The following is a 72089-nucleotide window of genomic DNA, read 5'->3' on the forward strand; positions in this document are numbered from 1 at the left end:
GTAATAGTGAATGGTATAGTAACGATAGTAATAGTGAATGGTATCATAGTAACGATAGTAATAGTGAGTGGTATCATAGTAGCGATAGTAATAGTGAATGGTATAGTAACGATAGTAATAGTGAATGGTATCATAGTAACGATAGTAATAGTGAATAGTATAGTAACGATAGTAACAGTGAATGGTATCATAGTAACGATAGTAATAGTGAATGGTATAGTAACGATAGTAATAGTGAATGGTATCATAGTAACGATAGTAATAGTGAGTGGTATCATAGTAGCGATAGTAATAGTGAATGGTATAGTAACGATAGTAATAGTGAATGGTATCATAGTAACGATAGTAATAGTGAATAGTATAGTAACGATAGTAACAGTGAATGGTATCATAGTAACGATAGTAATAGTGAATAGTATAGTAACGATAGTAATAGTGAATGGTATCATAGTAACAATAGTAACAGTGAATGGTATCATAGTAACGATAGTAATAGTGAATGGTATCATAGTAACGATAGTAATAGTGAATGGTATCATAGTAACGATAGTAATAGTGAATGGTATCATAGTAACGATAGTAATAGTGAATGGTATAGTAACGATAGTAATAGTGAATGGTATCATAGTAACGATAGTAATAGTGAATGGTATAGTAACGATAGTAATAGTGAATGGTATAGTAACGATAGTAATAGTGAATGGTATCATAGTAACGATAGTAATAGTGAATGGTATCATAGTAACGATAGTAATAGTGAATGGTATCATAGTAACGATAGTAATAGTGAGTGGTATCATAGTAACGATAGTAATAGTGAATGGTATAGTAACGATAGTAATAGTGAATGGTATAGTAACGATAGTAATAGGGAATGGTATAGTAACGATAGTAATAGTGAATGGTATAGTAACGATAGTAATAGTGAATGGTATCATAGTAACGATAGTAATAGTGAATGGTATCATAGTAACGATAGTAATAGTGAATGATATCATTGTAACGATAGTAATAGTGAATGGTATAGTAACGATAGTAATAGTGAATGGTATCATAGTAACGATAGTAATAGTGAATGGTATCATAGTAACGATAGTAATAGTGAATGGTATCATAGTAACGATAGTAATAGTTAATGGTATCATAGTAACGATAGTAATAGTGAATGGTATCATAGTAACGATAGTAATAGTGAGTGGTATCATAGTAACGATAGTAATAGTGAATGGTATAGTAACGATAGTAATAGTGAATGGTATCATAGTAACGATAGTAATAGTGAATGGTATCATAGTAACGATAGTAATAGTGAGTGGTATCATAGTAACGATAGTAATAGTGAATGGTATCATAGTAACGATAGTAATAGTGAATGGTATCATAGTAACGATAGTAACAGTGAATGGTATAGTAACGATAGTAATAGTGAATGGTATCATAGTAACGATAGTAATAGTGAATGGTATCATAGTAACGATAGTAATAGTGAATGGTATCATAGTAACGATAGTAATAGTGAATGGTATAGTAACGATAGTAATAGTGAATGGTATCATAGTAACGATAGTAATAGTGAATGGTATAGTAACGATAGTAATAGTGAATGGTATAGTAACGATAGTAATAGTGAATGGTATCATAGTAACGATAGTAATAGTGAATGGTATAGTAACGATAGTAATAGTGAATGGTAACATAGTAACGATAGTAATAGTGAATGGTATCATAGTAACGATAGTAATAGTGAATGGTATAGTAACGATAGTAATAGTGAATGGTATAGTAACGATAGTAATAGTGAATAGTATCATAGTAACGATAGTAATAGTGAATGGTATCATAGTAACGATAGTAATAGTGAATGGTATAGTAACGATAGTAATAGTGAATGGTATCATAGTAACGATAGTAATAGTGAATGGTATCATAGTAACGATAGTAATAGTGAATGGTATAGTAACGATAGTAATAGTGAATGGTATAGTAACGATAGTAATAGTGAATGGTATCATAGTAACGATAGTAATAGTGAATAGTATAGTAACGATAGTAATAGTGAATGGTATCATAGTAACGATAGTAATAGTGAATGGTATAGTAACAATAGTAATAGTGAATGGTATCATAATAACGATAGTAATAGTGAATGGTATCATAGTAACGATAGTAATAGTGAATGGTATCATAGTAACGATAGTAATAGTGAATGGTATAGTAACGATAGTAATAGTGAATGGTATCATAGTAAAGATAGTAATAGTGAATGGTATAGTAACGATAGTAATAGTGAATGGTATCATAGTAACGATAGTAATAGTGAATGGTATCATAGTAACGATAGTAATAGTGAATGGTATAGTAACGATAGTAATAGTGAATGGTATAGTAACGATAGTAATAGTGAATGGTATCATAGTAACGATAGTAATAGTGAATGGTATAGTAACGATAGTAATAGTGAATGATATCATAGTAACGATAGTAATCGTGAATGGTATAGTAACGATAGTAATAGTGAATGGTATCATAGTAACGATAGTAATAGTGAATGGTATCATAGTAACGATAGTAATAGTGAATGGTATCATAGTAACGATAGTAATAGTGAATGGTATAGTAACGATAGTAACAGTGAATGGTATCATAGTAACGATAGTAATAGTGAATTGCTCATTCGCTTGACCAATCACTTGATTTTTATCAGACTCGCAGGAATGATACCCCTTTGGGAGACTGAAGTTTTCAAGGTTCCAGGTGCTAGGTCACAGTAAAAGATTAGATTTGATTTTAACTACATTTTCATCCAATTTCATTAGACTTGCAAACCCTTGCAGAAGGCATTGGTTTCAATTCGTTTTCAAAATCACATCGAGGAAATTTCTAGAGTTTTTATATACATGTATAAGCTGAATTTGTCTTCCACATTTTGCCAGACATGCAGGAACGATACATCTACATGACCCTTATTTCGTTTGCTTTGGAAGCCTACAACTGAAATGTCACGGTCCCAGAATTTGAAATATGAAAATACACTCTGAAAAAGTAATCTAAATGGTACTTTGGGTTGTAGAGGTTATAAGTGATAGGTGAACAGGCAAACTTCCGCCAGAGTTCGTTTGCACGCGGAGACGCAGAGAACTATGGGTAGTAGTGTAACCGTGTAGTATTAATGCAGACACAACACAGTTGATTTTTTTGTTAGGTTCTATATTTGTGATCTTGAAGATGAATATAATATATATATACACCCTACAAAACATATAACAACATATCAATTACAGTATCAACATAAAAAAATTATCACATTGTTATGATAAAATCTAGATATCTTACATTTATCATAGGTAATAAAATAATTGCATTACACTGAATTAATCTGTACTATGTAATAGAAATAACTTCTATTTTACTCAAGCAAAATAGATTGAATATAATCAATGTCAATTATGAATATATATACAATGCTAATATACAATATCATAAGCAATAATTACAATAGTTACCGAATTGTGGATTCAGACAAAAGAAAGAATTGTAACCATGTCCATGGTGTATTTACAACACATCAGATCTGTTTATAGTAATACACACATTCACACTTATGTAAACAAACATGTATATAATAATGTCTTACATTAAGGCTGATACATAGCATTAATTCTATATCAGTGTAATTTACTTTAAAAACTATTGATATATTTGGGAGTTGAACTATGTTCAATCTCCCTGGGTCATCACGCACTTTTCTGCGCAGTAATTTGTATTGATTTGTATAGTGGTCGTCAACAGGGGTTCTGTGTCAGCTGATTTACTCCTAGGTAAATCAACATAAACTTTTATAAACATCCGCCATTAAATAATCCATGTAACTTTTCTGAATTAATCTAATTTTGATAATTGACATGTAAGTAAATGCAATGATATTGTATTCAAATCAATTTGAATACAAGATTTCGATCAAATTGATACTGATATACATAGAAAAATAAAAGATAAGTTGAAAATTGTCGTTTGTAGCGCAGCGTCACCTATAAACATTGATAGGGAAACGAACGACAACTGCACACAAGACCTATTGACACCGTGGCGCGAAATATCGAATATGGTGCGAAACCTCAGAAAATTTACAAGAAATAACTCTACAACATTGTGTATGTGTCTATATTTGTTTTTTTTTTAATGTGATATAAAAAATGCTTAATGTTACATGTATATTGAATTAAAACACGTCATTCCCAGTCAACAACTTTCGATCGGGATCGGAATACGAAATAAAATTTCTTATATCCGGTTGCAAAGTGAAACTGCTTCATTCTTCAAGTTATTGAATTACGTAGTAATTGCACGTTACACATTAGAGAACTGTTCCTTTTAATAAAGAAAGTCACAAAATAGATACAAAATGAGTGTACCTTATTCATTACTGTTACCGAGCTTTCGTCGGCGAAAATCTCGAAATGGAGTGTTTCGCTGCGCTTGATGACGGTAAGGTCCACATTTTCTACGTGAGTATTTTGATATTTGTTTATGAATTTTTTGCGCATACATGGTATGTCTCGGCTAGGAATAATGGAAACTTTCTCACCTATGTATGTAAAGACATATTAATCTCTATTTTTAAAAATGTAGAACACTTTTATCAAATGACAATGTTTGAAAACGCTTAGAGCCCCGATGTCAGAATTTCCTTTTCCAAAACATCAATATGTCAAATTCATTATCCTTTTCGAATAGTATGTACCATATTTTGTACCAGTTATCCATTTTGAATCCCCTATTACAATGGGATTTTGCTGCACTCTGTAATGTTTGAGTGGATGTCATGAGTGTGTGTCAAACAGAAATTTTAAGAGCATGGGATAAGGTGCTGCCATGTATTACTTCACTATCAAAGTTTAACCCAGTTGCCACAATGTTGAATTTATGCTGCAAAAAGGATTGGAAATTGCTCTGGTCAAAACACATTGTTTATTTGTCTACAGTTTATTTGTCTACAGGTGAAAGAGACATGAGGATTCTCCCTCACAAACTGAAAAAAAATAGTTATGGATCTTGTACATGTATAGTTTATTAATCACTATGGATTTCCAGCATCCCAAGTCTGATTCCACTATATGCTTCCCATACTGTCAGGTTCATTCACCCCCTGTTTGAGCCACAGTATAATATCCCAAATACCTTGGCAATAAATAACATTATTTGACTAGTGTTTCATTTTTAGCGGAGTTGCGATGAAGTCGAACTCGGCTTATGATCTGATGAAGTGTCTTTGGGCGGGCAGGCGGGCACGCATCAACGTTTCATTTCCGCACCATAGCTCTTGAGCAAATTATAGGATCTCATCCAAACTTAGATGGATTGTCACCCTCAGTAAGATGAGGAAGCCTATCGATTCTGGGGTCACTAGGTCAAAGGTCAAGGTCACAGTGGCTATAAATAGACTGAAATTTGGAGAAAATTTTGTTTTCCGCACCATAGCTCTTGAACGAATCATACGATCTCAATCAAACTTAGATGGATTGTCACCCTCAGTAAGACTAGGAAGCCTATCGATTCTGGGGTCACTAGGTCAAAGGTCAAGGTCACTGGCTATAAATAGACTGAAATTTGGAGAAAATTTTGTTTTCTGCACTACAATTTTTTAACAAATTATAGGATCTCAATTAAACTTAGATGGATTATCGCCCTTGATGAGACAAAGAAGCCTATTGATTTTGGTCAAGGGTTAAAGGTCAAGGTCACAAAGGATTTAAGTCGGCTGAAATTTATGTACGCAAAATTTTGCTCCCTGCTTGATAATTCTTGCAAACTTTTCTGCCGGTTCCCTCTATGCCCATTCCTTGCGCAACTCGACTTGTGCATCTCCGATGCCGGACGATTTTTAATTTTTTTGCATTTCATTTATTTTGAGTTATTATACAATTATTTACCATTCCATTGATCCTCTACAGGACTGTAGTATACTCAGGTGACAGTTTAGCATATTGGACTACCTTTTCAAGTAATGAATCCTTAGAATTAGCTACAACTAGGATTAAACTTGAATGTATATATACAGGGGAAAAAACTTCTTCATAACTGCAAGGCATTGCTAACCATATTGATTTGAATGTTTGGGCCATAATATGTGATCACATTTTTCATGAGAATATAAAGGGGTGAAATTCTAGAAAACAACAACACGACTTCAGTTACTCGAGGAGCGTTGTGGCCTATGGGCCTTCCATTATCCATGTTTGCTGTTGTAACGCTTTGAAAAACAACAACAGTTGATTTGTATCTAAAATCATGATAATATTCAGCCATTTATCCCCCTACCCTTCCAGTGCTATCTGTTCTAACTGAATTTCCACAATGTTCAACTCCCATGAGTACTTTCAGTACTTTGATTATATTTGATCATTACTCTCTTTCTCTTACATACATGTATAACTATAACTCATCATTTTCATACTTCCATTCATACCCTAGAATTGTTAATGGAAATTATCAAAGAAAGAACTTACTTTCAAGGTCTTCAATAGATTGTCCAATTTCCTTCAATTCTTAAATAATGGCAAAATATGTAGCACTGGCAATCTCTCTGACTGCTAACTTCAAAGTGATTTGAATTTACAGAATAAAACTCTCCAGAACTTTGACCTTCAAAACCTTCCAATAAAATTCCAGGAATACTTACAGTGACCAATCAAAGACTACTAACCTCTAAACTAGTCCTCTGCCTACACTTGTCTTGAATGAATAAAACACTAAAGACAACTCTTATTCTAAAGAAAGATAACCCTGGTTATACTTCAGTAATAGAAACGTGCAGTGCTGGTTAGTAATATGTACATGTATTTTATATAAGTAATAAATTTGTATTATTTATTTACAAGTATTTAATTGGTATATCAATACTTAATTTTAGATTATTTTAAGTTTAAAAACACTTCAAAATAATACATCATCACAGAAGGACTGAACAGGAGGTCCCAGATTCGAATCTCGATCCCGACGCTGTGTCAAACCTAAGACGTTATACAGGATTGATTTAACAGAAAGTAGAAAAACTCCAAAACGAATGTTAAAATTGCTATACAGTTAAAACATGGATTTCATCGAAAGTTGATCGGACTTACATTGGTTGTCAAGGGTGAATGCAAACGGTGAAGGTCGCTAAGAGGGAATTTCTTTGTATGCTCGATTGAGCATTTTAATCACACAAACACACACACACGCACGCACGCATGCTCGTACACATGCGTACGCGCGCGTGTGTCAAAGCCACTGGAAAAATGATTTCCTCGTAAAGTAAATTTTGTAATGTAGTTCTTATTGACAGGTTTGATTCGCACAATTCTGGAGTTACAAGTTCCGTTTTCTCATTCGCATCTGATAGAGCAACTTATACTAACTTTTCGTCAGTGAGAACAAACCAGCCCCGTAACGCATGCGCCAAGCCGTTAGAAGTCAATGTCGATAAACACAAACTAAGTTTATGTGTACAACTAGCGGAGTACACATATGTGTCTGCAGCTTCCTCAAGGGCATTGTCCTATGGCATTAAAACGTAAATTAATGTTGTTCTGTATTTACGTCACTGATTAAGAATAGTTACTCTCGTTGTCAAACTTGTCCTGTTCAGCATCTTTTGCTGCAGTTCTGTTTTGCGATAAATGCATAAAATTAAATTTGCTAAATTTGCACTGAAATATGATTTTAAATGAAAATAAAAATCTTGAATTTAAAACGGAATGAACACAGACTTCATTTGGAAAACATGAAAGTACAATGGAACATGTAGTGAATTCCAAGCTGTGTACGATAGCTTTACCCCCCCCCCCCCCCCCTATAAAACCTGTTAATTATACTTTTCACTTTTAACTCGAGATTGATAGTATCTCAGTTATTGTTTTCTTCTTTTTACAACTTTCTAAGTAAAATCGCAAACTTAGCGCGGGTAAAGTTTGATTTTAAATTGTGAATGGATTCGAATGGGTTCTTCCTGTACTTTGTGTTTAGAATGATAAAATGATAACGTGACAATGTAATATAATATCAACATTTCCAAATTTCTTTTCTTTGATATCTCAACAATTTTTAATGATAACCATTTCCTCATGGATGCCTTACAATTGTAAACAATGCTTGTATGCGTACAGATAAAGATACATATAGTACGTCTATTTCAACGACTGGGATAAATAGAGATTGCGAATATAAGAAATGAACTTCAGTGAATGAGGATGTGAACTGCAAAGCTTCGCGCTGGCATAATTTTAAGAAGCGCGTTAGCCGGCGTTAAATGTTGCAGTTTATACCCATACTTTTTATGAAGCGTGTTAGCCGGCGTAAAATGTTGCAGTTTATACCCATACTTTTTGAGAAGCGCGTTAGCCGGCGTGAAACGTTGCAGTTGAAATTCATTTCTTAAATAATTGTCTATTTCACACTTCAGTTTATAAAGTCGGAGGAATATAGTAGTCTCCCACCCCATTCTCCCCATATTTTATGGGTTATTCGAAACAGGGTATGATATTATAGTGGATACCAACACAAAACATCTAAACATTATATAGAGAAATGTAATGGAGTCCTGAAAAAACCTCAAATGCAAATATCGATGACTTTAGTAATGTGAGACAATGTGTTTGATCTCTCTATAAGTACAATGTACTAAACCATCTATTCATCGTCTTATTTACAACAGACAGCACTACACAGGAAATATTCAGTTGACTGAAGTGTAGTGTTCTCATGCAACCTCATCAATCGAATAAAGTCAATGTAACGCATCTGATGTTCTATGATTAGCTAGTTGATGTTTTCTTAGTAAGTATAAAATGATAATAAAAGGGCACAGAAGTTTACAAAAGCAGATGAAAGTAAAGCCTTTCTACACAATTCCCCCTTAATGTGAGAAAAAAAGCACCTACCGTGGGTATTGATAATTTCATTATAAACTTTGTTAGAATTGCCCTTGCGTCATTCTGTTGAATTGATGTCGTGAGTTATTGCTAAATCTTCATGAAATACACCACATTTCATCTCCATTGATGTAATATCCCGGGGTATTTAAAAAAAAAATCTGACTAAGACATGCCATCTTGCGCACTTTTTGTCCCATCTGGTGGGAACTGGTGGTTAATTAATCCGCTATCCCAAGCACTATTGCGTTCGATAAAGTGGAGTCAATTGTTGTTAATCACAACATACACCTCGCAATGACTGCATCCCACATTCTTAAGCAGAGTTCAACAGTTCAGGGCCTCGAAAGAAAACAAACCTATGACCAATAATATGCCGTAATGTATTTAAGAATCTGTTGAGAACATCAATACGTTTGGATTTTATTTATTTCAATCTTAGAATGGAAGGTGCACATTTCACCATCAACGGTATCAACTCGAAAACAGTCATCCCAGAATCATTCGTGAGTATAATTTATTATGTAACCTTAATTTAATTTAAACGAAAAAATGATGAAACAGAAAGGTCCCCGGTTTACTTTTAAAAATATTATCGTTTCTTGAAGAAATAGTCCAATTTAGTAGTCGATTGATTGTTTTGAATTGTTTTAATTTTACTTCACATACCGGTTCACGTTTGTAGTTTAAGGAGTTTGATATGAATGACAGAGGGATTTCATATGAATCAAAAGTGGAAGATATGTATATATATGATATGATAATATTGATAATATTTTGAAATTGAACACGCTCAAAATTACTTTAATTAGTCAAAATGTAGTTTTTATAGAAAGTAAACTGATTTAAAAAAAAAGAAAAGAAAGAAAAACAACCAAAAAAAAAACAACAAAAAAAACAAAAAAAAAACAACCGCCTATTGGACTCGACCCCGCGATCTACTGTCGACATTTTACCAATTAGACAATATTTGAAAGGAATACGTCAATAATGCTGCTATTTCTATTTTATGTTTTGAAAGGACAGCAGTCATTAAGACGATGTAGTGTACGCCCTTAAAAGTATACGTGTACAGTACTAGTAATTCGCTAATGAAAATCATTGAACTATAATAGCACTTCTTTTACTAATATCGTAAATCAAAATGGGAAAGTTTTTACCAGCAGCGGTAGCACTGTAAATAGGGTGCTCGCTATTCACCCGCGAGACCCGGGTTCAATTCTTATTCCAGCGCTGTGTCAAGGATACAAGTTCTTGCAACTTAGTGATCCTCTCCGCTGTACTTAAATACAATGATAGAAGACTGTCATACAAACATTTTAAAATTCAACTGTATTTTGAAAATTATATATACTATCAAAACCTCAAAGAATCTCTAATGGCTAGACTTTCAGGTTTTAAATGGACGTCAGCCATTATGACGATGTAGAATACCACCTTAAGGCATACTTGTACTGCACCAGCGATTCACTAACTAGATTTAACTATGATAGGAAAGTTTTGTTGTTTTTTTTACTAATATCGTAAATCCTGAATGGGAAAGCTTCTACAAATGTAGCTGTAGATTAGTTCACTGTAGACAGAGTGCTCGCTTTTCACCCGCGAGATCCGGGTTCAATTCTTAGATCCGACGCTGTGTCGAGCTCAAGACGGTTAGGTAATGACTGTTCCCCGGCTCCGGTGTTATAACATATAATTTTCCCCCGTATAGGCTTTCCCCCCGGAAAAACGGACCTGGCATAGAATTTCCCCCTAGGAAGAATCCCCCCCCCCCCCCCCCCCTGGAAAAACCGTCCCAGTATAGAATTTCCCCCTAAATGACAGTACGCTTTCCCTCTTCTTACATTTTAGCTATGTATCCGTTTCCAGTTCTACTGCTAGAATTCTCTTGCTTATCTAGATCTAGAAATTCTTATTCTTTTTTTTTTATTTTGAGCAGGGCCTTGTGTATCACAATTATCATCTTATGTTTTTTTTTTAAATTTATATTTTTTAAACATACATACAGTATACATGTATATATATACATACATTCTGCAAAGAAACTTGTACAAAATGTGTATAACAAGCTACCAAAGGTATATGTATATATTCTTTTCTGAGAGAGAGAGAGAGAGAGAGAGAGAGAGAGAGAGAGAGAGAGAGAGAGAGAGAGAGAGATGTATACAGTCATTATCTGATATAAAAAGATACATATATATCGAATTTTTTTTTTAATAAAAAGAAAACGCTCAATGAAATAATTGATTCCAGCGGTTCCAGCAGGTGTCAAACAAATCTTTTTCACCATTTTTATATGCAATATGTTTCTGGGTTTCATAAAATGTATTCATTAGCGATATCGCACTATTTACATTCAGTGTCTTCCCTTGACGTCTCATAGCGTAGATATAATATTTCAGTCAGAGAACAAGATTATTTTGTATAGTTTTCTTTTCATCCAAAAATCCAAAAATAAGATTATTTTTGGTTATTGATATTTGAAGATTGGTTTTATGTTCAAAACAAACTTCAAGTTCTCTTAAGAAATGCTGAACACGATCACATTCCCAAAACAAATGTTCAATTGTTTATTCTTCTATCTGACAGAATGTACATATTCTTATCATTTCTAATTTTGCTTTTGAATAAGTATCAGTTTGAAGCTAAAATTTTGTTCAGTATTCTATATTGAAACCATTGCTGTTTACAATTACTTGTAACTTTAAAGGGCAATTTGAAAATCATTTTCCATTCTGTATCATTGAATTCAAATGTTTCATCCCACTTTCTTTTACCAGTAGGTTCTGTGCAGTTTTAATTGAGAAGAGTATAAAATTGTCTTGAATTTTTTTGCATCGTAGAAGAGTATATATACTCGACATAATCAGAAGGTTTGTTAATTTAATTAATTTTTTATCAAACTTGACTCTTTACATCCATGCTTTAATGACATTTATAACACTCATATATTCTAAAAAATCAATTTTCACTTTTGGATAAATATGGATTGAATAAAAAAAAATATAGTCAGGATACCCTTTATAAAGACTTTTATCTGAATTGGGGGACTTGTAAGTTTACTTGGAATTAATTTTGATGTAGAGTTACAGAACATGTCAAAACTAAATTATCAGCCAAAGTTAAGCAGAATAAAATCAATCTTAAATCAATGGGAGATAGCAATTCCAAATCCCGATGACAGCTATTGTAAAGAATTAGATAAACTATTCTTTTCTTTCTTGTGGAATCATTCTCGATATAGAATTTAAAAAAGAGGTAATTGTAATGCAATATGAGGATGGTGGGTTAAAAATGATCAATGTAAAGGCTTTTATGGCCTCTTTAAAATTGTTTTGGATGAGACAACTCCCTTTTTCAGATAGGGGTTTGCATAATTTCATACCAAATTTAGATCTGAATAAAGTTACTACATGTGGAAAAGAATACCAAAAAAAAAAAAAAAAAAAAAAAAAAAAAAATTAAAAAAAAAAAAAAAAAAAAAATAATGACATCGCTGAAAAACAAATTTTGGGTTGATGTATTTGATTCTTGGATATTGAGCTACAGCATAAACAAAATCCATTTACAGTTACAACAGTTACTCCAATATTTTACAATTCTAACTTTCTTGTGCGTAGGAAAGCATTTCTTGATAAATCCATGTTTCACAATGATACCTTAATGACCTTATTGATGAAGAGGGTTTGTTCCTGACTTATGAATCTTTCTGTAACATTTATCCAAAATTTTAAATGAAAATATTCAAATCGTGTAATGGTATATCAAAATTCATTCAGACATCTCAAGTCTTTGCCTTTATTTACTAGTACATGTATATAAAAATTCATGGGGGAAATTTGTGACACTTATCCATGAATAATCAATTATTTATAATAAAAAAATGTCATCAAGGGCAATAACTATTATGCTGGTATTTCCACTACTCCATATGAGGAAAATTTTCTCGAGAGGGACGTTAAACAATATTCAATCAATCATATATCCACAATTAATTTAAACATATTTATGAAATAGCAGTTTCTTTTTTATAAACTGATGACATTTCAACAAGTTTTGTCTATTTTTATCATTCTAGATCTGTTTATGTGATTTTCTGATGTCGACATATACTTCTGTTTTTGTATGTTTGATGCCACCTATTATTTATGATGATAAATAATAGGTGGCAACATACACGTTTTCTTTTGGTTCTTAATTAAACCATTCCTGGACTTTTTGACATCATAGACAGTTGCTTCTTCAACAAAAACGGAAAACCCTAAATATTCACATCTAGTGATCAGTCATCCCAAAAATTACTTCCTTAAACACCAATCTGATTTCATGCACAAGTCCCCTGAAGTTGAAATAAAAAATATTCTGGAGTTCTTCATTGACAATATCTTCGTAGTCTCCCATGGTCTGTTGGAATTCCCATGGGCACGAATTGTGCTCCTTTGTTAGCTGACCTGTTTTTATATTCCTATGAAGCAGAATTTATTCAAAAACTTCAACGTGAGAAGAAAAAAATATCTTGCTGTGGCCATCAATTCGACATTTAGATGTATCGACAACGTTTTAGCCGTTCTTGGCACACTGATTTTGACAACGGATAACTCCGTTTACCTGATCAAGATATAGGGCTCACGGCGGGTGTGACCGGTCGACAGGGGATGCTTACTCCTCCTAAGCACCTGATCCCACCTCTGGTATATCCAGGGATCTGTGTTTTCATAACTCTATATTTTGTATTGCTTATAGGAGCTATGCGATTGGCCACTGTTCGTTATCTTCACATTTTATGAATCTATATTGAGTGGAAATTAATGCACTTTTTCCACTTTTAACCATTGATATTAATAAATCACATGAGGGTGGAGCTACCTCAAACCGATAGATTTACAAATAATTTGCACATAAAAATACAGAATAACTGACTTCTTCGACACCAGGTTAAAGATGGAAGATTGACTTGTTAATCTGCACATGTACATTTAATTTACGAGATGTTTTTGTAACACCCTGTAGGTCATGTGACCTTTTCGTATAGATATGGGTCGGTGCTTGTAGACCATGTTTTTTAATGTTATGAGCGACAGTGTGCTCACGTTTTTGAAAAAAATTACTCCCGTATGCCTGCTTTGTATTCGAGTCAAATGACAAAATGATCGAACATCGGAATTTTTACACCAGATGACACTAGATCTACCTAGTTCTTGTTGCACGCAGAGGTACATAGGGCAAGAAAAGTCTATAAAAGTCTACAAAATATAACCAGATAATGAAGTTTTAGTATGGAATAATAGCAGCTACCTTATCATCCTATCAAACGTTCCTCTGTTTTTTTGGAAGTACTAATTTTTTTTTTACAGAAGTTCATGATGAGGTTACTTCCAGGGGTGAGGGTAAACGTTTATGTATATGCGCATGCGATTGCTTAATTGTACGATAGTCAAATACTGGCCACCGACCGCAGTTTATTTATCTCAGCAGGATGTACTTTCTTCAGCGCTACATTCATAACAAACACAGTATTTAGACAATACAGAATGGCATTTTCACATGTCCAAGCAATAAACATTGTTAACCCAAGACTTCACCTTCTGTTCTCAATTTGTATTTTTAAAAATAGAATATTGCTTTGTCATAAAGCCGATAGTGAAGACATTCCGTTGTCATGTTCCTGTCCAGATATCATCGGTCACATGGTGGTGCATGATTCGCTGCTTATTTTTTATTACGAGGCATATAGACATGCAACACATACTTTTGCGATTACTAGTAACCTATCTCTGGAAAAAAGACACTATTTATGAATGCAATCCACCAGAATCTTCAGAATTCCTCTTATTTGACTCACTAAAAAGTCTGTAAAGTTTGCATTTATAAACTGAGAAGAACAAAATGACACAGTAGAACTTTTATCATATGTTGGAATAGCTAGTGCTCTTTGTAACATACAATGGATGATATTGACATAACTATTAATGGGATAAGATCGAAAAGTATATTGCCAGAAGAGTTTGTAAGTACCTTACTCCAAATATCTTTATTGTTTCTAGTTTTTATCTATTTTGTATATACAAATGCTTGATAGAAGTTACCGCTCGTTAGAATCAGCCAGTAGGTCAGGAAAACTCATTTTTAAAAATATAAAATATTGCATTATCACGTCTTTCTTTGTGCCACTCTGTGAAGACACGTCTACGACCTTTTTACGTCACACATCCACCGGTAAACCAAAAATAGCCCAACATTCAAAGAAATCAGAAATCATAATGCTGACGGTATTAGTCTACAGCTGATAAAATCAGAGTGATATTGACGATGCTAGTCTACAATCAGAGTGATGTTGACAGCATTAGTCTACCATCACAGTGATGTTGACAGCATTAGTCTACCATCACAGTGATGTTGACGGTATTAGTCTACCATCACAGTGATCTTGACGGTATTAGTCTACCATCACAGTGATGTTGACGGTATTAGTCTACCATCACAGTGATGTTGACAGCATTAGTCTACCATCACAGTGATGTTGACAGCATTAGTCTACCATCACAGTGATTTTGACGGTATTAGTCTACCATCACAGTGATGTTGACGGTATTAGTATACCATCACAGTGATGTTGACGGTATTAGTCTACCATCACAGTGATGTTGACAGCATTAGTCTACCATCACAGTGATGTTGACAGCATTAGTCTACCATCACAGTGATTTTGACGGTATTAGTCTACAATCAGAGAGATGTTGACGATATCAGTTTACAATCAGAGTGATATTGACGGTATTTATCTGCAATCACAGTGATATTGACGATGTTAGTCTACAATCACAGTGATATTGACGGTATTAGTATACAATCAGAGTGATATTGACGGTATTAGTCTACAATCAGAGTGATATTGACGGTGTTAGTCTACAATCAGAGTGATATTGACGGTGTTAGTCTACAATCAGAGTGATATTGACGGAGCTAGTCTTCCATCACAGTGATGTTGACGGTATTAGTCTACCATCAGAGTGATATTGACGGTATTTATCTACAATCACAGTGATATTGACGGTATTAGTCTACAATCACAGTGATATTGACGGTATTAGTCTACAATCACAGTGATATTGACGGTATTAGTCTACAATCACAGTGATATTGACGGTATTAGTATACAATCACAGTAATATTGACGGTATTTATCTACAATCAGAGTGATGTTGACGGTATTTGTCTACCATCAGAGTGATATTGACGGCATTAGTCTACAATCGGAGTGATAATGACGGCATTAGTCTACAATCGGAGTGATATTGACGGCATTAGTCTACAATCACAGTGTTAGTCCATCAGAGTGATATTGACGATATTAGCCTACCATGAGAGTGATATTGAGGGCATTAGTCTACAATCGGAGTGATGTTGACGGCATTAGTCTACAATCACAGTGTTAGTCCATCAGAGTGATATTGATGGCATTAATGTTTGTAATTGTATTTACTGAATATTTGTCAACGTTCATTAGAAATTTAAAAAATGGCGTGTCCCCTTGTTTGAAGACATAACATTATACAATTTTTGGTGTCAATTCGATGCTTTAGCTACCCGAGAAGTGCAAATATTCACCGAGGCCAAAGGACGAGGTCAATATAGTATTTTATGGGTACCTACAGCATCGTATTGACCGAGAAAATAAAAACATCAAAACAGGCTACTAGGACTTACTACAAGATACATGTAGCTGGTCGGCCATCTTTTTATGCCGCTAGATTGCAAGACCTGAAAGCGATTAGAGATGCAAGTTTTTGTTTATAAGACTAAATAAATTCAAATATCGAAACCGACTACTAGAGCATACCAAACGATGCCTGATCGGTCATGTTTATTACTATAATTCAACAATTGTTTCTCCAGTTCTTGACAGAAATCACCCCCCCCCCTTCTTTTTTTTTTTTACAACTCTAGAGCAAGGCAGTCTAAAGTGAGTAGATAAGCGAGTTTTCATTGAGTGATCTAAAAATAATAACTGTATCAATTTTGGAATTCCTAATTCATCTTAGGCCCGTTGTTGGAGAATTCAAATGTTTTTTTCACTACCAGGGCCGGTGCAGATGAACATTGCGTTCTATTTTTTGCGTTGTTGTTGGATCTCACCCAATCGGAAGGCACGGGATTATTCGGTCATGAAACGATGAAGATAAACTCACTATGACATTACAGAGTAAGGTGGCTCTTCACACCAAAACTTTATTTAATGGCTCGTTACAGCAAAACTTAATTCAAGTGTGATTTTTCCATCGAAAGAGTGATACTAGTTCCAAGTTACTTTTTGTTAGTGGTTTTATTCCGGAATAATAAAACAGGTTTTCTTTTCGCAAATAAAAGATTGTGATTTAATGCTGGTATGAATGTAAGACTCAGACAGACTTTCTATTTGTTAATTTTTTTTAAGATCTACTTTTAAATTCTTCAAGATACATGTCAATTAGAAAAAGACGTATTAGACAAATATATTTCAAAAATAAATTGAACCCATCATAGTATAAGTGTAGATATACTTACTATGACGCAATTTATACGCACAGATACCAATAACGTTCTATTTTTCCAAGTTGTTGTTATTAAAATGGATAGAGAAATTCTCCCCCTAAACTATAGCGGATAACAGGGAAACTATTAATGATGGTATGATAATAGTGTTTGGGTCTTATTTTCCTCATGGGTAACGTCCTTGTCTCGTGGTAATGTTCATTTATTGAATTAATCTTCCTCCATTTTATACATAGTAATATAAAAAAATATTTATTCCTGTACATGTTGTATATATGAAGTATTCTGTTAACCTCCTCTCTGTAATGTATGACTGTACATTTATGAAAATAAAACATTGATTGATGAATATTAAATGGGGAAGTTACAGGTATAAGATACTGGGATCAGGCCAATGTGTCATGTACAGATCCTGTTGATAAAATATTCAAAAGGTGGGGGGTGTCTTGACAATATCAAGTTGCTATCTGTTGAATTAAAGCTATTTCAAAACTTCATTGACTGATAAAATGTCTATAAGAATAATAAGGGAAAATAATGTTTGAAATGAAATTATCCTCTTTGTTCATAACTAATACGTGGTATGAAATATAAATGATATCACACAGATATAACTGATACGTGGTATGATATATAAATGATATTATACAGATGTAACTGATACATGCTATGATATATAAATGATATTATACAGATGTAACTGATACATGCTATGATATATAAATGATATTACACAGATGTAACTGATACATGCTATGATATATAAATGATATTATACAGATGTAACTGATACATGGTATGATATATAAATGATATTATACAGATGTAACTGATACATGGTATGATATATAAATGATATTATACAGATGTAACTCATACATGGTATGATATATAAATGATATTATACAGATGTAACTCATACGTGGTATGATATATAAATGATATTACACAGATGTAACTGATACGTGGTATGATATATAAATGATATTACACAGATGTAACTGATACGTGGTATGATATATAAATGATATTACACAGATGTAACTGATACGTGGTATAATATATAAATGATATTACACAGATGTAACTGATTCGTGGTATGATATATAAATGATATTATACAGATGTAACTGATTCGTGGTATGATATATAAATGATATTACACAAATGTAACTAATACATGATATGATATATAAATGATATTATACAGATGTAACTGATACATGGTATGATATATGAATGATATTATACATATGTTAAGTTGATCACTATTTTTTCATTACATGAAGTAATTACTCTTAACCTTATGTCCATAATGTGAAACCAGAACAGCACGGCAAAATAAGCTATTAATTTTCATTAAATAAAGAATGATATAAAATAATTCGCAGTAACACGCACTTATATTTATACGCGTATATTAAAACAATCATACCTTGATCGACTCGCAGTATTATGTTCCCATCACCCTACATGTATGAATTATTTTGAAATAGTTAAGTGGAATTCGTAATGTATATTTGTATGTAGTCTTAATCATAGGCTCAGCAGGTGCGTGGAAGGAGTAAACATAGCCTGAGAACTCTACATCTGAGTAATCTATAGTCAAAATCAGAGTGTAAAGAATTTGCGAAATGTTGACTTTTCTTATGTGGGAGGAGAGAAAATTTTTCATAACCATGCATTTAGTTTTTCTCACACATGCCCGAGAGTAGAGAAGAAGAGTTTTCTAAGATTTAATACATTTTAACTAGAGAGCCATATTGGCCCTACCCTAGGGCCTAAATCCCTAACCCAGGGGTCACGACCTTCACAATTTAGGTTAATTTGTGCGTCCCTCTAAATTATGCTGCTTTTTTTTTTTTTTTTTTATCCATTTCGAGCTCCTGTGTGGTAGTTTTGTTACTTTATCTAAATTTAATGTTATATGGAAGGTATATGATTTGTCCATCTAACTCCACGCACAGTTTTCAGTTGAGTACCTTTTTATTTTACAGAGTGTTTTATGGGTATTGAACATGTGCAATTGGCAAACATTTTGATTTTCTTCACTTCTTTAACTTAGTCAGTTTTCAATAAACATTGCATATAGTGTACATCATTGTCCATCTAACTCCTCCCATAGTTTTCAAGTGAGGGTCCCCCCCCCCTTTTTTTTTTTTTTTTTTTTTTTTTTTTTTTTTTTTTTTTACAAAATGCTTGTATAGATATTGAAGAGGATTTTCAAGTTATAAAAAAATACAGGTTGTTATATCTATTGAGTTTTCAAAAAATATTACGTAGTAATTACATGGTTTGTCCATTTAATTCCTTTCACAGTTTTCAAGCCAAGGTCTTTGTGAACAATTTGAAGATATGCGTATTGCAAGACTTTTTTTCCAACAAATATCCAATTATTTTTTAATGATTGAAAATATTACAGGTGTTTGAACTTAGTGAATTTTGGGGAAATATTTCATACATAGAGCTCTTGGTTTGTGCATCTATGTACCGTTTTCGGTACTTTTGTCAAACCCTAGACAGGCTCTGAAAAATAAATTGTTGTGGCATATATACAACATTTTCAAAATTTTGTTTAAAGTCAGTATTTTGGGATTTCTACGGTCGTTATAATGACCTTAAATTTGCAAATACAACATGCTATTAGGTCGAATGCTTTCTTACACGTTTCATACCAACTGCTTGGCTATTCTTTACAAACTGATTTTGACTACGTATTTGTTGCCTGATTAAATTAAATGGAGCTCAACTTATTAATGAACAATGGCTATCACTTGCGTAATTCTACATCTCATATAACTGATATTTCCGCGACTCATTAATTTGATTATAATAGCTATATTTGCGTTCAAGAACACTGATTGATTCACGAAGACATCCATTCATTGGACAGGGGCTGTACATGGATGGGATGCATATCGCTCGTAAGCAAAATAAAATTACAGAACAAGACATTTTAAAGGTATCCAACATCGTTTAACATCCATCTTATTGTTAAGTGATAGCTTGTATCTTGCTTAACGTCTCGCTCGAGAATTTTTCACTCATATGGAGACGATAGCTTGTATGAATATAACGAACATAGAATCTGCAAAATGCTGACTTTAAACAAGATTGTTGAAACCACAGTAACACCAACTAATTTGTCAAGAGCCTGTCCCGATTAAAAAAATGATTATACACAGAACATGCTCTCGCGTGTCGAATCAGCTGAGAGACACAAACATCACATGCAGACGACAACGGAATACCACCAGTTGACGATAGCGAAGCCGAAACCACACCGCCGTCCACAAAGTTGTGCCATAAAGTATCCGATATAATATAAGTATACCAGTACAAAAGTTTCCATCAAAGGAAAACTCTATATTAAAACTCTGGTTTTACATTAAGAACATTTACATAGAAAATTATTTTCCTGTGCAAAGCAATGCATGTTGGTCATATGAAATGATAACATAGACAATTTTAGTGAAAAAGGTACATAAAATACCTGTGTTGTATAGTCTATAAAGATATCTTCATGTCATCAGACAAATTATAAATGTAATTGTTCTCATATTAAAGGAAGGGTGATAACTCTTTCAAAATACAACTCTGAACATTTGCATTGAATTGTAGGATATGAATTATTTAAGCATCCATAAGTGAAGGAGATTCATGCATCAGTATACTTCATGAAAAGCATGCGAGTGTGAAGCAGTGCTGCTCAAACTGATATATATTTTTGAAGTTTATTTCTTATATTTACAACCTACTTTCATTTCTGTCAGATTTCCTAGTCATTAAAATGACGTACTATATTTTATCAAGATTCATACATGCAATATTTACAACCGCAACGCATGAATGAGAAAATTACAATTTACTCATTACAATTTCATTTTGTAAAGATGCCAAAGCAAAAACATTGGAAATGTAAATATTCAACAGTGGACACAGATGAAATTTGATGTATAAATTTGAATAATTAATTTTGCACCTTTATCAATTTTTAAAAAATGAAATAGAATTAGCCCCTAAAGAGCCTGACACTAAACACTTCTAGTGATAAAACACACCTGATAAATAATCTATGGATAAGTGTGTTATATTAACATCTTTTCGAAAGACATATTTTTTTCTGAAAAGTTATCTACCTTTCTCTGACCTTTCTTAGCAATTTCATGCTCATAAAGACATCAAGATATAGAGTTCATGGTAGGTGTGACCGGTTAACAGGGGACGCTCACTCCTTCTTGAACCTGATCCCACCTCTGGTGTGCTCAGGAGTCTATGTTTTCCCCTCGTTTACTTTTGTATTATTAAAAGGATTTATGAGATTGGTCACTGTTCATTATCTTCACTTTTTCAATTCACCAAATTTGGTGGAAAGTTAAAATATTATACTAATTGAACATGTAAATAATTTCAAATGGTTTTTTTTCTCGCTACCTAAATATGTATAGCTTTAAGCGATATATATAAACGATTATATACCCCGTAAAATAAGATTAAACGTGTAAAATACATACATTTTCTTCACATAATCCATCATGTGTTGACAAAAATAGTTATTGGCCAATTCTAGAGCACTAGAAAAGACAGTAAAACACTGGGGGAGGTTCTGCAATAATTCGTCAATGTGCGCCAATACATGACGATGTGTTAGGGGTGAATATATGCACCGCGCTCTTCATTAATTAGCAAGGAGAGCCGAGGGATGTGAAATCGGCAGAAAAACACTGCGCTGCTGAACTAATTTAGACGTTTAATACTGAATTGTGACAATATGTCCACGGTGGAAGATGTTTTGCGAAAGATGCATTCTGATTTTGCCAAGGAAAATCCGATGGAATCATCGAAGGTAGGCTGCTTTATAAATAGTCAAAGCTGGTACACAGGTCCCCCGACAACAGGTGTAATTGTAATGTGTATTGAGTCAAAGACCTGACCGGATATAATTTTTCAAAATGTTCCAAAGTAAAATTGTGTATACTGTAAGTTGAAACTAGAACATAGTAAAAGATATCAAGGCATGAGCACTACATAACGTTTAAAATCCACATCAAACTACATATAGAATAGGAATTTGAACTTCTCAAACAAGGTTATTCAATATTCAATAAAACATTTGCAAAAATTAAAATAGAAGTATGACAAATGCCGTTATCTGAAATAAACAAGCATGAAAAGGATCCAAAAGCTTGTTATTACCTGAACTTCGAGGACACACCAATAAACAATGATACAACTATGAATTCTTTGGGTTTTTTTTCTCTTTCAGACAAAATTTGAAATTTTCAAAACTACTATACCGCTTCTAAATGCAATACATATAATAGCAGATGGCGCGAAACTAATAGCCATTTCTACAGACTACACAGAAAGAGCAATATATCATATTCACAGTAACAGACGGAAACAGTGGGTATTATTTGGCACTGGGGTGATTAAGCCGCTTACTTTTCATTATTACACTGTATAGAGCTGGTATTTAGCTTTCCACAATTGGTGTCAAAATCCTACACGTTCTCCTTATAGATTTATTAGTGTTCGTTATAAAGAATAATAATGTTAATAAATCTATAGCATGAAATGCTTTAAAACTTTTCCAATGTTCTTTACAGCAACATCCAAACAATAGATAGGAAATTTATTTGAAGGGTAATGACGATGTCTTTTATTTTCCAATTCAGTACATATATATGCGTTGCTTATTCTTGTGCACCACCAAAATACACGCCCACGACACGTATATGATAAGATGAATTTCAATATTGCGCTTTTTTGGTAATAACATTAATTCAATAATGCCCTTTTGTCTTGCTGACAGGTAGTCAGTGTGATACTTTTCAGTGTTGTGTTTGTGATGTCATTGCCTACTTGCTATATCGAGAAACACTGAGACAATACAAAACATGTGGCTTCCTTCGATGCATGAAATTCACAGAGACAGCGATCTCACGCGTTTTTCTCTTCCTGATCCATAAGTACTGGCGCTAACGATAGCTATGTCTGTTTTTAATTAGAATCGAAGATGGAAAGATAGTTAGCATCATAAAAAAATATTCTAATTTCCTCTGTAAAGTCTCTTCCTTCCAACGTGTGACCCCAATATATGGCTTTCGAATACTAGTATACTTGTCTTTTACCCCTTCTCTTTTTTTAAATATCACCTTACTCTATAATCAGAAAGTCAATTAACCATGACTTTGGTGTATATACTGCCTGAACTGGTTCATACTTTCGTTTGTATTTCTTACAAGGCTTTTATGTTTGTAAAACTTCTTAGAAATTGGTGTTTTAACGAGGGTGATTAACGAACTCGTAGTTAATTCCTTTATCCGATATTCATAAATTAACACCTTGTCGTATCATCTTACTGCTTAATCTTGGAACATTTTTTCTTCTTACATTTTTCTTCACTGTTGATAAAATGATTTTGTTTGTGAAATGCAAAACAATTGCTATTCATATACTAAGACAATCTCAAAATTGATGTCAGCTGGTATTGATTGCTATCAATTTTCCGTAAGAAATGTTGCTTGTGTTTGACCCAGTTTTGCATTCCCTCTTTTTGTTATTCACTTCTATAATTGTCCACAAGAAACATGGGGAGGGCTTAGATTAAAATCGTATAAAATTTAGGGAAAGAAAAGTCTTCTGAATACGGGAATGATGGACAATTTATAATTGATACTAGTAAAATTGCATCGGGATCAAAATGTTGACATTCATTAAAGTGGGAGTCTGACAGAAATCCTATTTGAACGACTTTTTCAGTAGATGAAAGTATGTGGAAAGGCCATACAAGCGCGGTCATGGCTTTCCATCGTTTGTAAAATATTATTACAAAAATAAGAAGATATGTACCTCTGTATAAACCGCCACGGTGGTCTAGAGGTAGAGCGTTCGCCCCACCTTAACCTTATGACTTTAAAAACGGACGTCCCTTGTCACAGTATAGATGTGACAAGCGCCGAGCATAGGCCTAAATTTGCAGTCCTTCACCAGTCTTGGTGACGTCTCCATCGGAGTGAAAAATTCTCGAGAGGGTTAAAAAGATATAATCAATCGCTGTATGTTTGTGGAGTTAGAGTTGTCATAGCAAGACTATTAATCCCATTCCCCCGGATGTATCCAAAACGCGGAACGGAAAACAAAACAGAACGGAACGGAAAATATTGTATGAGAGGTCAGCATTTTGCAAAAATAAAAGGTTTATCACGAACAAGGAAAGCAGAAATTACAGAGAGAGTGGGAAGTCATCCACAGAATTCACCGTTTGATATACTTCATACTAATGCATATGCATTTTAAAATTCTAAACTTACTATGAAAAGTATTAATAATAAAAAAATAAATAAATAATTAAAAAAAAAAAAAAAAAAAAAAAAAACCACCCCCAAATAAAGGAATTTTTTTTTTACTGAATTTGAAAAAGATTTGAATTTCAAATTTTATATCCAATGTATAAAAGCCCCCCGAAAACAACACTGTAAAAGACAAAATATTTTTTTTTCAACAATTTTCCCCAAACATAGCCTTCTTAAATCGAACGTGCATTTATTCGTAATTTAGTTCTACACTTGGTATAATACATGCATGTATTTATGTATCCAATCAAATTTTAAAGCGAACTAGTCCGATGTGTATAAAAGGTTTGCCTCATTTTTATTTATATGAAAGTTCGTACATTTACCGACATCCTGCGGATTAGTGTCGAACCCGAAGAGATTCAGCGGCAAAGAAAGATTGAAACAGAACCAATGAAAACTAAGATGAAGTTTACGATCCATAGTATGAGGAATTAATAGATATGAAATGGCTAAGAGACTAACAGACAATTTATGCTTGAATAGAATTAAAGGGTCGTCTCATTATTAATCTAAATATTAAGATACAAGTATTTAGTTTGGAAGTAAACTGCCAGAAGTCCTCCTCATTTAGGATTGGAGTGATCTGGTCACAAAGTCTCTGTTCCTTAAAAATAATATATCAAACACAAGATGTTTAACTTGCTGACTTACTAAGATCATGAATTGTTGTCGTGATATACATACCACACCCCCTGTTGTAAGTATACACATACTGTATTACACGGTATTACATGTAGGAGGAAATTTACATGTAAATGTGCGTTAATGACGTTTTGCCACCGGGAGTGGTGATATAAAGTACTTATCTGTTAATGCAGACATTTCAAAATTCTTGTAAAACGCTTTGTAAATTCTTATACAAACGTTTAACTTCGCTTAATCAATTTATGATACAGAATTTTATGATAAAATTGTTTTACCGCTTGTTAACAATTCCCAAATTGTTGATTTTAATCAAAATGACACCCCCCCCAATGTAACAAAGTAATTTATTCCGATTTTTGGTGTTATCTTAGCTACATTAATCATTCTAATTCTTAAATTCTGTTCCGTTTTCCGTTCCGCGTTTTAGCAATACCCATCCAAACTGTATGGAGCGCCAAATTAACATAAACTCAAATAATTGAAGATATCTTCAATTATTTGAAGATATCATCAATTCATTTCATGCGCGCAACAATTGAATTAAAGATCTCTTCAAATAATTAATGATATCTTCAATTCTGAATTATTGCGCGCATTAATTGAATTGATGATATCATTAATTCTTCAGCTGAATTGATGCGCGCTTTAATTGAATTAATGATCTCTTCAAATGAATTAATGATATCAACAATTGAATTGATGCGCATTACAATTCAATTGAAGAGAGCAATAACTGATATAATGCGCGCATTAAATCAATTGATAAGAGCAATAATTGAATTGATGCGCGCATTAATTCATTTGATGAGAGCAATAATTGATTTAATGTGCGCATTAATTCAATCATTGCTCTCTTCAATTAAATTAATGATATCTTTAATTCATTTGAAGAGAGCAATAATTCTTTTAGTGAGAGCAACTACATGTATATAAATAAAGATATCTTCAATTCAACATATCCACAATTGAATTAATGATATCTTTAATTGAATTGTTGCTCTCTTTAAAAGAATTGATGCGCGCATTAATTCATTATACAAAAGCATTGTAAATAATTTAAAGATATCTTCAATTGAATTAAAGAGATCATCAAATTATTTATACCGAGCTCTAAATTAATTATTGCGAGCAATAATTCTACTAAATTGATGCTCTCATCAATTGAATTGAAGAGAGCAATAATTGAATTAATGCGCACATCAAATCTATTATTGCTCTCATAATTTGAATTAATGTGCGCATCAATTGAATTGAAGAGAGCAATAATTGAATTAATGTGCGCATCAAATCTATTATTTGAATTAATGCGCGAATCAATTGAATTGAAGAGAGCAATAATTGAATTGAAGCGCACATTAATTCATATGATGAGAGCAATAATTGATTTAATGCGCGCATTAATTCAATTAAAGAGAGCAATAATTGAATTGATGATATCTTCAAATAATTGAAGATATCTTCAATTATTTGAGTTTATGTTAATTTGGCGCTCCATAAAACTGGGGGTACATTTCACCTTTTTTTCTCAGTGACATTGACCTTGGATCAGATTTACGATAGTTCATACGCAGTCTTAAGCAACACATGATATTCTGAAGTTTTCTGTATTTCAAAGTTTTGATTCGAACAAATATATCATTTTCACGACTTGTAAGATTGACCAGGTGTCCTTAAAACAGGATCACTATGCACGTACCGCTCAGACGCAATCACCGTGATTAGAATGCGATTTTATTCATTCATTATGAATAAATATCCGTTAATTTCGATACATGTAACCTTCACCAAATGGTTCAGGGATATGTTACTATCCAGTTATAACCAACCATGCACTTCCAAGGACATACGTTTTTCTTTGACTATTTCTTTATCTCCTCGATATGAAAAGTTCTTGTGTGGTTTCCGAGGTAGGTTTAAATTACTATAATTCGTATGTAGACCTGGTTACCTCAGTGGTTAGATCACCTAACAAGTAACGAAGGCGTCCCGGTTTAGATTTCCCGTCCCTGTCACGATTTCCATCAACCATTGTTATACGTAAGAGCTGGCATTCATTTTCGCTTGCCACCACCAGGAACTATCTTTTCTGTTTGTTGTTGTAAAAACAAGTGAGTTGTGAGTGAAATGTCACGAAAACGTATATACCATTGAGAATGGTCTCGTATGGCCTTAAAAATATATGATCTTGACATGTTTCTCAAGCTTTCATATAAGTATTAGAAGTAGCAAAAGAGGGACAAGAATACCTCTACAAGTTTGTGAAAAATTGTGTGCGCACAATCTATCAGCGCTACTAAACCCTATAGCTTCAATAGGAATCAGAGTATCACATTGTAGTGTTGTTACACCCGTTATTCTCTCATCGGTAGCGCTCAAATTGAACACGGTCGTCAACATTCCTTAGTATATTAATTTGTCTTTTCTGCCAAACTTAAGACTGTTAATTATACATCAAGACAGCTTTCTTCATCTAATTCTACTGGGTTTCTTCCCAAAGCATTTAGTAGAGTACGCACTATAATTTTCAACGACGGGGTACATCTGTAGTCAATTGTACACTTTGCATTTGATGAGGATGATGTCTGCAATTTCTGGGGGTATTTCTTGACATCATTTCTGTAGGGTGATGAATCTTTTATACGAAAAACAAAGGAAAAACCGTAATTGAATGAGAGATGGAGAGTAGTTAGGCAGAGCCCATTCATAACATATTGGTAGTAACAAATTAAGCTGAAAAAATTGCTGGGCAACAATCAGTACCTATGAGTACCATTCTCCATGGGTCTACAATGGTTGTGACTACATGCATATATGTGAAAATGCACTGAGTTTCATCATATGATTATAATGAGAGAAAATTCGAGTTTACACATTCATCCAATAATTGATCCACATCTAGTAAACCTTCCATTCCGACCGTCCTTTTTGATCAAGCAGTCATAATTCGGGAGGGAATGCAAATATAATCTACCTTATCTAGATCCGCCACTTTTAGGTTTACACATCAGTATTGTACAGTTGTGGTAATGACACATTGATTTTCTAGATCCTCCACTTTTAGGTTTACACATCAGTATTGTACAGTTGAAGTAATGACACATTGATTTTAACATTCTCACTCGAGAGGTTCAGAACGCTAAGAGTTCGCAACAGAAGGTTAGAATTTTGAAAAACTTCTGAAGTTGGAAAAACACGAGTTTCGTCTTTTTGACAAATGTTCGAATAAAACTAGGTATTTCTTTGTGTCGTTTCCGCGTACATGAGTGCTATCTACTTCTAACCTCTTGTCCGGAGATCTGAGCCCTGGTATGCGAGCACGTGTTGATATGGGTACAGCAAATCGCACAGAAAAAAAATCTCCATGAGGTCAACCATTTCATTAAAGGAATTTCAATAATGCCAGGGTGCGCCTAGCATGGAAATAATTAATCGTACTCAATCATATTTGTTTAAAGTAACCTAAAATTATTCAGTCAAGTATAAATCAAGTTTATGTTAAGATTTAAGAGAAAATCAATCAGATTTCCTCAAAATGTCATTTTCAAAAATCGTGGATTTGGACCCTGTCTAGAGCTACATGTATCTACTGAACTCAATTACGAACAGTTTGTTGGAGTTCTTAAAAGGACTGCATTCAAAATCGTAGGGGCTATCCCATAGGCTGCGTGCTGGATATTTAGCTTTATTGAACGGTCCGCTCTAATATCATTCCTAATTTCCCCGTCCAGTCAATTGGGAACAGGCTATGTATCGCCTGAGTTCTTATGTCAAATGAAAAAAAAAAAGGGATACCCACATCAGAAATAAATCTCATTTTTGAAAATTCATGACAGTCAGCGCTTCATGAAACATATGCCGGTGTGAAACGTGGCAGTTTCTACCCTCATGGTTTTTTTTCAAAATAAAATTTATCTTTTTTTATTTGCTTTAATATGCGACTTTCATTTCGGTCGGAATTCTCAGCCGTTAAAATAGATGTACATGTACTATATTTATGAAGATTCATACACCCATTGTTTACAACTGCAAGGCATTGATGAGGAAGATTTTATCATTACAATCAAAGGGGAAAACACTGAAAAAGTGTAATGGCATGTTCCAAAAACGTTGCTGACGTCATTCCAATGCCCGTAAAACTACTCGTTTTCCTCTCCAGCTTCAGTCAATTTGCAGTGTTCAAGTAACTGATTTGTATCAACATATCGTTCTTGCCAACATGCACTCATTCTCAATACATACGTTTTAAAGCATTTCTAAAATATTTACCATATATTACCATATATCTGCGGTTTTCCACTTTTTTAGTTATCTGGTGGTGCCCAGTTTTTATTGATGGAAGAGAGAACCCAGATACAATGTACCTGGGAAGTCAGAGACACCGACCTTCCGAAAGTAAACTGGGAAACTTTCTCACTTACCGGCGCAAGCGGGATTCGAACCCGCGCCGACAGAGGTGAAAGGCCGTGTGATTTTGAGCGCGATGCTCTAACCACTCGGCCACGGAGGCCCCCTTTGCGGATAAGAAAATTCCGCAAAAATTACAATCGCAAAATATTTTGCAACAAAATTAAGATGTTATTTAAGTGCCTCGTTATGCAGTGGAAACATAGAATATAAGTTCCTACCTTTTCGGGATCGAATCACGAAAGTTTCCAACCACAGAAAACGCCCGTTATATATGCAGTGAAGTACCAAAGACAGATAAAGAGGAACTACTTGCACAAGTCTTAAAAATTGCAGTAGATATGTTGCTCATTAACTTGTTTTCCATTTAAACCTTTTATACATGTAAATAGCATCAAATAGTTCAGTTTTATTTCCTGCTGTATCCATGGACCTTTCACGAAAAAACTGTCGATGTTTCACAAAATTATTATTGAAAAAAGGTCATCTATTGAGATTTGAAACGCAACTATCTAGTCAAGGTTCCGAGGTCAAAGTGACACAATGTATGCTTACTGCTGCGCTACCATCTCATTCGTAATGGCATTTATCAAAAAAGGTTTGAGCGATAAAGGATAGAATTTATTATATATGATCAAGAAGATTCCGGATAAGAGTTATTAAACATTGCAAAGAGATGAATGTTCATTAATTTAAGGAAGTAATATAATATTAGCCGTGAGAGAGTTATCTGGGATTATTAGCCGTGAGAGAGTTATCTGGGATTATTAGACGTGAGAGAGTTATCTGGGACTATTAGGCCTCTAAGGATGAATAGCACATCGTCCTAATGGACAACTTCCTTTCCAGCCATAAAAAGAAAAACAAATATATGTGACATGTTTCTTTTCCTTTTAAGGACACTTGCTAGAAACTTCTGTTTTCAAATATTTCTGTACAAAACGTGAATGAATATGCAAACATGTAAGAATAGCAACATTACACATTGTCAAGTTGATCAAATGATTAGTGTTTACCGAGTACTTCGTTCTCCGAACGTTTTGACTTTGCTCTAATGTAGGAAGTTGAAATTTGGTTTGTGATTTGCTGATGATGTTTACAGATGAAAGCTTCACCAAATGTGACTGAGTTTTACGTGATTTCTGAGACATTGTGCCGAAGGTAGTTTTCCGGACTTTTCCCTGTTATGCTTGATCTCCTATTGGGAATCGGATATTTAATATGTGGTTATCATTCAAGTTTAGCTAATCGAAGTCATTTGTATATTTAGATTTTCCATATTAAAACACTGGAATGAAGAATTTGCATTGATTCGCAGATAATTCAGTTCTGCACAATAAAATAGATGGTAATGATTGTATAACAAGAGAACCGCCAACGGTACGTAATACGCCCGTGAAAAGCTAATATAGGGTGTTTGTTTTACACCATAATTTGTAGAACTTGGCATCATTTAGTATCAGCAATCATTTGGGTGCGATATACTTTCTTTGCATCGTAAAAACAGACAATTCATGAACTCTCTATGTAATATTTTCACTTGCCATACGATGTATGTGTACCAAGTTTGATGGTCCTAGCCCCAAGGGTTCGGTCTGTATCTTGCTACTACGATCTTGACATTGAGAAACAATAGGAATCCCCACTTGACAAAAAGTGTATGCGTACCAAGTTTGAAGGTCCTAGCCCCAATAGTTCGGTCTGTATACTGCCTACAAGGTTTTTCTACTAAGTGATACTGCGACAATGACCTTTGAAAACTAATAGGAATAATAGGAATCTTCCTCTCATTATGATGATCAATTTTACCTATTTGCAATATCCTGGAGCTTACGGTTCGGTTTGTATCCTGTCTACAAGGTTTTCCTACTTAGTGATACTGCGACCTTGACCTTTGACCTCTAACCTTGAAAAACATTAGGCATCTTTCTCATCATGGTGATAAAATGTGCCAAGTTGTAATATCCTGGAACTTACGGTTCTGTTTGTGTCCTGCCTACAAGGCTTTCCAACTAAGTAACACTACGACCTTGACATTTGACTTCTGACCTTAAAAAAAAGCATCTTTCTCTCATCATGGTGATAAAATATACCAAGTTGTAATATCCTGGAGCTTACAGTTCGGTTTGTATCCTGCCCACAAGGTTTTCCTACTAAGTTTTCCGACTAAGTGATACTACGACCTTGAACTTTGACCTATGATCTTGAAAAACAATAGGCATCTTTCTCTCATCATTGTGATCATATATACCAAGTTGTAAAATCCTGGGGCTTACGGTTCGGTCTGTATCCTGCGCACAAGGTCCGGACAGAGGGACGACGCCATACTATAATACGTTCCGTCTTTGACGGGCGTACAAAAATGACTAAAACCGGGCCTTTGTTGATTTACATCGCAAGTCATGAAGTGGTTTTATGACAAAGTCCTTTTATTCGCGCTTTTCTGCAATATACCTCTAGCTCCTCTCCTCCGTTATGAGAAATATAGAAGTATGCAGGGAAGTGATATATGTAATTGGAAGAAGATTGATGTTTGGGCAATGACAAACATTTTACATTTGATCTATTTGAGAATTTTTAAGTTTTACTACTATTGTAAATATGGCTATAGTTTAAAGTAATGTTATCTTTATCTCTATTTTGTAGTTGAATCAGCTGACACAAGACAAAGTTCACGGTAAGTAAATAATAACCATTACTTATATTCTATATATAGGTAAGTAAATAATAACCATTACTTATATTCTATATTCTGTCTGACGTCTAGATCTAAAAAAAAAAAAAAAAAAAAAAAAAACAACCAAAAAACCAACCAACCAAAAAAAAAAAAAAAAAAAAAAAACCAACCAAAAAACAACCCCCCCCCAAAAAAACACAACAACAACGTAACATTGTCGAGGGTATTTCAATTCAATCTAATTAAAATTAGATCATACGATCCGCTCATCTACTATCGGTGAGCGGATCATAGGATCTAATTTTAATTAGATTGAGGGTATTTAAAATTTAATTTTCAGAATGGTTAGACGCACAGGCACTCGACGTCTATAATCTATAATAAAATCTATGATAAAAAAAAATTGTCTTCCTGTAAACATAATATTCACAAGGTATATCACGCCGTCATCTTGGTTTTCTTTTTTACCAGCTGCATCACTTAAAAAATTCGGCAAAATGTTCGATATAATATGATAGTTTAGAAGCAACTCTGTCAAGGTCTTACCTCTCGCATCGTCATGGTGAACAGGAAATAAAGTCCATTTATCGTCTATAATCAGCCGTCAAACATCGTCTACTGCTTCTCAAATGCGTGAAATCGCTGAAAGGTGGACGTACGTTGACATAATTTTGGGATAGCCCTTTTTTCATTGGTCGATAAAATTAAAAATATTAGCAGTAAATATGTTCTATCTTGAGAGCGAGGTAATAGATCTTGAACACTATTCTATTAATATATACTTTATTTATTTTTTTAAACGTTAAACATGATAACATCACTTATTCATGCATTCGTTGTATTAAAATTAGCCTAGTTGAAAGTAAATGTCATAATGTAATAAGAAAACTTCAAAATTGAATTCACAAACACACACACACACACACACACACACACACACACACACACACACACACACACACACACACACACACACACACGCGCGCGCCTACACGTGGGTATACTCTCAAACGTACACAGTGACATTTATACATCCAAATGTCTTGTCCTGCTCAATGGGTGACAAAACGTGAGTTGGAGTTGAAGCGGGGGGGGGGGGGGGGGGGGTTATGAACATTTCCAATGTTATTTGGTAATGTGATAGATTTACTAAATTTTCCGTGCCAGTCTGTCCCGAAACCACACAATTGTGCCCGAGTTTTATTGTTTGCAGGACTGCAACTACCCTGCATTCAGTGCCCGCCCCCTCCCACCCCCCTCTCGTACAAGCGTCAGAGGGTACAATTCTCATTTGCATAATTATGTCAACTTCCGGCTACCTTTTAACGACTTTCGCATTTAAGAGGCAGTAGACGATGTTTGATGGTTGATTATAGCCGATAAATGGACTTTATTTCCAGTTCACCATGACGATGCGAGAGGTAAGACCTTGACAGAGTTGCTTCTAAACGGTAGGGGTCTAATTATCATATTATATCGAACATTTTGCCGAATTTTTTAAGTGATGCAGCTGGTAAAAAAGAAAACCAAGATGACGGCGTGATATACCTTGTGAATATCATGTTTACAGGAAGACAATTTTTTATCATTATAGATATTTAAAACGTCGAGTGCCTATGGTTAGACGTTATGTTTAGGCTTCAATACGCCTATTTAGAGATAGGTATGGCGGTTTCTGATATATGATTCCGGATAGCTATGGATGCTATGATTTTGAGATCTTTCGATAGCTAGTTCTCATGATTTCTGATAGCAAGTTCCCGTGATTTCTGATAGAGTATTATGGATCTGATGGTTTCTGATAGCTGTGAATCTGATGACAATTAATCTAAAGTTGTGATTTTATATTTCATTGGATCTTTCTCTGAATTCTTTTTCTTGAAGGTTTGGTTTTGGTGACGTCTCAATAGAGTTAAACATTCTCGACAGGACTTAAAACAAATAATTCAACAATCTCGTGTGATCGTATGATCCGCTAGTCTCGTTCAACCAGACGCTCGACTGTCCGCATATCTCCGACGATTAGTCGGAGATTTACGGAGACAACCGAGCGTCTGGTTGCACGAGAGTAATGATTCGCGCCTTTCAATTCGACATGACCTAACTTCAGATCAAATTACTGTAGCAATGAAAATTATCATTAAGTTCTCATGTTTTAAATAGATCTTTAAAGAATAACGAATAAATTCCTAATTAGCGAAATGACAAAAACCAGTGGCATTATTTTTTTGTGTACTTAGTCTTATCTGTGACATGGTCGATCAATTACAATGAAAACATCCACATTAGTATTGTGACGTCATCAATTTCAGAGGATGGCGATATAATTCAGAAATCAAAAGGGTTATTGAAATATTGGCAAACATGATTGATTGATTGATTTTATATCGTTTAACGTCCCTCTCGAGAATTATTCACTCATATGGAAACATTCAATAACTCCTTTTTAAAGAGCTTAACAGCATTTTAATTGTTTTATGTTGATAAGTTATTCATTGTCCCGTCCAGTTAAAGGGGATGCATTATTGACACTGATAAGACTCCGTGCAATATCAGTTACACATGTTTTCAACAATTATCCAATTGCATGATCAAAGCGAAATGTTTCAAATTGTGATTAATAATATATACTGGTCCTTAACTGTAAATGAAATAAGAATTGATACTTCATAGATAATATATCAAAACCGGCGACCAGAGTTTACCAAATAGCTGGTCCGCCATCTTTGTTTACATTTTAGGGTGCAATGACATTGACTTTTCGCTACGGATCCTTAAATTTCATAAAAAGAAGGCGTTCAATAATGACGCAGGTATTGCAAGCTAAAACCCTTTAGAAGTTATGAACATTTTTTACTAGCAAATAGTTAGCTGTATAATAACAAATTATAGAATAATCAGGTACGCCAATATTGATGTTTTCTTTCAGTATCATGACATGGAAAAATGTAAGGTGCTATTATCAACAAAAACAAATATAGAGAAAGATCATTTTGACAAAAATGCATTAAACATTACAGTTTATTTAGCCATCTTCTGTTTGGTTTGTAGAATACAAAGAGGCGTTTAACATGTACGATAAGGATCACGACGGGATTCTGTCTGTCCAGAAATTAGGGGCCGTGCTGAGGGCTCTGGGCCATAACCCCACAGAGATAGAAATTCAGGAAATGATCGATGAGATCGACTCGGAAGGTTCTATCTAGATTATTGTACCGATTGTTTATGAATCACATGCGATATTATGTTGTTTTCATATTTTGGTTGTTTGAATATTTGAGTCCCCTCCAGAGCTTTCACTCATTGAGACACACTACCAGCTTTTGGTGAAGCGCCACGAATGTAGGACCTCTGCTAGCTTTTGCCGCTCAGGTTCATTTAGCATTGATGGTTCTTTATTGCACCAACACCTACCTTAACATTGTCATACAAAAGACCTGCGTCTTCCACCTTTAATGCCCTACGATTGGTTAAAGAGAAATCGTTATTTACATGTATTTTAACGATTCGGATATGTCGCGGCCTGTGATTGATTCCAGTCATCCCGCACACGGAGTGAGCACACCACCGAACGAGTTAAGGTGGCTTTGTTTTCCAGAGAATGCAATCATATAAGTATTATTTAGTATAAACAGCCTTCATTTTAAAATATTAATTGGTATAGCTCTCACCTCAGCATGAATAAATGAAGATAGACACTGTAATAAATCTTGTAATTCCTATGAAGAATACAAAATTAAAGGTTGGACAAAGACGGACCCCTGGACAAATCAGAGGTAGGACCAGGTGCCCAAGAGGAGTAATCATCCCCTGTTCTGACCAGTCACACCCACTGTGATTTCTATATCGGTATCTTAATCAGGCAAACGGAATAATTCGTAGACAAAATTAGTATGTTTTTATTGAACATGGTTGTCAACGGTAAACAAACAACTCAACTTTATGACAAACCGAATGACTTCAGCTTTTTCATCGTCAACATTAAATGACATAGTTGAATCCCCTGTAATTTCAATAGCCTGCTTCGATTTAAAAACAGATCATATGCAGAACATGCTCTTGCGTATTGAGTCAGTTGAGAGACATACACACTATATTCAGATGTTAATGGAATACTGCTACAAAAATATGGGAAGTTGACGATAGAGAAGATGAAGTCAGATTGGTCACTGTTCGTTATCTTCACCTTTCATGTATCATTTACAATGCATAACAGAAATCCCTGTAATATTATGTACGAGATTATCGTCAGAGAATGTTTTCCCTTATGAACACTAATTTCAAACTAACCATCTCCCAAATGAAAGTTGAAGATTTTGAACAGTGATCAATCTTATGACTCCTATAAGCAATACAAAATAGAGAGTTGGGCAAACACGGACCCCTGAACATACCAGAGGTGGGATCAGGTGCCTAAGAGGAGTAATCTTCCCTTGTCGACCAGTCACACCCGCCCCATATCGACGTTAGTTGCTTCCTAATTGTTAGAATTATACTAGATTCTGTATGGCGCAGGTATACGTGAGCGGCAAGTTGATGGTCCCAGCCCCGGTCACAACACAGATGAGTCATTCGTGTAGCAAATGCTCCTTCTCCAAGCGCTCAGCAATAAAAGTTAGTTTTGAGGGTCTTTAAAGGTCGAGGTCCCATGTCATGATATGTGTTTTCCTGATTAAGAATCATCACTTCTGAACCCAGGAGGTCAAAGCAAGCCTTCCTCGAAAGGTGGTGACGTGCTGATATTAGTGGAAGACTTTGGAAGGGATGTAAAACTACACAATACAATTAAAAACTGAAGAGAATTAATAGATAAATATATACTACAGTGGATCCTGTCTAATCCGATACATATTGGGAGACATTTTTTTGTCGGAATACAGTGTGTTGGAATAAACAGCATAACAACAACGAAAATATGAAATTGAGAATGAAAGAAGGGTCGGCATGCCCAGCGAAATGGATTACACAGAAGTGGCATTAATCAGTTTTCACTGTAGATATTGTTAGTAAAGACTAAATGACAACTAGCTTCTTTAGGATATTATTGATTGAAAAAAAAGCTGTAAAAAAATCGTGGTACACTTGTATATGTACACTTTGATATTGTTAATGCTTTCCCTCTAATTAGGTACAGGTTCTATAGACTTTGAAAGTTTCTTGGATGTAGTTATGAGCCGTGATTTGGATGAGGAGGACCATGAGGTGGCGCTGAGAGAGGCTTTCAAAATGTTTGACAGGGATGGTAATGGTTACATAGACGCTGACGAACTCCGTCTGTGCATGATAAACCTCGGGGAGAAGCTGACGCTGGAGGAAGTTGAAGAGATGATTAGAGAGGTGGACGTGGATTTTGACGGAAGGATGGATTATGAAGGTAAATGGTGTCTTTTTTCGCATGTACATGATATCGAAGAAATACAAAATAGAGTTGGGCAAACAAGGACCCCTGGGCATACCAAATGTAAGATCAGGTGTCTATGAGGAGTAAGCATCTCCTGCCGATCGGTCACACCCGCCGTGAGAACTATCTTGATCAGGTAAGCGGAATAATCTGCAGTCAGAATCAGTGTGCTAAAAATGGCCTAATAATAGGTATAAAATACGTCAGACACCATCTTACCCAATGGTAGGTTGTATTGGCAAACTAGATCATTATAACGACCATAGAGTTTGCGAAATGTGAGAAGTTTAGCGTAAGATTTGAAGTAAGAAATCCAAGTTATCACAAACGAATCTATTCACTTTTGTACACATAAAAATATGTCGCAGAAATTGTTGACTTTTTATGTTGGGTCCTACTGTAGGTCGGAAGGAGTAGGACAACTTACATCAAGTTTTGAAAGGAGCTCACTGAGTTTGCCTTACACTAAGGGTTCCATGGGGATCCGGGTTAGAATAGGTCCTCAGTACCCCTTGTTGTAAGAGGCGGCTAAATGGGGCGGTCCCTTGGATGAGACGCAAAAACCGAGGTCCCGTGTCATAGCAGGTGTGGTACAATAAAGATCCCTCCCTGCTCAAAGGCCGTAAGTGCCGAATATAGGCCTAAATTTTGCAGCCCTTCACCGGCAATGGTGGCGTCTCAATATGAGTGATAAATTGCCGAGAGGAACGTTAAACTCTATATCCAACCAATCTTAAACCAAGACACCTAAAGAATCAAGTAAAAATGAATACTTTCTGGGCATAACACTTAACACAAGAAAGCAGGAGTACTGAAAACAGATTAATGTCAACCATGCAGAACTGTTTCAGAATGGCTAAACTAAGACTCTTACACTACCCTAGGGGATTTAGGATAAAACTCATTCGCGTAGTGGCAGGCGAATAAATGGCCATGCATCCCATCACCATGAGTACGTCCGACTCATGCAGTTCTACATGTATATCATATCCGAAAACAATCATGCAGTTTGTTATGGAGAGTACAAATGCAATTTCAACTTGCGTTAGAATTTTGCACCCGAGACTGTTAATATTTAGAAAATCGTATGTTCTAAGTTAAGGTAATACTCTTCATATTGCTTTGCACTTTTCGTTCATTCATTCGGTGTGTAGACTAAGTCTTGTCTGCTTAATATTATAAAATACCTTTCCTTGACAGACACTGAACTTGGTAAATCTTAAAAAGTAGATGACCCCTATTGAATTTGAAATCACGTCTACTCAATATCTTGAATTGTTTTGGCATCACTAAATGATGCATATGTATAACCCGTTACAATTTAGCACTGCGGGGGCATATATGTACATGCACATATTTATTTAGGAGACATCAGACTAAATAATAAACACTAGAAAATATGTAGAGCATTATCTATTCATTTCCTTTATTTAGTAGTGTAGATTTAGTGCTAGTTTTAAAGTTACGTTGCTCACAGTTTGATTTATTCAAGTATTCATTCATCCCACTATCCTGAGAAGAGAACAGATTGCCCCAAAACAATTACAATCAATACATTAATATTATTTATCTCGTTGGTCATTCTTATGTTTTATATAGTCTCATTGACCATAGACATCCATTTTTTTCAATCCGACACTATTGGAAAAAGAGTATTGTTTGGTATTTCATAACTTTGTATGTGTGACCGGTCGACAGGGGATACTCCTAGGCACCCAATCCCACCTCTAGCATATCCAGGGGTCCATGTTTGCCCAACTCTCTATTTTGTATTCCTTTTGGGAGTTATGAAATTAATCACTGCTCGTTATCCTCATTTTTCATGTATATATTTCAAGGGTTTCACAGTCTCGTTTAAAGTCAGCATTTCGCTAATTTCGTAATCCTTACAATGATCTTATTTGTTAATACAACCTATCATTAGGTCAAATGCTTACACAAAATCCAGCCAAAATCGGTAACACGATTTCAAGGATTTAACAATTTATTTTTATTTAATTTTGTCAAAGAAAAATAGTAATTAAAATTCTCAAAGCAATGCCAATTGTTTATTTACCTCTGAACTGAATTCACACACGAGAATAAGCCTAATATTAGCATTGGTGAAATAGGCCGTGAAGCCCAGTCCCCAGCAAAGTAATATGCAATGTAATACCGAAGAGACTGAGCTTCTACCCACAAAATTTACAGTCTATACTAAAACATCCTTACTTCCGGGTTAAAATAGTTCCTCAGTACCCCTTGCTTGTCGTAAGAGGCGACTAAATGGGGCGGTCCTTCGGATGAGACCGCACAAACCGAGGTCCTGTGTCTCAGCAAGTGTGGCGCGATAAAGATCTCTCCATGCTCAAAGGCCGTCAGCGCCGAACATAGGTCTAAAATTTTCAGCCCTTCACCGGCAATGATGACGTCTCCATATCAGTGAAAGATTCTCGAGAGAGAAGTTAAACACTATTTAATCAATCAATCAATCTCCTAGGCACCTGATCCCACTTCTGGTGTTTCCAATGACTCGTGTTTGTTTTTGCTTTCAATTTTGTATTTTTGATAGGAATTATTAGTCGTTATCTTCACTTCTCTCTCTCTCTCTCTCTCTCTCTCTCTCTCTCTCTCTCTCTCTCTCCAGTAGAGTTACTGGTATTATGTTAATCAAAGGGAATTCTGCTACACTTGTTTTGATTGCTTAAGAAAATGCTAATATATTGACTATCTATTTTCAGAATTTGTGAAACTTATGTGCACAAAATATCCACTGACGTAGTTCTGATTCTGCGCACTGGCAACGCAGATGTTTCCTTTTCTACTGAAATTTTGTTGTATCGTTCCCTGTTTGATGAAGACAGGGGGCGTTAATACTATATGATTATGAACTTCTGTTTGCGTGGGAGTCATTAAGAAGTTTTTAGAGATCTCATGAAATGTGAATATGTGAACTGAACATTGTGCATATTTATCGTTCTATTTTTGTTAACCCTTCTGACCTATCTCGTCATAATGTTTCTTTATTGTACGACAGTCAATATCAGCCATGGTTAAGTGTAGAATGACAAACCTATTTACTGTGTTAGTATACTTCCAAATTCTGTAAAGTGTGCAATGTGCACACAACTTTTTAACTGCCGCGACACTAATGCACTGTAGTATTAAAACTATCTGAATCGGTGACAGTTTAATTCACACTAACCTGTAATTAAAATTTATTTGCGATTATACATTAAAAGAAATCGGTTCCCTAGGACGGGCATATCTGTCTAGTACTGTCCACTAGAGTATTAAAATAAACATTGATACGATTTGAAAATAATAATTCTGAGTAGATCTATGCTGAATTCGTACCATTTTTGTGTCAAAGTTCGTCTGTAATTTCTAGTACAGTATAGTTGTATATCTTCAATTACATATAGTATTCAAAGCAACAGGGCGAAATTAGTTGGGATTTTTCATGACCACGACGTCTCTATGTATCGAGAAGAATTTTAGTGATAGTATAGTGTAAACTGTCACGATTAAAACATTTACGACAGATCAAACATTACACGTAGAATGAGTGTCTCGACAATGAAGAAAGTTGTGTGTGTATATCTACAGAGTAAAATAAACAAGGCTTTACCACTCTACACTTTTAAAAATTAACTATAGAGTATCACGGCTGATATCAACAATCGCTTTATTAGTGTACAAGATGTGGAAAATGTGCCCGTTGATGACGACGAGAACATTGTAGATATGTTGAGTTGAGAATTGTAGATTTCACAAATCGTCGAAGTCTGTGCATCACCTTGCCTTTACAGAAATTTAGCAATTGTGAGAAGTAAGAAACAATAAACAGTATTGTCATAAAAAATCATTTTCATCCTCCTATTTCAATCATATTTTGTGTTCGAAATTGTGACATTATTCAATATTGCTGTATAGATTGAATGACGCCACATCTCCTAGCATGAAGTAAAATAACAAGAGAGATGCAGTGTTCCGTTCGTTAACATTATATAGACCCTTTTCTTCATGTTTATTTTTACATATTTTGAACTGTTACCAATAAATACTAACAATAGACGCGAATGTGTTGTTTTGTCCATTCAATTGAGAGTTTTGAGTTATCAGATTTTATTTAATTCTCCATGAACATTTGAATGACTACTGTGTAAGATCGTAATGTCTAATTACCTGCAACCAGTCGTGAGAAAAGAGAGCAGTCATATCTGTTCCATTTTCTGTCTCAAGTACCGGAGTTCTAAATAAAATTGGATTCAGAGAATTATACTCTCAAAATCTCAAATTTATATCAGATGCTGTCATAAGAAAGTATTACCCACACGTAAGGGTTTGCAGAGTCTCTGTTGTACTTGTGTAACGAGCAAAGAAGTCATAATATTTACTATATAACATACCATCTATCATTGGTCATCCCAAATTCTATTTCATATTTGTTTTGATATAGGCACAAATTGTGCTCCTTTATTACCTGACCTCTTTATGTTCTTATGAGACAGAATTTATTCAAAAGCATGAACACGAGAAAAAATCTCTTGCTGTGGCCTTCAACTAGATATTTAGATATATCGACGACGTTTTATCTATTGCCGATAATCATTTTCATTCGTATGTCGAATTGATACATCCCTGTGAACTCGAAATAAAAGACACCACAGAGTCTTCCACCTTTGCTTCGTTCTTAGATATAGTACTGAACATAGATGTTCATGGCAAACTATCAACTTAATTTTATGACAAACGGGATGACTTCAGCTTCTCCATCGTCAACTTATCATATTTATATAGCAATATTCCATTATCAACTACAGATGACGTTTATGTGACTCAATTGATTCGATACAGAAAAGCTTGTTCCACATCAGAAGAAAAAATCACTTGCTGTGGTCTTCAACTCAACATTTAGATATATCAATGACGTTTTATTTATTAACAATAATCATTTTATTCATGAAAGATGAATACAAAACAAAGAATTTGGCAAACATGGACCACTGGATATACCAAAGGTGGGATCAGGTGCCTAGAAGGAGTACGCATCCCCTTTGGACCGGTCACACCCGCCGTAAACGGGACAATCTGTAGTCAAAATTAGTCTGCGAATAATGGCTTACAATCGGTATGAAACATATCAAACAGTATTTGAACCAAATATAGCTAGGTTGTATAGACAAACTACATGATCTTTTTAACGACCATAAATTTTGCGAAATAATGACTTTAAACGCGACAGTTGAAACCCCTGCAACATCAACTTGTTTGTCAGTAGCCTGTCTCAATTCAAAACCTGACCATACGCAGAACAAGCTCTTACGTATCGAATCAGCTGAGATATAAACACCATATGCAGGTGATAATGTAATATTGCAATATAAATATAGGAAATTGACGATGGTGAAGCTGAAATAATCCAGTTTGTCATAAAGTTGAATTTTGCCGAAACTATTTTTTTCAATATCATATCTAAGTACGAAGTATATGTGGAAGACTCTGTAGTGTCTTATTTTCGAGTTGATATGTACATGTATATATCGAATCAACATATGAATGAAATTGATAATTTTCAATAGATAAAACGTCGTCGATGCACTATGTATATCTTAATGTCGACTTGAAGGCCACAGGAAGAGATTGTTTCTTCTCATGTAGAATCTTTTGAATATGTTTCTTCTCATGTAGAAGCTTTTGAATAAAGTCTACTTTTAAAGAAATAAAAACAGGCCAGCTAACAAATGAGCACAATTCTTGCCCTTGGGAATTCCAACAGACTGTTGCAAGACCTGCTCAACAAAGACTAAGAAGATATTGTCAATAAGAAACTTGAGCATATTTATCATTTTAATATCAGAGTACTTGTGCGTGGAATCAGAGTGGTGTTTAACAAGGTAATTTCTTGGAAGAATGATCACTAGATATGAACGAAAGGTGAATATAACGAAAGGTGATCAATCTCATAACTCCTTTTTAAAAGCAATACGAAATAGAGAGTTGAGCAAACACGGACCCCTGGATATACCAGAAGTGGAATCAGGTGAAAGGAGTAAACATCTCCTGCCAACCGATCACACCCGCCGTGAGCCCTAAATCTTGATCAGGTAAACGGAGTTATCCGTAGTCAAAATCAGTATGCCAAGAACAGCCTAACACTCGGTATAAAACACATTAGACAGCATTTGATTCAATATGACAGGTTGTATTTGCAAATTAGATCGTTATAACGACCGTATTTCCTTTTTTCATTTTTGTTAAAGAAACAACTAACTGTCTATAATATCAAAAAATCTAGACTTTAATTTATCATGAGGAATGGTCGTGTAAAGTGTTGAAAAATCATGCGTTTTGATGTTGTTGATGAAGAGTTCTGCGATTTCAAATTTACTAAAAGGTCTTTAGGATTTCTCAGAATGTAATTTGACTTACACCACTTCTGGGCTATGTTGCGGCACAGTAAGTTTGAAGTTTTTCCTTCACAGCTGTTAATACTTTCGTGAGGAGCAAAGATAGGAGCTTGGTAGAACATTTACTCGATCCAGCAATGTATCTTTGTTTGTAAGGGTTTTTATGTAGTTTAGGAATCCAGTATAGGTACGATAACTCATATTCATTCGAATCATTGACTGGGATATTACATATGTATAGAACTGAAGCGTGGTGTTGATGAATTTCATGTTTTGAAAGTGTAGTTGGGGTATAAGTACGATTACCAAATGTGGAATTAATGCCAAATTCGTTTAAAATACAGTTGTAACTAGAGCAAAGTTCGTTGCAAAGCAACGAGAGGTCTTCCGTCGGAGCTGTGTGACATAAAAACCTACCTAGCAATTAGACATGATTTAGAAACGAACTGTATACTAAATTGCAGATTTTAAAATTGATGCCTGACTCAATGCTCTAGAGTTTTGAATTTAAAACAAATCAAACGTAAGACCAGGGACGTATAAACAAGTATATACATCCCCGGAAAGACTGAATTATTCGAAAAATCCAATATGATCAAAAACATAACATTCTGTGTTATATTTAGGACGACAATGTTTACTTTGTGTACATGCCCTGGTTCACACGCGATGGTTCCTCGAGACGGTTACGTAATTGTAAACAAAAACAAACCCCGCGGTGTATGTAAGATGCGTGTAGTTATTGACTGAGTTATTCTATTCTTGAAGGTTTGTTTCTTCAATTAAATATATCGTTGTTTTAATAACAAACGTAGAAGAGATAACCTTTTCCTCTTTTTTTCTTTGGAACGATTGTTTATATTAAAGCTACTAAATAATAAAAAAAAAAGTTGTCGATAGATGATTTTTAAAGGAACCATAGATCATGTTAAGGTAATTCCCCATACCACATCTTAATATTGAAAAACCTACAGATTTCTATCAAAATTCGCATGTATTTTGTCGAGGATGTATATTGACCAAATTCCCGAAGAAAAATATGTTCAGCGGCCTTTCCCAGAGTACAGCCACTTCTAAAAATAGAACACATCACTTTAAAACAAGCAGTCTTAACATACACACATTTTAAGGCACTGTCTTTATCTAAACGATAGAAATATGTTTCTTTCATATGAATTAAAGAAAATGTATTGTATTTGACTATTTTCAATAATTTTTCATCTACTGAACCATGCTCTTGGTTTCTAGGTGATGAAAATGCGCATATAGTAGTCAAATTTTGACTAACCATAGCCTACAATATCCGGAAATTTGTGTTTTCAAAAACCTTCAGATTTTTTAAATATTTCAATATGTTTTACCTTTACACTCCAGCAATCATTTGACCTAAGAAGTAGATAGGGTATCGGATAATTTAAAAGCCCAATGATCCCATCTAGGTTAAAAACCTTGAAAAAACGCATATTAGAAAATGGTGTCTAAAATTCCTATCTCTGCAAACATGTTTCATTCACAATTTACATTACTAAATTACCATTTCAAGAAATATCACAGGCTAGTTTTTGAAAAACAGAAAACATCAAAGCTTCAAATAACTAAAAACCACTTTCATTGATTGCCGTAAGCTTTAGGGATCGGGCTTGAAGTTAGAAAATTCCTAACTTTACTATGGAGCTTAGCCTACGTCACATGAACACTGACATGACGTAACAATAGATGAAAAAATAAAATTATGTCGTCAGATCTAGTTGGAACAAAGTAATGTAGATCAGACTGATTTTTACAATTTTGATTTTTATTCAGAGAATGCTAACCTATTGCTCAAGTTACACATTTTGGGAAATTCATATTTTTAAAAACACACGAATTCTGCATTCCTCGCCCCCTTGGTATTTTTTAGTTCCTGGTAGTTTTTAACAATACGATACAGCCATGCGACGCGATGTGAGTGTTAACAACATATAAGTACCGCATACATTCCGAGACGTTTTAATCAAAACATCAATGAAGGTCATGTCCGGCCAGAAAAGTGTTTTAGATAAAAGAAAATTACATTACAACACCTATGATCCATACTGTACGTACAATAACACAAACGTAAGACACCTAGGCCTAGAGATAGGGCCTAAATATAAATCTGTCAGTGTATGATCTAAATTTAACACCCTGAAATGATTAGACACAACAGAGATATAATGAACATACATGTACATGTATATGCACATTTATTATGGATTCTGAGGGCCTCGAAAGCGATTTTTGTAAATAAATATAAAAAAATTGCAAGGGGGTTACAATGTCATATAGCTTTATATTATGCATGTAGGCCTGCAGGTATTTTATATAGATCATGACGACATCTATTGTATTCTTTCAGGTGTAAATAAATTATAAAGAAAACATGACAAAAATATGTGACTGTCAGTACACGTAGCACACAAAAATTTGCATTTTGTCAATTGTATAGGAGATTCGATATTTCTACCCGTCATTGATGATCAGAAACCACACAAAAGAAATGGCCTACAGTAGATGCATTGAAACTTGACAACAAGATTTAACATCATAATCGGTAATATTTGCAGAAATCTCACGGGAATTACTAAAAGAGTGTGTGTCATAACGCAATGTGTATGAAGAGGGCTTGTTTGTATTATTGCGATTCGTTTGTTGTTGTTTTTGAATTCTAATTTTTTGTTGTTTGCTTTCAAACAATCAATCCTAATACGGTCTACAACATTCACCAAAATGCCGTCGGGTTCGTTGAATGTGTGATAACGTTCGTGAATCGTGAATAACATTTCTAACGTTATTTGACGTGGTATGGGGAATTACCTTAAAACCTTATTTTAAAAGAATATTTGCATTTCATGAAGTCAGATTTATCAATTAAAGCAACTTTATTTAAGTTATACGCATATTTTTCCCCCTTCACCTACCTAATGATACTGTTACCTGTTTGCGGGTCAAGCTTTTTACTCATATATAACACAATACTCGAGCAAAATATTATGTTTATGAGATCAATAAGATGTTAAAGAACAACTTTTCCAGCGAAAGCCATATCGAAATATTTACCGTTTTTGAGTTATAAAGCGAAAACTTTGAAGATCCCCAGATCCCTATTGTAAGGGGCCAGCCCCTTTTTAGTGATATAAAAAGAAAGCTCTTAACATTTTGCACAACTTTTGTTCTACACGTCTTAATAAAATATTTTTAGTTTAAAAGATTCAAAGGAAAATATGTGTAATTTTTTGCTCCTTTAGGTGTCCTAATTTTTTAACCCTGTCAACCATCATTTCGAACGCTGTAATCAAAAAAAAAAAAAAAAAAAAAAAAAAAAAAAAAAAGATGTGCACAACTACAATGCCCCTACTTTTCATTTTCAATGCATTTTCTGCGCAATCTTATACAGTCTCGGAGCCTTTGTTTAGAAACCAAAGCCCCTAAAATTTCATTCAAAGGGAAATAACTCGTGAACAGAAGGAAATTTCTGAAATGTAGTACATGATTTTAAAATTGTTCTGTAAAGTTTATAAATCCTGAAAATTTGAGCAAAATCCATGCAGAAATGAGCGAGATATGAAGCTTCAAAGTTAGCGTCTAGCGTACCGTTTACGAAATAAACCTGGTTCGAACTATCTTGCTTCTTACAATTCCGCCTAACGGGGAACGAGTTAACTTTTCATTCTGCTCAAACCCTTAGATTCAACACATTGTGAAAAATGATTCTCTTAATGACAATCCATTGCCATCGAGCTAATTTATTGACATCGTGCAATCGTATACGCAGCCAAACAATCCTTTACCAGTGCAGCAACAGGATGAAGCCAAAAAAAAAAAAAGAGGGACAGATAGAAGCAATACCGATCGATTGGTTTTTGATTTGTTTTGTCCATATAGAAGATAACGAACTGTGACCTATCTAATTCCTATAAGCAATACAATAAAACATCTCTTCCAACAATGGAATCGTCACCACTGTCGGCGATGGGTTGCTAAACTTTGGCCTGAGTTAGGCGTTTTCTCGGCCACTTAGCGGGGAGCCTCAGCCTCAGCGATTTTTATCGTGCCACCTGTGACTCGGTCCCGCGGTTTAATTTGACGGCCTATTACAACTGCGGTGGGTGCTGTGGACCTTTCTATCCTGGATCCCCACGGGACTTGAGTCCGAGACTTGGAGGGCAAGACAGTGAAGCACAGCAATGTTATGGTCACCCCCCCCTCTTTTAAATGCAGGAGGTACCCATTCAGCCGGTGATGGAGGTTTAATCCCGGGCGAACGCTACTCGTCTTTCTCAAGGTCAACCTGAATAGAATCGTCACCACTGTCGGCGATGGGTTTCCAAATTTTGGCCTGTGCTCGGCCGCTTTGCGGGGAGCGATTTTTATCGTGCCACCACACACGGACCTTTCAAACCGGGATCTCCACGAGACTGGAGCTCGAGACAAGGACGGCATACCAGCCAGGCAGTGAAGCACGACAACGCTGGTCCTCCCCCTCCCCTGAAGGCAGGAGGTACCTATTCAGCCGGCGATAGTCGTCTAATCCCTGACGAAGGCTACCAATCCCTTCTCAAGGTCAACATGGTGAGTCGCTGCATTTATTTGATATTTCTTAATATTCACTTAGTTCAAATTCTACCGGTTGTCGTAAAGCACTCGCACAACATAGCCCATAGGGCGATACCATACTCAGACTTAGATTCTGTATGTATCATCTGGCTGCCGCCATATGTAAATTCATATCCTGGTCATGTCCTACACCACCTAATATACATAGCATTGCCGGTGCTCTATTATGTATCCCAATGGCAAACCTATGGCACAATTTTGATTGTATCTATTTGGCCAAAATGCCATTCATGATTCAAGGTACTTGGTTAACGTAGGTTTCATGACCTTTCATAGGCATGGCTAGCGAGTCGGTCAAGCAAAGGGCACCAGATAGTCAGATCATGCTACAAATTCCAAGGCTTGCTTACTCTTAATTCGTCCCATTCTGTAATCAGTTCATTATGTCGCGTTACTTTGTATTTATTCATTTACATGTCATACACAGATGAACCTGGATAACGTTCAGGTATACCTGACTGTGCCATGTCGGCACTGCATAGACCAGGGGCTCGGACCTCAACCTACCACGAGGTTCAATTTGCAATGTGGCCGACCACTACTACATTATCTCGCTAGGTTTACTTGCTAGGCATTATTGGGCTCAAGTTTCAGGGTAGGCATTGCTATTCACGGCCACAGGGGTTCACGGGTTTTTACTACGTACGATCACAATTTTAGGTACCAAGGACCTCACCGGTCAATTTATGCAGAGTTATTAACTTCATAGTACTTCTCTATTATTAACATCCCTATGCAATTACGTGGTATTCTTGCTATTTCAGCAATTTGCCTCTTTTTATTTTATGTAGTTTACAGATGATTCCGACAACGTACGTGACGTGGAGCGCTATATACTATTTCGTACACATGTTTCAGGTTTGTGCTAGAACCAGCATCACAGCGTACGAGTCGCAGTATATTCTCACCTTGTCGTTCTTTGGATATTAAGCAATTTCCATAGCACAGAGACCCTAGTTTCATATCATTAGTTGTATTTAATTGCGTTTTTGTTTCCGATAATTGTCCACAATCTCAATTTAAGTTCGGACTTGCAGATTGTTGATCGGTTCGTTGTTTATTCTCAATGTCAAGCCTAACCAAAAGTTATTGTTTGGTTAACTTTAAGTCAATCACACTCCATTCCATTTTCATGTAAATAATTGACTGGTTTTGTCTCAGATGCATTCGGCATTGAATTTTTCTTTCCATAATTCATTCAATAGGCATTTATTGGAGTTTGTATGGTTCCAGCAGTCGAGAAACCACGTCAGGAAGTGTCATGTTTTGTTATCCAACTTTTTTCGAGGAGGCGTGGGTAGAGGCTTAGGGGTGTTAATGGACTGGGTAATTTTCGTATTTTGGCTCGAGTAATCGGTCTTAATTTTAATTCTTAGCTGAGTTTGGGTTAATTCTTACTGGCTCTGGAACGTTTGGATTAGTTTGACGAATTTATGAGGAATTTCCGGTCGAAAAAGTTTGATCCATTACAGTTTATTGTTTTATCTTAGGAATCGTCGAAAATGGTATTTATCAATGTGCCATTCTGCTATCATTACCTTAGTTTTTACGGAAGTATTTGGGACTTGTAGTTAGATCTTTTTTGACGGAATTCAGACTTCAAAATTATTCTAGGATTTTCTGCTGAAACTCTTCAGAATCAATCGGAATCCTTTAGAGGTATACCAGTTTCAGCTATGGGGGGTAATTTTCCTCCAGTAGGACTGGGAGATGGTTTGCTAAATTGGTGTTAGGAAATTTTGTCCAATTTTTGCTTTCCATCATAGGAGTTATTCAGAACTGACAAGTCTTATAGTCCGCCTGAACTGCGACCACTTTGTTGTTAATCTTACATCACCTTTGAGATTACACATTTTGAAATGGTCATTTCAGAATTCAGTCTAATTTTGGTCAGGAATCCTGAAGTTTTAGTATTCCCTTGAAAAATCCAGGAAATTCAAATATTTACAACTTTCATAATCACTATCAAAATGTGTCAATTTGGTGATACCAGTGACCTCTTGGTTAAGTCACTATTGCTTGAGAGTACGCAAGGGGGTTCGAAGGGGGTAGCATAGAGATAAACGCTCTCCCATTGTGCCTCCAGGGGGCCTGGGTGACGGACGAGAGTGCACGTCGCCCACCCCGCAGAATTGAGATGACCTTGTTAATTTATTACCTTCGAGGTTACACTTTTTGCAATGATCAACTTCAGAATTCAATCTAATTACTGGTCGGAAATCCTGAAAGTTTTAAATATTCCCACGAAAATTACAGGAAATGCAGGTAATCTTCAAGTTGAGAGCGATTACCGAAATGTGTCAATTTGGTGATAACTTGGTCTTAGTAACCATTGCTTGAGAGTGCACAGGGGGTTCGGAGAGGGGAGCGTAGAGATAAATGCTCACCCCTCGCGCCTGCAGGCCCTGGGCGACGACGAGGTTGCACGTCGCCCACCCCACTGTTTAAGTGCCTCCAATTTCAAGTATGCATGTAGAAAAAAGGAAAAACAAATATCAATTTTTGTGGGGGACGTTGTTCCAATGTCTGTGGCGGACTGGGGAGTGCGTTGGGGTAGTTGATCACTAATTCTGCGCCAAAACCGGCTCTCCTCCCACCTACTACTAAAGCAGGGGGCAGGTATTTCACCTGTACCCTCCAGACGACCATTAAACTAGGTCAAGGGTCAGTGGATATTCATAGAAAATACTAATTTCTTGCATAAGTTGCTAAAGTTTAATTCGTGGGGCTCTCAGCTAGTTCATAGCTGGGGCCACATCCACCTCCTACTAAGGGAGGGGATGCTACAGGCTGGTGCATGTTGCGACAACTGTAGGAGGGTCTACAAGCTTGCTCCGCACTTGCTAATTAAACCAGGCAGCACGCAGGAGACCGGTGAGATGCGCAGAGATCTCTACCTCCCTTAGAACGTGGGGACTCGTTCAGGTTCGGGCACCTATGTCCACATAGGGCCCCCTGTGTTGCCCCTACTTTGGTAATCAAACTGGCACACTGGCCGCCTCCCCAGTTCCCCACAAAAAGTTTGCATGCGACCCTTTCCACCATATATGTAAATTTGCATCCTGTTTCTGATCCAATTAATAAATATTAAACTTGTATCACTCTTGTCATTGCAGCTGCTAATCAGCCTATGAGGGATTACAGGGCAGTCAGTTAAGCTTCGACACACCTACTGGTCTATTCAGATATTAGGTTAAGGTCACTATTCAATTCGGGCAGTAGGTCAGATGTCTTGCGGCTGGTTGTGCTGTATATTAAGTTTATTTTAGCACAATGGCTTCTCTAGGTAAATTTAACATACCCCAGGTCATGGTCATAAAGCCAATTCTTTTATTAATAAGAATAATCTTAACCAGCACAATCAGTAGAAGGTCTTCCGTTGTTACGGAAGACCTTAATAATGTCGCACTCGTGACAGAAGGACCGCCCATCTATTTGATAATGTGAAAATTACACGGATGCTAGAAGATAACCATCACGAATACCAATTAATGTACGACCCATGACTAGAGAACCCTTCACATGTGTACTCTTTGTGAAAAGGTCAAATTGCCAGGTGAAAGGTTTTACTTTCGTTCTATAATGAAAGGCAAAGATACCGAACAGTGATCAATCTTATAAGTCTATAAGCAGTACAAAATAGAGAGTTGGACAAACACGGACCCCTGGATATACCAGAGGCAGGAGCCTAGGGTGAGTAACATCCCCTGTCGACAGTTGAAGTTAGGAATTGGCTTTGTGATCGTATTTAATTCACACGTACCTATTGTCTACATGTAGTTTAGTTTATCATATCGCCGAGTGGTTAGAGCGTCGCGCTCAAAATCACACGACCTCTCACCTCTCTTCGGCGCGGGTTCGAATTCTGCTCGCTCTGGTAAGAGAGAAAGTTTCCTAGTTTACTTGCGGAAGGTCGGTGGTCTCTTCCCAGGTCCCACCAATGAAAACTGGGCGCCACAAGATAAAAGAAGAATTGTTGAGTGTAGCGGAAAACATCAATTAATCAATCCAGAATTCAATTCCTAGACTTGAAAAAAAAACAACTTGTAGCAATATATACCTAAATGATACTAGCCCACTTTACATTTAGTTTGGGCTAGTTGTATTCGGCGCGTCCGCGCGTCACAATTATTTTCAAGAAAATTTATCGCTTATTTTCAATCGCACGTTTCGGGCTTGATATTTCACCAGAAGTCGCACGTAGTGGGGTTACAATAGGGATACTTAATATATACATCAGCAATTGGGGCATAGATCATGCAACACGCCCCTAACCTTTTCTGATCTGGGATCTACACACTTTTTTGTTACTTTTGAATTGTAAATATACATTTAAGATTATCTAAAATGTATATTTCGTCTCTGTCACATATTTGTGAAAATCAAGTGTTCAGAAAAATAACATTCATTGATAAGGAAATCCTTACTAATAAGTTACAACTGAGATTAAAATCTTTAAAACATAATGAAAATAAAATAAATGTGTTCATCTCAGATCAGAAAAAGGTGGGAATGGGGTTGGAATTGCTTGCCCCATGCCCCAAGACTTGCGGTTTAACATGGGTTTATTGTAAAGAACTGTACGTCAATGCATACTGAATTAAAATCCATTCTCATCTAGTAGGGCTGGATCAATATATCGATTATCGATATACATCGATATTTTTGAGCGATACGATAACCGATACAGCGAGTCCCGTATCGTTTGGTATATTAAGAGTGGTTTTAACGTATCTTACAGCGAGATTTCATGAACGAGTTAACAAATAAATTGAAAATATACGAACGAACTGTCTAAATATCATTTGCTCCATGACAGCATACAACGCAAACGTGTCGAAAGTGTGCTCGTGGTGACGATACCGTGGTCTTAGTTTTCAAATATTACATATTTGTAGCTTGAAAAAACCAAAGTGTAACGTTTGTGGAACAGAGGTCGTAAGCTCTGGTGGTACAAGTAATTTAGCAACATATTTGCGATGACATCATAAAGTTTACTGTCAGAAAAATGGCGAGAAATCTATCGATGAATGATGTATGTAGTGATCAGAGTCGAAAGTGATCTGCAGTCGCAATTTTTGTATGAAGAAATATATGAACAAATAAATAAAGTTATAATTCATTTGTGAATATTCATCCTGAAAATAATTTCCTCTGCTGCCTTAGACTTAGAGCGGGAGATATTGTATCAGCAATTAGGGTTTGTTTAAAGCCAGAGAGTGTGAATATGCCCTTGTTTTCATGAAGAGAAAAAATATGTTAACAATATTGATAAAAGCAAATAGATAATAATTTCATGCACAATTGTTTTATGATAGATTAATTCAAGCTAACACTATATGCAAATGAAACAAAAAGAATACGTGAAGCTTTATTTTTATTATTATTTAATCATTTTAATCCTCAAAATTAAGTGTAAATCTACTTATATTGTATCGTCAATACGTATCGCATATCGTCTCTCTGTATTGCAATGCGTATCGTATCGAAATTTTCCAAACGATACCCAGCCCTATCATCTAGTGCAAATACTGGCCCGTGTATCTGAAACTTTATCACATCCTTCCGAATATACCAAGTACTAGCTAGAGTCTTACATGCACGGTTTCGGTTTAATATGACATTTGGAGAAATTATGTTAAAGGAGGGGTTATGGGGGAAAATTGTAAAACATTATATTAACAATTTGAGTATGAATTATATACATAGCAATTGATAAAAGTTTGATGACTGATTATTATAACACACTGCATGGGGAGTGACTCTTTATTTATAGCAAATAATTTTAAAATTTGTCATAAAAGTGGAATCCACTGTGTGATGTATGTCACCTAAAATTGTGACTTCGCATATAAATATAAACAGTTTAAGACAAAAACATATAGAGATAGCTAAAAGATACAAAGTACCATTATTTTTGTTGACTTTGAAAAAAGCTTAGTGCTTGAAACATTCCTCGAACGTTATATTGGGCTCAATATTCGCGTAAGTTGTTTCCGTAAAAACAAGCGATAAAGCTAAAGAATAAAGAAAATCAAGCTCATTACCACATCAAAATGTCACTGGAAAACATTGACCTTGATTGACGCGCGGGCGCGCCGAATACAACTAGTAGTCCAGTCATAATACTAATTGACCCAGAACAAATTGCAACAGAAAAAATAAATGCGTAAAAACTTTGAACTATATCCCTTGAACACCCCATCAAAAATCGTCACATAAATATTTTGTCTACGTAAAGTTATAACAATTTTTAAATGTTGCTAATTTTGTTAAATGAAAATAACGCCATTGGGCCGCCATAGCCAGTTCCGAATTTTATAATTTTTTCCCGGAGATAGCAAGACAATGGAAACCATAGTTTAAAAACAGTCGAAAATGAATTTTTTGATAATTTTATGTACAAATGTACAAAGAGTTCATATCTTAGTTGATATACCTCATAATTCAGCACTGATAAACTTTTATTTACATAAAATAAACACGAAATCCATGCATAACAGACGCTACTTACCCATAATGCACTAAAGTAATATAAAACCGTTATTTATCCGTCTTTAACCAATATTGGGCGTATTTCAAATGATATTTGGTCAAGGATATTCTAGTTTAACTTCAACGATCATAATCAAAAGTATTCCGTACCAAAAAAATTCGAAATCCGACAGAGGGGGGGATGCAGACGAAAAATAAATCTATGGAACGCGTGTTTAACCAAAAAATACCGAGAAATTTCGTTATTTACGTTTTTTTCCATTTTATTCGAGAAAGTACTTCTTAATGAATGTCAAAACATTTATATATTATTTTGTTTGATATTCAATAAATTATTTGTTGCAATTTTGAGAGAGAAAATCTACCGACCGCTTGTTTAACAAGAAAGTAAAACTTAGAAATTCTGTTAAGTGATTTCAAACTCGGGCGTTGTTCACTTTATATACATATTTTGACAACAGAAAATGCTAAACCCCAATAGCTTCTGGAACTTTACACCTGTGCTCCTACTATGGTTTCGTCCAGGGCCCACGAGAGGCAGGGGGTTAAGATGACCCTCCAGACTTCCTGCCTCCTTTGGCACGCACATCATTTCGTTCTAGCTACGCCCCTGCATTCACATTGTCGGATACCCACGGCTGATCTCGTCTTCTACTCATCAGATGAGTAAAAGACGAGATCAGCCGTGGGTATCCGACAAGAATTTCAGGACATTATGCAAATTACAATTTATATTCTGTAACAAAAGGTATGTGTACTATACAATTGTATAAATAAAAATTATCATGTATGTTGTGGTGCTTCTCTTTGTTGAGAATTTAGCTTTACAGGTAATACCTTATGGTGGATCACTACACCAAAATTTTATCTGGCTCGTTAAAGTATCTCATATGATATATAATTGCATAACAAAAATATCGTATAAGATAATTTAAAGATTGTATCACTCTTTTGATGACGAGAGATCATACTTTATAATGATATGAAATGCTTTAATGCGCCATTAAATAAAATTTCAGAGTAGCAATCCGCATAACAATAACTTTTTCAGATATATATATATATATATATATATATATATATATATATATATATATATATATATATGAGAGAATTTTTATTGATTGTTTGTTGTTTAACGTCTCTCGGGAGAATTTTTCACCCATATGGAGACGTCACCAAGACCGGTGAAGGGCTTCAACTTTAGACCTTTGCTCGGTACATGTAATTACGACCATTGAGCAGTGAGGGTTTTATGGTCATCTCCGAGGACCCGTGATATTCACACCTGATGCCGACCGTTTGGCAATGGAACTGTCACTACCTATTTTAACGACTTAGTTACGTCAAATGCAACAAAATATTCTCTTAGAGCATTCTATCAAATAAAACAATGGACTGGTAATGACGAAAACATGAATTTGACGGACTTTGGGTGGACCATTGAAGGGAGTATGTGTTTACCTGTAAGATCAACCATGCTTCCTGCACCTGACGAACTCTTAAAAACTATTTATTGTAGATGCAAAATCAGTTGTGATACCAAACGTTGCAACTGCAGAAAACATGGACTAGAATGCTCAATAGCATGTACCGAGTGTCGAGGCACAACTTTCGTGAACGGTTTTAGCCCAAATGAAGATTCCGATTCCGAGGAAACAGTAAGATATAGGAATAAAGACAAAATGTAAAAGATAGCTGTGAATCAAAACATTATGATAACTTTAGTTCTAGGTTCAGCACAATCTGGCGTAGAATGACTGGACTATAGCCTTAGTTTGCAATGAACATCATAGTACTAGATGAAATATGTAATCTATTGAAGCAAGACAAAGCTGTTAACGTTGCAGTGATGAATTGAACGGGACTAGTGTATACAGTTTTGAACTACATGTACAACTTCATTCGTTCATACCTATCCTTTACTGTTTGTTTATATTCAACACACCCACTTGCTTGCTTGAAATTGTATATAAATTAACAAGTTTCACAATCCAATTAACACCTGCCCACCACACCTTTAAAACATGTAATCCCGATACGTAGGTGTTTGAATTGTCAGGATAAGCGATACAACTTTCAGGTTTCAACACACCATTATAAGAGTGAACATTTAGTTACTTATACTCTTAGTTATAAATATTTATTCGGTTGTTCTACTGTAGGTATACACTGCCCACTTTCACCAAAATAAGTTTCTTGGGTATAAAAAATTGGTTACATCATAGATACAAAATACATAACTCTTACATATTAATAGAAGACGTTATGCTTTTAACTTTTTAAATCCTAATTTGTTTTTATAAAATACTTGATTTTCTGAATTTTTGAATTCTCTAAAAGAGATATTTATGATGCAAATCTGAACTTGAAAACCGTTTCAAACTAATTACTTGTACATATTATTGTGTATTTTATGTGTACCTTTGTAAGACCCTTTGATTTTTCACCTTAAATCAATATCACAATTTTAACAGACTATGCCAAAATATTGAATGTCTATCATTGTTGCACATATATTGAAGTTGTACCCTTACCTGATTATTTTACTGATATAAATTGAAAGTTATACACAGTGAATTCATCCCTTTTTCATTATATTGAATACATTTTATGCCAAAATGTGCAAAAAGCTTATGCATATACTTATTTATGATGGGTAGTGTAGTTTATCTCTATATAACACTTTGGCACCAATCTGAACTCATTTAAGAAAATTACAATGAAAATGATCTTAGATCTAGACACATTGTACTTCTTGGGGTAGAAAAACTCTGTCTATAATGTTTATTTAATAGTATACATGTACTTACATAACTTTGATAGATGCACCACTGATATCAAAATAAAGTATATGTACATTTGGTTATGTGTGTGTGTTTTAGATTGCAAAAATACTTTATTATGATAATTAAACTCTATCACGCTTAAAATGTTTGTTGATCATAATACATCTTTGTCAATGTGAATTATTTGAGTGTCACTAGGAATCCACACTAGCAAATCTCAGCATTGGGTGTCTGTCAGGTGTTGTTGTCCTTGAATCTGATGCCAATATTCATACTGTGAGGTGCAGCGAACCATCCCTTGCATCACATTCTAAAATGGCAAATCACTGTTCGTTATCTTCACCTTGCATTGATAAAATATACAACATGGTTAACAAGTGCTTTGATTAATGGTGAAAGTATTATACTTCATGCATACTTATTTTTGCATAGATGTATTGCAGTATTCAAAACTTGATGCAAGTAAAGTTTATAAAGAACATTAACAGTTCAATATCACAATGGAGCCTAAGTAGTACTTGTATTTCATTCATAAAATGTTACTTTAAAGTTATAATAAACTTGGATACATCCATATTATAATATGTATGAATACATATATTTACAGCTAATGTACATGTATTAGGTACACATACACATAATTGTTCAATCTATAATGCTGACTTACCAAGAGGGAAATCCTAACATTTGCACAGGCCTCTTTAATTGCCATTGTTCGAGCTGAAAATGGGTACTTAACCTCAATTAAGAATTTCAGGGGTTACTGACAATGGTAACGGGACGTTTCGCACCGAAAGACGTTTCGTACTAAGACGATTCGCACTAGGACGGTTCGCCCCTATATGCGGTGCGAAACGTCCCATACATTTTCCAATTACTTTGGTTATTATCTATATAACTACATATTTAAGAAGTTTTGTCTGATTACATTTAATGTTAACATATATAGACAGGCATGATGCTAGTCCATGTACGCCGAATATCCTCAATCAAATTAGATCTTGATTTTAATTAGTACTTTCAAGAGTGTGATTGAAGTTTCTTTTTGATATAAAGCATTCATATTTAATGATATACAAGTCTGGTTGGACAGGGCAGCTTAAACATTTTATATAGGATTTATGGTCACATGTTTAAGTAATACAGATTCAATTTTTCATATTTCTTAATCGAAATTATTCATGTATATCCGATAGCGGATTTAGGAGGGTATATCTAAGGAAATCATGGTCTCTTATTTAGAAAAGCAATCTTTTTTTATTCACTCGCAGAGAAATAGATTTACAACTTGGAACAAATTCAAATGTTAATCTGGTACGGCGAAATATATTTTTTCAAACAGAACACTATGCAATTTTTTTTAACACAACACCACTATTTTTAAAATCATCTATATTAATGTATCTGGTACTGTATATGAAATTTTCATATTTCTGCCAATGCAAAAATTTGATCCATAAACCCCACTTTTTTCTAAAAAAAAAAAATACATCTATATAAACGGAATCTCATAATTGGAAGGAGTCTCCTCATTATATTCTCCGTGGAAATGACATCTGGAGCATCTCCAAATTATTATCGATTCCGGCAAACGCAAATTATAGATGCAATTAACTTAATATTTGAAGTGGTACCGCTATCGCGGTAGTTGTCTTTAATCTCGCTTAGATCACTTACCTAGTTCGTTGAAAGTGTTCATCCCTATAATTATAATTCCACCTGGTTGATTATTTCTATAACATATAGACTATTAACTTATTTTTTTTTTAATCAGTATGGATATTTATAAACATTAATCTATAAATAAAGAAAATGAAGACAATCACCAATGTAAGTTTAATATCGAAGTACGAATCGTCCTAGGGCGAAACGTCTCGGGGTGAATCGTCTTTCGGGGCGAATCGTCTTTCGGGGCGAATCGTCTTTCGGGGCGAATCGTCTTAGCACGAAACGTCCTAGGGTGCGAAACGTCCCGTATTCCTGACAATGGCCTGTTGCCCTGAGGAAATTCCTCCATTGTTGTTGTGACCTTTTGCTGTGCCGACTTTGGATGTTTTATCCAGCTAACGGCGTATTATATAATAGTGTTTGGTGTCGCTGGAATTGGCTCAAAATACTGAAAAACAATATAAGTATCAAGGGGAAAATATTGACATTTTTTTTTCTTTTCTTAAAATTCCATCCTTATCTTGATTATTTGGCCTGCGACACATTTTCACATCTCCCGCAAGGCGCCCGTGGCCAGAACAAATCTCCTAGAACCTGTGTGTATTCGCAAATAACACACACCGTGGAACACGGAGAACACGGTGTATCTCCGTGGATTTTCCACTGTGGTTTTTCCACGGAGGTGTGTATAAAACTCGTGTCGTGTGTGTGTGTGTGTGTGTATATATATATATATATATATATATATATAATCCAAATAGAAAGAGTTAATATCACACAGTCAAAATAATTCAATAAAAAAAGCAGGAAAATATACAGTTCCAAAATATATTTAAATCACTAGCGCTTTCTGGATTTTAAGGTATTCAATGTGTAATGACCATATTTCATATCTAATAAATGGATGGTGGAATTTTTGTAATCATGGTATCATTTTGAAGGGTTCATCAAATAAAAATAATCCACCGTAGGAATTTTCAAAATTTTGTTTACTGCTTGATTTATTTCACCTAGGATTTAACATTGAAGTATATGGGAAATGCATGTTTTATTACAATATTTTAAAAAGAAATTATATTTTCACACAAATCTATTGGTAGAAAGTTACAAACACTTTCTCTTAGTGAAAATATGAAATAAAATTAATCATTGACCACACACATTTTTAGAAAATTAGATTTTTCTTGATTTTACAAAGGGCAGACAACTCTTCAAAAAAGTCTTAAGTGCAAAAAGGTCAGCTTCTAATCATTTACCAGTCATGTGAATTTCATCTGCTTCACTTTCATCATTATTTAACAATAAACATTTATGTTGATCTAAATCCTTCAAAACTGTTCATTATCCTTTCATTATACATGGAATACCTTAACATCCATCCTCAGGTGAATACAAATTAATAATGAATACAAAGTTGTTTATCTTAGAGACGTCTATTGTGACGTCATGACGTCATGATAGTCTTTGCGAGGAGGGAATAGATACATGACGTCATAATACAAAAGTTCGGGAAAGGTGACTTGGACAAAATAAGCATGAACATTTACATGATAAAAGTTGTTGAATTAAGAGGTTTAACAATCAGAATGTTTCATATATGCATTGATTAAAGTTTGTTTAGTTTAGGAGAAAACAGTTTAATGAAATAATTTTCTTTAGCAAGTCTCATGGATGTTGATTCTGTTTTAAGTTTATAAAATGGAAATACGCTGTAGTTGCCTCTAACACAGGTGTCAAAGTGTTCGCTGCATGGGATATTTCTTGTACTGGGATCGTTAATTTGTTGGCGATGGACACGCATCCTCGCTGTTAGTTGTGTTCCAGTTTGTCCAATATATTCCTCGCCACACCCGTTGCAAATAATGCAGTATAGTAAGTTTTTCGACTTGCATGACATGTTATCATTTACAGTAAAATATTTTCCGCATTTAAAAGTAATAGAAGGTCCTGTTTTTAGGAAGGGACATGTACCACACCTTGAGTCACCACATGTAGAAACTGCGTATTTTTCAGGCGTTGAATTGAATTTGGCTTTTGTTAATAATTTTTTCAAGTTGGATGGTTGTCTTTGGCTGTGAAGTAGGTCGGATTTGGGAATAATTTTTTGAAGTTCTAAATCACGCTCGATAACTGTAAAATTCTTCTTAGCTTCCTGAAAGATATTTATATGTTTTGGGTTGTAAGTTGTCATAAATGGTATTAGGAAAGGATCGTGTTCTTTTTCTCTTGTTGTTCTAAGTGTATGCTGTGGAATTTTCTTTGCTTCATTTATGGCTGAAAGAATGAGTGTTTCCGGATAATTCTGCGCAGTAAGAAATATTTTCAATTCTGCCAGTCTTTGGTCTTTAGTATTATCATCTTTAACAATAGTGCAAATCCTTCTGGCCAAATTGTACGGGATATTCCTTTTAGTGTGTGTAGGATGACATGATTTGAAATTCAAATATTGGTGTGTGTCCGTCTTTTTGTAAAATATATCAGTTAGGATGTTGGTTTCATGTTTTATCACCTTGATGTCCAAAAAGGGAATCGAAGTATCACTGTATTCCATGGTTAACTGGATATTTGGATTGAGCGTATTCAACAAATTGTGAAACTTGATCAGGTCTTTGGATTTTTCCCAAAATATAAAACAGTCATCTAGATATCTTTTCCATGAATTCCTCAGATTTTGTCCAAGCTCTTGACTCATTTCCTCATCGACTTTTCGATATAACATTTCTTCGAAATTGTTAAACCTCTTATTTCATCAACTTTTATCATGTAAATGTTCATGTAAATGTTCATGCTTATTTTGTCCAAGTCACCTTTCCCGAACTTTTGTATTATGACGTCATGTATCTATTCCCTCCTCGCAAAGACTATCATGACGTCACAATAAGACGTCTCTAAGATAAACAACTTTCTATTCATTATTAAGGTAGAGACCAAACTTCCACCAGAGTTCGTTTGCTCACAAACCAAACTCTTCCACTTAGGCATTATGGGATAGCGATTTCTTAGGCCACGTATACTGTAACGTCACTGTAGAATGACGAAAACACATAACGTCAAACGTAAACAACTTTCAAAACAAGAACGTAAACATCAAGTTCATTACTTTACACAATAATTTGAACAGAGTCTCCCTACTTTTTAATGATCTTTTGATCATTTTATGTTTAAAATAAAATCCATACTTTTACATTAATGCTCTTAATATTAATATCTTCAAACTTTTAACTGCGAACTACTTCTTTAGTGTAATTTGTCTGCGTGATAATCGCGGACTCACAATATACAAATCTGTATACTGTGGTGCGTCACATAGGAGAGGTCTATTCGTAGGTGACGTAATGAGGCCTCGACAGGGAGTTTGAGGTAGAGACGGATAGCAACCACGTGATCAGTAAAAATCGTGTATATTCACGTGAATTTATTTTCCGGAATTCCGTACACCGTCATAGAGTAGTTGAAAAACATAAAGGGGTTCCGAAAGTACAAGTTGTTGCTGTGACTGACTCGATGATTGATGGGGTCGTCTCGACGAAAGATAGAGACAGTTGGCCATAGTTTAGATTAGGAATACGTCAATGTAATAATAGTGGACCAAATGTTTCGTCCGTGCAGAATGGCACTTTTTACCTCACGACCATGCATAGCTGCGCTACGTAAACAATTTTACAAAGTTGTTGATGTAGCGTGATCGTGATGTCCGACTCCGAGTGCTGCGAGTTTCAATACTGTTTATGTAGTCATTGAGAGTTTAAACAAAGTTTCTTCTGAGAAGAGGGATTCGATGGATGCATTCAACGTGGACAACGAGGTTATAATTTCGTTTGGTAAGTGAAAAAATATGGCAAATTAAATTTGTATTCAACCCACTTTTCCTCTGCTATTTCACAACGTGATTTTATAATAACATCTATAAACACACAACTTGGAGATGTTTCATTTTCTTTGCATTTATGTATTCCATATGTGCCCAAAATACAACTCCTACATGCTCATGTAATTGTAAATGAATATCATGTATATGCCACATTTAAAAAAATAGGGCTCTCCCAAGTTTTTTTTTGGGGGGTGGTGGGGTGTTGCACTAAATTTCTATTTGGTATACATGATAGTACTTATAATATCTTGAAATTTCATTGACCTAAGAGATATTTCAAATCTGGGGTTTCATGTTTCACACAAGCATGCAAGTCTACAATTTAAAATATTAATATTTTGTAAAATCACAATCCCTCTCATAGGCAAATGTGTGTATTGTATGAACATAAGATATGTATGTCCTTCTCTTGACCCACACTTGGTAAAGGAGACATGTCTGATAAATCTAGAATTGACTTGTTTTGATATTATTAGAATGAACTGGCAGTTTATCGTATGAAAACATATCTGTCATCTCATATTGCAATATGATAATCATGATGTTTATTCACCTCATTAAGGGAGGGTGTGTGTGTATGGGGTATGTACAGTTTAAATAGAAGTTAGCTATAACAATATAAAGTAAATAACAATCATTCAGATGTACTACTACTGCAAGAGTTCACATTGCTGCACTGCACACATTTAACATAGTGTTACATATGTAATACTGATTTCAGACAAGATTTTAAAAATTAACATAATGAATGTAATTTTCAATATATCAGTATTTTAAAGTTCACTGAAGATGCATTGAGACACACAATTTTAAAATTGACAGTGTCTTATATTGGTGAATATTGGCACGAGTTGGCTGTGAAAATGCATGAGCTTGCGAGTGCATTTTGACAGCCAACGAGTGCCAATATTCACCTATATAAGTTCAATAACCCTTTTATTATATAGCTACAGTATTTAGTTGTTAAATTATATCCCTTTTCACTCAAAATACTCCAAAATAGACGAGAGTTCATCAATATTGGCATCTAAGGTGAAGGTGTGCAATATCGGCATGCATTTCTTAACTGTTCAATATTTAACCCGTCATTAATGCATGAAGCAAAGTGATTTTGTGAATGGGGACATTATAATTTATGTACAGTAAAAATTTGCTTAAGTAAATATCAAATACCGGCTCTGTCAGATTCGGAGGAACGCCGTCTGCCATTTTGGCTTGTTTATGTCGTTACGGTAACGTCAATATTGAACGCTCATACTCGGAATGTTTCGGGCGCATACAATTTACGCAATGCAAAGTTAGCGTTCAATAAATTCTCAGGATATTGAACGCCAACATTCTCTAGATTTTACGCAGATTTTATAATAGACTATTTATTAGCTATATAATAAAATTAATGATTAATACTGACTGTGCAAATATTAATTATGATGATTTTTTCCCTAAGTGTCATCCTAAGGACCAGTGCAAGTTGAAATGGGCTTCGAGTCAACAACTTCAACAGCATTTTGCCTTGAAAATCAGCAAGAAAGGTACAGTATTTTCTAAGATAATTTTTTTTTTACTTTAACACCAGACATTTGTAAAGACAATTCTTAGTATATTAAATAATCATATTCATCTTTTTTTCTTCAATATTTGAATATACAGAATATATTTTAACAGGTACTTCATTTACATTGACGATGTCATATCCCCTGGACCCCACAACTTTACAGGTTACAGAGAAAATTCAAGAACTTCTGCACAATGTGGGACTTGGATAGAATCAATAATGTATTTGTGAGCCCAGATATATTGTGCAACATACTAAAGTGTGAATTTAATTGAAAACAAGTACATATACTCATGTATACTATTATATGTCTTTCTTAAAGACAATAATATTGCATAATTATAGATGAAGTGTCATTGTTGATTATTCTAAGTTTTTGATATATCAAAATCAGTAAACATTTCTAAATGAAAATAAAATACCAATTTTATAACTTTTAATCAATGTGTTTGAATTTCTCATTTTCTACCCCCCCCCCCCCCAACCAACCAACACATTCAGTGCATATATACCGTGAACTGGGAGAAATTAGAAATAGATAATGCAGTATGCATGCATTCTGAGTTATCCAATAGCGAGTTTTTGTTTCAATGTGAGACTACAAGTAGGACTCATAAACTTATGAAGATACATATATATTTGTGAGAGCAAGATAGCTGATATGGACCTCGAGATCCATGGGTCGAACCACGGTGGTGGTCTAGAGGTTAGAGCATTCGCCCCGCATGCAGAAGGGCGGGGTTCGACTCCCGGCCGCGACAGACCTAAGCCGTTAAAACAGGTAATGGAAGTTCCATTGCCAAACGCTCGGCATCAGGTGTGAATGTCACGGGTCCTCGGATATGACCGGCGCGAGCCCCCCTAAAATTTTCAAGTTTAAGGTAAATCGTGGTATATTGTTTAGAAAAATGTATACGATAAAAGAAGCAATAATTCCCTCCACTCTCTGAGAAATAAATGTCTGAAAAAACGTTTTGATTTATTGAATTACTTTTAGACCCTTGCCTCATACAGTTCCCGATCCGCCCCTGAAATAGCTTATAGAAACCTTCTTATTGTCATGTTCAATTCTCAGAGGTAATTTGGGATCGAATGCTTAAACATTTTAAGTTATTAAAAAGTCAGTAGTTTATCTCTGCTGGCTAAATCCTTCTTCTCAATGCGCCGAGTGCAATTCATGATGTCTATGTTCCTGCTCATTCTTTCTCCTCCATACCATGCAGTATATTAAAGGGGTTGGGATGTAATGGAGACATTTGTTTTAACAAATATAAATTGTATTTCTATTTTTTGTGGGGATTTTTATGTGGGAAAACTCTAATAAATCATCAAATGTGATGACGTATGATAAAGTTATATTCTGAGTGTAAGTGCACAAAGGTCAACAACGAGAACTACAACAGAGTATAAGCTAAAATTTGAAATACATACTTTCTGTATTATATTTATTAATTTTAAAAAGGTATTACAAAGAATCTTCGAATTTCAGCAAGCTTTTTTTGATGGATTGTTTACAACATCTTTTAATAATCCTTTTTCTTACGAAAATGTGTAGCTTGTAAAAAGGGGGTGGGGTTAGGAATTTTTTGCTAGTTCCATATTGAACCCCATTATGGTGTATAATTTTTTTCTTATATTTAACTTACTAATAGACTAACCACTTAATGAAATAAAATAAGAAATTTGATGGGTAATTTTTTTGCAGCTAAAGCAAAAGTATGACCCTGTGTGCAAATATTGTGCACTATTTTAAGGTGATAGGCCAATGTAGCTTTGTTGAAGTAATGTTGTTGCATGTTAACAATGATTGCTGAACTTGAAATTGATGTGTAATATACAATTATGTGAAAGGTTGTTTGAAACCATATATGACAAGTTATGATCCTTTTTACAATAAAAATGTTATAGCTCTATTTGTATATTGCTCTCTACTTATTTATCAATGTCTACCTTAATTTGTATTCACCTGAGGATGGATGTTAAAATCCAGAAAGCGCTAGTGATTTAAATATATTTTGGAACTGTATATTTTCCTGCTTTTTTTTATTGAATTATATATATATATATATATATATATATATATATATATATATATGCCTGTGCATGCATGCCACAATATTTATATAAATGTTTACAAAATGATAAGCATATAGTTATACACGATAGAAAACCGAAATGATATGCTTAGTTGTTTATATAATTATAACACATGTAGTTGTTTCTATATTAATAAACATCAGAACTATAATGCTTAGTGGTTTCCATACCTAAAAACACACGAAGTTGTTTACATATTTGTAAACATGTACGATAAAAACTTTTTTTACTCACCATCCGGAAGGAAACTTTCGAATAATATTGGAAGCTACAAATCATGCAAATTGAAGATGGCAAATGAATGGATTAGTTACATGGCAGCCGATGCGAAGACGCTCATACGATGTAATTTATGATATTGTGACGTTTTACCTGCTGAAACGAATACAATCTATCATTGGGTGAAATGCTTTTTGACTTGTTTCGTACTGATTCTTAGGCCGTTCTTGGCACACTGATTCAGACTACAGATAACTCCATTTACCTAATCAAGATATAGGACTCTCACCGGGTGTGACCGGTCAACAGAGGATGCTTACTTCTCCTAGGTAACTGATCCCAACTCTGGTATATCCAGAGGTTCATTTTTGCCCAACTCTTTATTTCGTATTCCTTATAGGATCTATGAGATTGATCACTGTTCGTTAAATTCACCTTTACATTCTCTTGTGGGAATTCAGCTCGGCATTAAATCTGCATCGGACACTAATATTGTATACCTATTGTAAGTAATTTGTTAATTGATATAATTTTTCTTTCACTAGTAAACATATTGTGTTTAAATCTTTGAATGTCTTTCTATTTGGTAGCGACAGGGAGAGATTTTTAAAAACAATATTTTTTCAACATTTTAATCAATATTCCACTTAATTTAAATGTGCTGATTTCACAATCAATAAGCATTTTAAAATATATCTTTTCCCTGCATCACAACTGACAGGCAAACACGAGTACCCTCATTTCCATGGAGCTGTTTTTCTGACTTGTGTAAATATTTGACCTCAAGTAATATTCTGAAAATATACCAAACAGAAATTAACTTGATGCCTATTTTACCTTTTTGGGGTGCGCAGAATGTGAATATGACTTTATTTTATTGAAAATAAGTATCGATATTGCTTCAAAACGCTAAAAAAAAACCCACCTAACATACCTACGCTTGGTAAGTTTAGCTACCGGACGAGGAAAATGATAGTATTTTTGTATGAAATTCTACACAAATATCATTGTTTCAATTACATATGTATATCTTAATTGTTTTTTTTTTTTTTTATAAATCTTTATTTTCTTCTATTCTGTAATATCAACACAAGTGGCATATGCATCAATCTTCAAGTTACAGAAAAAGAAAAAATTATGAGAGAGAGAGAGAGAGAGAGAGAGAGAGAGAGAGAGAGAGAGAGAGAATATATATATATCAAAAGGCTGTTTCAATTGAATAAAAGGTTCCATCCATTCCAGGTTGTGTCAAATTTTGTTTTTTCACCATTTTTATAGAAGATGTATTTCAAGGTTTCATAGTTCTTTTTCAAATGAGATATCGCTACTACTATACTTAATGTCTTTTCTGTACACCTCATGGTACAGACCCTGAAACGTGCTACTACACCTTAAAAACGAACCGAACCGTTCCGTGCAAGAAACGAACCTTACCGTTCAAGAAACGTACCGTACCGTGCAAAAAACGAACCGTACCGTTCAAGAAGCGTACCGTACCGTGCAAGAAACGAACCGTACCGTTCAAGAAACGAACCGTACCGTTCAGAAAGCGTGCAGGATAATATTATGCAAACCCCGCCCCCAAAAGCCCGAAAGCGTACCGTACCGTGCAGAAAGCGTGCAATTTATGTCACGTGACCCACTTTTTCAGCCACAGTATATTATTTTCACAATGGCGCCCGATGGGAAAGGAGGTCGTAGACTATCGCTGGCTATTCGAAGCATTATCCTCAAACATCTGGGTTATCAACTGTGAAAATCACCGAGATGCTTAAAACATCTTTGATATTCTCTTTTTTTTTTAAAAATTACTTTCCGTAAATGTCACATTGTTTCAGTGCATATATGTGTATGTATGTTATCAACAAGTACCCAAGTTTTGACTGAATTATGCATAAAAATTCGTTTTATACTATGAACTGTTAACAGAAATAGACGTCAGATCACTGCACGGATTTTGCATGCATGCTTCTGCAGCCAGTCCTGTGTACTGTGGATGTATATTTCACTTGCAGACTTTTAAAGAGTGAACCAAGGGGCATTTCGTTGTTTTAACGGAATTTCTGTTTCAATCAATTCTTTTAAATTCAAGGGTGAAGTTAACTACAATACTGTAATAGTACTTACAAGTAGCCTATTTAATTTCTTCATATAATCAGGGACGTCGACGTCCCTGATAATGCTACTACACGTATGGCACAGGGCTTGCCGTAAGAAGATGAAATTGATATTTGTAGCGTTAATGTATTCAATATGTACTTTCCTACGTACAGTGTCTGAATCATATGAGAAATTTCTAGACCGATTAGAAAAATTGTCACGTTCTACACTGTAATATTTTCATTACTTTATTAGCAATAATTTTGACATATCTTTTTCTCTTCTACATTGATAACGACCCATATAGATAGATGTAGATTGGCGGATTTATTATATACACTAATAAACAATTTTTAATTACATCGACAGAGAAATAAATAGATACATACATGTGTAAAAGAATGTAAACAAGTTAAATTGATGCAAAGCATCAAATCGGCCGCAAAAAATTATTCATTTCAGCATTTTCAAGTATTTCAACAATATATAGAAAAGGTATATGAAACATTTTTATTGCAAACTATACACTTGCCTTACTTTTCTGTTAATTTTTTTTAATTCAATTTTCAGTGATCAAAAATAAAGTCAGGGAAATGAAAATCGGACTTCGCGTGATAAAGGATAGGAATATATATGTATTATCATCATTTTATTTGATTCAAAGACAAATGCAACAGATATCTAACATTATTAATTATGAATGACTGAATGCTGACAAAAAAGGACGTACAAACTTCACGTGTAGATATCCTGGATCTTTCATAATGCCGATGATAAATCACAATAAATGTGAAGTGCAGAAAATAATCATTGTGTCATTTGCGACTTTAGTGTATTCAAAACAAAATTCACTTCTTCTTAAAAAATTTTCCAATTTAGGCACTGTAATTTATATCCGGAAACTAAATACGCTTTGTTTTTACACTTACGCACGCCCATGTCGGGGAGCAGTTCATGTAACAACTTTTTATAAAATCGTAAATTAATAAATGTCTGATGAAAAACAAATTGAAACGTAATAACAACCATTAAGACTTAGACTTAAGCAAATTCTAAAAACTTTTATTCATAACTTTTATATACGTTATCAATATGGAATTATTCCATCGAAGCAATCAAAAATAACGTCTCATTTCCCCATGTGCACATTCTAACACAACCACAAATCCTGCAGCCGATAATCAAAGAGCCGAATAAGACCGATCGAGTGAAAACAAACTATCGAAACGTACAATTTATACGAAGTCAAAGCGTTCAGGACACGCCCACCTCATTAATAAAACGTGCAAACCGTTCACAAAGCGTGCAGCTATTTTTAGCAAACCGTACCGTGCAAGAAGCGAACCGTACCGTTCAAGAAGCGTACCGTACCGTGCAAGAAACGAACCGTACCGTTCAAGAAACGAACCGTACCGTTCAGAAAACGAACCGTACCGTTCATAAAGCGTACCGAATCGTACCGTGCAACTGGTGTAGTAGCACGTTTCAGGGTCTGTATATATGTAGTACTTTAACCACAAAAAAAGTGTGTTTTGAATATATTTGTTTGAATCAAGAAAACCCAGCAAAAAGTTTCTTTTTGTAATAGATAACTGTAGATTTGTATTTTCTTCAACATATGTTTCCAAAGTATCTAAAAAAGATTGAACATTTACACATTCCCAGAAGAGGTGTTCCAATGTTTCTTCTTCCAATTTACAAAATGTACAGCTTTTTGTATCCTTCCTCTTAATTTTATGCAGGAAAGTATATCTTAATTGTTCTTTAGCAATATCCTTGATAGAAAAGATTATAAGATTTTACAAAAGCAGTTATACATGCGGGAAAGTAGCATGTCAGTTGCTTCTGTGCCTTGCGAAAGATAATTTTCTGCAATGAGACGTCTTAAAGCATTGGAACAAAGATGGGCTGGTCGGTCTTGCTATATTATTGAACCTTTAACCCCCCCCCCCCCCATCCCCACCAGGGCTCTGCCCTGGACACCGCTTGTGGCTTCAGCCAAGACGGTACCCCAAAACTTTTGTTTATGCCGCGAGCGTCACCTACTGACGGTACAGTATCAATTTGCAAAGTGAAGTACAAAATCTAGGATAATTATATATATTTTAAAATAAACACAACAATTTGATAACAGGAAACTTCATTGATTCACATATATCGGCGATTTATTGCGGACAATGAAGTACACATGATTTATTTCCCTTTTCTTTCGTTTACAAATATTAGAGTTATCGTTCTTGTAAATTCTACCCAACAGGTTGAAAAAAATATTTTACCACATTCTCCGGACATATACATGCATATTACCTCAGTGTTGTTGAAAGAAAAAGGGAGTTCGA

General features: G+C 34.8%; 1 protein-coding gene and 1 long non-coding RNA gene across 3 annotated transcripts; both read left to right on the plus strand.

Moving 5' to 3' along the window:
* Positions 1-14814: 14814 nt before the first annotated feature.
* LOC130054686 (calmodulin-beta-like) lies at positions 14815-41986 on the plus strand. Of its 2 annotated transcripts, none has more exons than XM_056165200.1 (5): positions 14815-14916; positions 32498-32528; positions 35580-35723; positions 37657-37902; positions 40650-41986. In XM_056165200.1, exons 1-5 carry the CDS (start codon positions 14854-14856, stop codon positions 40688-40690), a joined length of 525 nt encoding a protein of 174 aa, XP_056021175.1. In that variant the 5' UTR covers positions 14815-14853; the 3' UTR covers positions 40691-41986. The 2 variants fall into 2 exon arrangements, with proteins under 2 accessions (XP_056021175.1, XP_056021174.1); XM_056165199.1 differs by lacking the exon at positions 14815-14916 and adding an exon at positions 22057-22287.
* A 21289-nt stretch (positions 41987-63275) lies between these two features.
* LOC125650540 (uncharacterized) lies at positions 63276-65774 on the plus strand. Its single transcript, XR_008803010.1, has 3 exons — positions 63276-63729; positions 65239-65311; positions 65445-65774. It is a non-coding gene; the product is annotated as an uncharacterized LOC125650540 (long non-coding RNA).
* The last annotated feature ends 6315 nt before the right edge of the window (positions 65775-72089 follow it).

The sequence above is a fragment of the Ostrea edulis genome, chromosome 5 (assembly GCF_947568905.1).
Source record: "Ostrea edulis chromosome 5, xbOstEdul1.1, whole genome shotgun sequence".
Taxonomy (NCBI): Eukaryota; Metazoa; Mollusca; class Bivalvia; order Ostreida; family Ostreidae; genus Ostrea; species Ostrea edulis.

Coding starts and splice junctions, on each gene's coding strand:
- LOC130054686 (XM_056165199.1), top strand. CDS start 22,213: ATGTCCACGGTGGAAGATGTTTTGCGAAAGATGCATTCTGATTTTGCC. Junction 35,724..37,656: donor CGATGAGATCGACTCGGAAG/GTTCTATCTAGA, acceptor CCCTCTAATTAG/GTACAGGTTCTATAGACTTT. Junction 37,903..40,649: donor CGGAAGGATGGATTATGAAG/GTAAATGGTGTC, acceptor ATCTATTTTCAG/AATTTGTGAAACTTATGTGC.